The 72,089-nt window shown below is 37.9% G+C and overlaps 4 protein-coding genes across 4 annotated transcripts; all 4 read left to right on the forward strand.

Moving 5' to 3' along the window:
• The first annotated feature begins 1,798 nt into the window (after window positions 1-1,798).
• On the forward strand, window positions 1,799-11,970 carry LOC109108111 (macrophage mannose receptor 1-like). The gene is made up of 10 exons (XM_042778821.1): window positions 1,799-2,091; window positions 6,683-7,048; window positions 7,132-7,509; window positions 8,117-8,491; window positions 8,578-8,922; window positions 9,032-9,403; window positions 9,748-10,143; window positions 10,353-10,361; window positions 10,614-10,690; window positions 10,952-11,970. The coding sequence occupies exons 1-10, from the start codon at window positions 2,046-2,048 to the stop codon at window positions 11,030-11,032; spliced, it is 2,445 nt and encodes an 814-aa protein (XP_042634755.1). The 5' UTR covers window positions 1,799-2,045; the 3' UTR covers window positions 11,033-11,970.
• A 2,547-nt stretch (window positions 11,971-14,517) lies between these two features.
• On the forward strand, window positions 14,518-15,557 carry LOC122134473 (lectin-like). The gene is made up of 3 exons (XM_042778828.1): window positions 14,518-14,678; window positions 14,873-15,256; window positions 15,373-15,557. Exons 1-3 carry the CDS (start codon window positions 14,630-14,632, stop codon window positions 15,552-15,554), a joined length of 615 nt encoding a protein of 204 aa, XP_042634762.1. The 5' UTR covers window positions 14,518-14,629; the 3' UTR covers window positions 15,555-15,557.
• Window positions 15,558-16,109: 552 nt separating this feature from the next.
• LOC109096155 (macrophage mannose receptor 1-like) lies at window positions 16,110-20,513 on the forward strand. Its single transcript, XM_042778822.1, has 9 exons — window positions 16,110-16,165; window positions 16,320-16,691; window positions 17,043-17,417; window positions 17,512-17,856; window positions 18,783-19,148; window positions 19,247-19,627; window positions 19,844-19,852; window positions 20,076-20,152; window positions 20,267-20,513. The coding sequence occupies exons 1-9, from the start codon at window positions 16,126-16,128 to the stop codon at window positions 20,345-20,347; spliced, it is 2,046 nt and encodes a 681-aa protein (XP_042634756.1). The 5' UTR covers window positions 16,110-16,125; the 3' UTR covers window positions 20,348-20,513.
• Window positions 20,514-44,034: 23,521 nt separating this feature from the next.
• On the forward strand, window positions 44,035-51,205 carry LOC109108449 (macrophage mannose receptor 1-like). Its single transcript, XM_042778835.1, is given in 13 exon segments — window positions 44,035-44,059; window positions 44,228-44,594; window positions 44,596-44,612; window positions 44,749-45,093; window positions 45,715-46,089; window positions 46,183-46,548; window positions 48,035-48,409; window positions 48,501-48,845; window positions 49,224-49,595; window positions 50,059-50,439; window positions 50,682-50,690; window positions 50,810-50,886; window positions 50,978-51,205. Coding segments are annotated over 13 exon segments (3,135 nt in total). The 3' UTR covers window positions 51,059-51,205.
• The last annotated feature ends 20,884 nt before the right edge of the window (window positions 51,206-72,089 follow it).

Here is a 72,089-nt window from a genome sequence, read left to right on the forward strand (position 1 = left end):
TTGATTTGTTAATCAATCAAATGACAAATGGTGTGTCTTGATTGGTCCAGATGCTACAACCGCAATGTCCTTCAACTGTCCTGGAGCTGATGAGCGCGTCCTGAGCGCATTCTCAACAGCCGGCGCCTGATGCGTCTTCTGTCTTCTTCTTGATTTAACGGTGGATCGCAGACTTATAAGTGCATTACAGCCACTTACCTGTTCTAGTTTTGACCTCATATTTTGAAACCTTTTCACATTAAAGAAAGAGATTTTTTTCTTTATTGTCTTCTTTTGAACATACAGATCATTTATGGTGGTGATAGTGGTTTGGACCTTATATATTGATACCTATCAGGGTAATTAATGGTCAATTATCACTACAATGATAAGAAATAGACTTTCTAGCTGACTTCAAAATGGCTTGTCTTGTGCGCATGTCCATTAAGTTCACGAGACTGTAGGCAATTTTCGGGACCAAACGTGGAGTGTGAAAGGGGCTTAGGAGAAAACTCTACCAAGTCAGAATAACATCTTTTGGAGTTCATCACTCTTCAAAACAAGGAAGACTGTGATAGAGACTCCAACACCACTGAACCTCCAAACCATCAACACTTTCATCTGAGACTGCATCCAGATGCTCGTTCAATGGCCAAGGCAATGCAATTATAGTATTTTACCACTAAACGAAATAGAGGTTTAGATTAAGGTGTAGACCCTCTGTTGTAAAACGGCAACTGATGGTTTCACACTCAGGTGGTTACAATTATGTGGTAGTGTTTAGTTAATAAAAACTAATTCCACTGCAACTCCGCCCATGTATGAGTGTTTGTAGGTTTGTTTGTTCAGATTAATTATGTGGTAGTGTTTAGTTAATAAAACCTTTGTGCACAAATTACATGAGTGTCTGGTTCTGTCACCATTTGTGAATGGTGTCCCTTTTACGATCCGATCTAGCTACTTGCTCTAATGCATTAGTACTATAAGGAAGTTATATTCTATGGCTACGAAAATATCCTTTCTTAGAGTTTATATGAAAAATTACACTGAATGTTAACTGGACCAACAAACAGATAAGTTGATTGTAATATTAATTCTGCTACAGTCCCTTCTTGCAACTAATTAAAAAAATTTTAATTAATTGTAATTATTTATAAACATTTCCCTTCTGAGCTAATTTGCTACATTTGAGACAGGGCCTCTAGTATCTGGTAATGGATATAACTGAGTATCATGTGATGTGGTCATGTGATCTCAACATAAGGCAACTTTTGTGTTTTCAACAGGTCTCTTTACCCTCACACTGTGTGCCCCTCAGTTTGTCTTTGTAAATGAGTCCAAGACTTGGGCAGAAGCTCAGAGATACTGTAGAGATAAATACACTGATCTGGCCACCATTGGAAATGAACAACAGACAGTCCAGTTGCTTGACACAGTGAATGATGATTCCATTGATTTGGCCTGGATTGGACTCTATGATGATCTGAACAGTTCCAGGAAATGGACTCTAGAGGACAGTGATTTCTTCAGTGTTGGAGAGAAAAACTTCAGGAACTGGTATAACCATGGACCAGGCAATTCTGGAGCACAAAGTCTGTGTGTTTACATATATTATGGGATATGGTATGCAGCAAGCTGCTCCAATAGATTTTATCTAACGGTCTGCTATGATGGTGAGCTGTTCTATTAAAATACATAAGATGGTGAACAAAATTGAAACTAAACCATCCATATCACATAAATAAATATTATAATCAATATAAAATGCAAGAACAAAAAATGCTATCACAACTTATGCATTTGTTTACCAGTACAAAAACTGGACTGAAGCTCAGAGTTACTGCAGAGAACATCACACAGACCTTGTCAGTATCAGAAATGAGTTTGAAAACTATAAGATCCTATATTTATTACAAAATTATTATTATCAAAGTGTTTGGAATGGACTGTACAAAACTGGATCTTGGTCAGATCAGAGTAACTCTTCATTTACTTACTGGAGCACAAGGCAACCAGATACTGCAGGATCCTGCACTGTAGTCTCATTCAGTGATTCTGGAAAATGGATGGATGAAAACTGCAATTATGCATTTCCTTTCATTTGCCACAGTGGTGAGTAGATCTTAAAGGCTGTTCACACCAAGGATGATAACTATAACAAAAGACATAAAGATACACAGCACAACAATAAAAACTATAAAGTTCACAGCACAACTATAACAATGATAAGGAACGATATTGTTAGAATCACTTTTAGAACGTTTTTTTTTTTTTTTTTTTTAGCTGATGGGCGATAAAACTTTGCAAATTAGCCAATCAGAATTCACTTTACTTTAAAAAGCTTGAGCATTTAAAGTGGTAGACAACATAACTGCAGCATGCTTATAAAAACTGGATTTTATCGTGCATTGGTGTGGAGACTAATACAGTTACTGTACCATTATAGTTATCATTCTTGGTGTGAATGGCCTTTTAAAAGGTTTAAAAGGTTAGTAGTTCACCAAAAAAAAATATGATTTCTGTCATCTATGGAAGTAAAATAATGACAAAAGTCTTTGAAACAAAAAAGCATGTTGAATTGCACTAACTGAAAAAATAATGAATTGTATTAACAGTGCTTGTGTGGCACCCAAAGGATTTGTTGTTTTTATTCATTTGGACTATAATTACAAAGGTAGTGGATTCCTAGAAACCACTGGAAATCTGAAACCAACTGGAACCAAAAAGAAAAATGAACACTGACTACACCACCCTGGGAATTTCACCCAGGGAAATAATGGTCCGATAAGGACACACAGGTTCGTTTCCACAATGTTACAGCAGAGATGTGTATGTATAGAAAAAGAAAAATGATACTTTATTTATAAATAGTATAAAAACAGTTCCACACACACACACACACACACACACACACACACACACACACACACACACACACACACACACACACACACACACACAAAAGCCAAAACAAGAGGAATGAGTTTGGCTTCAAAATAATGACATAACTAAGGGGCAAATTAACCAATAAGACAGTCAAGAACACATTTCAGATGGCGGGTAGAAATAACAAACCCACCCAAATTCCACTTCACGGCGCACTTCAACTGTACACTATTGTACTCACTCCACACACCACAATCTCAAACGTAAAGCCATGTTGGCCAATCAGGATCCTGAAATAGTTTCCAGTAGGCGGAGATAACATCGCAGGCTCCAAGCCAAAAACTTACATGGTTACTAACGTAACCTCGGTTCCCTGAGATATGGAACGAGTACTGCAGTGAATATAAAACAAACCAATGGCGGTAAAGCCTGCCAAAGCCCGCCAGAATGGGCGGGGGCATGTGGCTATATAAGCGGCACATCACCGTAGGATCCTCAGGTTACATCGACTAAAGCGATGACTGAGTCGTGCAGCTACATAGTACACAAAGTACACAGTACTCATTCCTTATCTCAGGGAACCAAGGTTACGTTAGTAACTGAGTACGTTCCCGGTTGATACTTCACTGATCGTACTGCGTTTTGTTAAAGATGCTTATGGAGAACCAGTTCAATCCCGCCATGCAATGCTAGAGTAACGACTAATACTTGAACTTGCATTAAGCACCCAACGGGGCCCAGAGGAACCAAGTATTCTGCAGAGAAACCCCGCAAGAGGCAATAGGGCCAAACTCAGAGAGGTCGGCCCGGCCTTGTATAATCGGTCCAGAATAAAACAGTACAGCCTGCGAACTCACTGAAGGCCAAGAGCGTACTTGAAGGAGGCAAACTCCAAACTTGTAGTCAAATGACAAAGTGCCCTGCTATGCAAAAAGGACCCGCGCCTGTAAGGTCGGGACGTCCAGACTGTAAAATCTGGTTAATGTAGACGGGGAGGCCCAGCCGGCCCTGCACAAATTTCTGCAATGGACACACCGCTAGACCATGCCCAGGAAGAGGCCACGCCTCTAGTTGAATGGGCTCTTACTGCCATGGGGCATTGAAGGCCCAAAGAAGAGAGTATGCTATCCTAATAGCGTCAATTATCCATTTGGAAATTCTCTGCTTTGTGACCAACTGACCCCTTGGTGTGGCCACCAAAGCATAAAACCGCTGATCAGACCGCCTGAACGGGGCGGAATGCTCAACATAGACTTTCAGTGCCCTAACGGGGCATAGTAAGTTTAACTCTTGGTCTTGCTCTCTGAAGGAGTGCCGAGAGAGTTATTACTTGTACTTTAAATGGAGTCGAGAGTACTTTAGGTACATAGACCTGCCTTGGTTTCAGGACGACCTTGGAGTCGTTGGGCCCAAACTCGAGGCAGGTGGGGCTCACTGATAGCACCTGCAAATCTCCCATATGCTTTACTGATGCTAATGCTAGCAGCAGAGCAGTCTTAAGCGTCAGAGAACGAAGGTCAATGGATTGTAGCAGCTCAAATGGAGGGCTCTTCAGAGCCCTCAACACCGTGGGCAGATCCCTTCAGAAAATGAACAACCAAGTTGTTCCTGCCCACCGACTGGCCAGCTATATGAGCATGAGAGGATGCTATGGCTGCTATAGTACATAGACTTTGAGCGTGGAAGGGGAACGGCCCTTATCCAACAGCTCTTGTAGGAAGGACAATATCAGAGATATGTTGCATGAGATTGGGTCTGCTCCGCGGGCTGTACGCCAGATGGAGAAGAAAGTCCATTTAAGGGAGTAGAGATGCCTTTTAGATGGAGCTCTAGCCTGAGATATAGTGTTTAGCATGCTCTCGGAGAGGTTCACAAGCTCCCATCGAGAGGTCAAAGGTGCAGGGCCCACAGTTCGGGCTGGGGGTGCCATAACGTCCCTTTCGCCTGAGAGAGGAGATCCTGCCTCAGGGGAATGGGCCATGGCGCTGCTGAGAACAGCTGGCACAGCTCCGCAAACCAGTGCTGGTTCCTCCAGAGCGGGGCTACCAGTACCACCTTGTGTTTCTGTTCCTGCTTGATTACCTGTGGGATCAGAGTGATCGGGCGAAAATGGGGGGGGGTGGGCCAATCGTGGGCCAATGCGTCACTGTCCTTTGAAAAGTAAGTTGGGCAATGAGAGTTGTCTTCTGAGACGAAGAGGTCGACCTCTGCCCTGCCAAAGATCTCCCAGATTTTCTGAACTTTGGGGGTGGAGCGTCCACTCCTCCAAGGAGACGTTGCTCCGGGACAGCATGTCTGCTCCTAGGTTCAACCTGCCCGGACCACCTTCCTTCTGTAGACCATTCACAGGGACACACCCCGTTCCATCCACTGAGGATCTTTCCAAGGGGCCAGGGCAGCTATACAGGCCCGGTCTACCCTGACGTGAAGGCGTCCAAGACGCCAGGCGTGGAATGGAACTCATGGTTTCAGCTAGTACTGAAGGGGCCGCATATGGAGCACGCCCAGCTGTAGTATCAGAGACACATAGTCCATGAGGCCGAGCAGTTTCTAAAACGCTTTGTGAGGCAAAACTGTTCCCAGAAACAATATCCATTGGCTGGGAGACAGCGAGCTCTTGGCAAAATTGACCCTGAGTCTCAGGCACTCCAGGTGGCTGAGGAGGAGGGATCTTTGGGATAGTAGCTCTTCCTCCGACTGGGCCAGTCGTTGAGGTAATTCAGAATAAGGATTTCCATCTGTCTCAGCTGGGAAAGAGACGCATCCATGCACTTTATAAAAGTGCGAGGAGCTAGTGACAGCCAAAAGGGAAGGACCATGTATTGATAAGCCACTCCCTCGAAGGTGAATCTCAAGAATCGCCTGTGATGGGGGGCTATCTGGATGTGAAAGTAAGCATCTTTCAGGTCCAGAGAAAAGAACCAGGTTTTTTTTCAGTTAGTGCAATTCAACACTTGTTGTTGTTGTTGTTGTTTGTTTCAACGACATTTGTCATTGTTTTACTTCTATTGTCATCATTTATTCGTCCTCATGTCATTCCAAATCTGTATACATTACTATCTACTATGCCTATAGAATGGGGGGGGGGAACTAAAAATTTCATCTTTGAAGTTCTATAGAAGAAATAAATCAATATAGTTCTGTTACAACATGAGGGTGAGTAAACGATGACAGAATTTTCATTTTTGGGTGAACATCTTTTCACTGTCTTTAACATTTTCTAGCTTAGATAGTAATTCATGACATCTATCCCATATTGCCTCAATGTGATCATATCGATTGCAAAAAAGTACAGACGCAGTTTAATGAGGTTAAAGAGTCTAAAACTATATTGAAAATCTGGGTTTCAAAGTTTAATATAAATCTGCAAATAAACTAAGCTTTTGGAACTTACAAATGTAAACTAAATGTAAAGTGATGTTAAATTTTCAAAATTCAGCTTTTTTGACCATTGATCAAATAAGCAAATTTGGGACACTGATCATGTGAACTCCTTGGTACAAAAAGCATATGCTTTTTGAATCATCTGAAATCACATTGTAGTTCATGCAGTTTGATGGCTGATGTCATTAAAGCAAAAGGAAGAAAAACCAAATACTACATATTTTGAAATCTGTGTCCATTTTTCAATCCAACTTTTCACTAAATGCTGCATAAACATATAATTTATAATAGTAAAGATTTCATTAAATGTAAAAACTGCTTAGTCTTTGGTAGAAGTCAATGAATTCAATAGAAATATATAAGATACTTTGATATATTTAACACACACATAAATACACACACATAAAACTTCATTTGTTTCCTCTATTGACAGCATTAGCATCATCTCGCGAGTATTACTTTGTGAATGAGTCTAAGACCTGGACTGAAGCTCAAATATATTGCAGACAGAATTACACTGATCTGGCCACCATTGAGAACATGGAGGAAATGAACAGACTGATTAACACAGTTAATGGGAGTTACGATGGTTTAGCCTGGATTGGACTTTATGATGATGTGAACTGGAGATGGTCACTGGAAGACAATGATTTCTATCAGGATGGAGAGAGAGATTTCAGGAACTGGTATCATAAACCAGACAACAGTTGGGGGAACCAAATGTGTGTTTACATGAGTAATGATGGAAAATGGTTTGATGAGTCATGTGACAGCACACATCAATTTGTTTGCTATGATGGTAAGGACATTTAATTTTTTTTATAACTTAGACATTTTATTTCAGCTAATATGTATATACATGTGTCATATTTCATATCTCAGGTAGAGAGACCGCCACAGAGAGTTATATCGCAATCTATGACTGGAAAACCTGGTCAGAGGCTCGTAGATACTGCAGAGAGCATTATACAGATCTCGCCAATGTGAGAAATCAGACTGAAAACCAGATGATCCTTGGGAGGTCAGGTGGATATGGAGTCTGGATCGGCCTGTACAGAAACAGGATTTGGTCAAACAGTCAGAATACCAGTTATCAAAACTGGAGGCCTCAAATTCCTGGGTTGCCGGCACAACCAGATAATGGTGTTGACTATGTTGGTGCATATGGATATCAGCACTGTACTGCAGTGTCATTCAGATATTCAGGCCGATGGACAGATGAGATCTGTGTATCCAGTATGCCTTTCTTCTGCTACAGCAGTAAGTGAAGTGATGTGTGGTGTCCCATACTCAGGATTTGTGCTCTGCATTTAACCCATCCAAGTACACACACACACAATAGTGAACACACACATACACCGTGAAAACACACCCGGAACAGTAGGCAGCCATATTGCTGCGGTGCCCGGGGGGTTCGATGGGTCTCAGTTGTGGTATTGAGAGTGGAAGAGAGCACTGGTTATTCACTCCCCCCACCGGCAATTCCTGCCATACCTGAGACTTATATCCGCAACCTTTGGGTTACAAGTCCAACTCTCTAACCATTAGGCCACGACTGCCCTTTAGACACTAGGTCTCCCCATCGGGGAATCAAACCCCAGTCTTCCTAGTGACAGGTGGAGATACTGTCCACTAACAAAGAGTTTAGCAGGAATGAGAAAGACTTTAATCACCTTTCTCCAACATGGAAGATTTAATTTGGACAGATATAATACATTGCATTTGGTATACAATCATGACAGGAAAATAATCAATTAACTACTAATTTGTACAAGGACAACTTGTTAAAAAAAATCATGATTTATTGGTAGATCAGTGACCGGCTCATGGCAACTTTTTTTTTTTTCTGCTGTAAAACAATTCACAGGAACCTGCACACAATATTCATGCACCCGTCAGTATCACTTTGTGAATGAGAATAAGACCTGGACTGAAGCTCAGAGATACTGCAGACAGAATTACATTGATCTGGCCACCATTGAGAACATGGAGGAAATGAACAGGCTCATTAAAACAGTACGTGGCACTTACTTTGGATCAACTTGGATTGGACTCTATGATGATCTGAACAGCTGGAGATGGTCTCTAGATAATGCAGCATTAGAGGGAGGATTTAAAAGCTGGTTTGTTCGGCAGCAAGTGAACTCAGGTGGACAGAGTCTGTGTGTGTACGTGTCATATTATCGGGGAATATGGAGTGAGGCCTTTTGCTCCTATAGATATCCTTTTGTTTGCTATGATGGTGAGAACTGCTGTTGGTCTCTTAAGAATTATAACAAAATATTAATGATTAAATTATATATCACATATTTAAATTGCTTCCAACAGGAAGGGCAAACGCTAGTACAAGTTATGTGTTTGTTTATGAGTACAAAACCTGGACTGAAGCTCAGAGTTACTGCAGAGAACATCACACAGACCTCATTAGTATCAGGAATGAGACTGAAAACTCCAGAGTTACATCATTAATTCCATATTCTTCGGTTGTTTGGATCGGACTGTACAGAACCAGATCTTGGTCAGATCAGAGCAACTCATCATTCAGTAACTGGAGAACAGGACAGCCGAATAATGCTGGAAACAGTGAATACTGCACTGCAGTGTCATTTAGTGACTCTGGGAACTGGACAGATGAAAACTGCAACACTGCATTACCTTTCATTTGCTACAGCGGTGAGTAGATCTCTAGCCTGAAAAAAAGAAAAGAAAAAAAAATAATAATAAAAAACCTATACTATATATATATATATATGCATCATTACATTTTTCTCTGCCCTGACAGCATTCGCATCAGCATCATCCCGTGAGTATCACTTTGTGAATGAGTCTAAGACCTGGACTGAAGCTCAGAGATACTGCAGACAGAATTACACTGATCTGGCCACCATTGAGAACATGGAGGAAATGAACAGACTTACTAACACAGTTAATGGGAGTTACAATGGTTCAGCCTGGATTGGACTGTATGATGATGTGAACAGCTGGAGGTGGTCACTGGAAGACAATGATTTCTATCAGGAAGGACGGAGAGATTTCAGAAACTTTTATCATGAACCAAACAATGCTGGGAATGAACTGTGTGTTAACATGGATTATAATGGAAAATGGTTTGATTATTTATGTGACAATTCTTACCCATTTGTCTGCTATGATGGTAAGACATTCTAAATGTACATTTTGAGTTTCCTTTCCGTAAAACACTAGTTGCTGAGTCAAAGCCTCAACAAAAGTTACTGTCATTGTAGTAAGATTTCTGAAAGATGTCTTGGCTTAGTTGGCCTGAATCAAAAACCCATTGTATCACCCAAAAACACCATGTTTATTGAGTGTTATGTAGATGCAAGCAGATAATTGTAGCAAAATAAAGATGTTCAATGTTCAAATTGTAAACTTAAAAAAAAAGAGGGTAAATGTCAGTGTATTTTAGATATAAATACATGCATTTAAATGATGGATTGCCACATGAATTAACCAATGATGTGACTTTTTTTATCTCAGGTAGAGAAAACGCCACTCAGAAGTATGTTATGGTATATGACTTTAAGACCTGGACTGGAGCTCAGAGCTACTGCAGAGAGAAATACACAGACCTGGCCAGTGTGAGGAATGAGACAGAACATCAAGAGATACTGAGCATTACCCAGTATTATCGGTATTATTATGGGGCTAATGTATGGATTGGTCTGCACAGAAACAGACTGTGGTCAGATCAGAGCAGCTCCTCCTTCACATATTGGCTCCCGTACACTTCATGGGTTGCTGCAGAACCAGATAATGGTGCAAATGTCCTAGTAGAGCGGGGATCTCAACACTGCACAGCTGTGTCTTTACAAAACTTTGGCCAGTGGACAGATGAGAGATGCTTTGCCAGTTTGCCTTTCTTCTGTTACAGTGGTGAGCAAATATATCTATAGTACTATAATGAAAATGCTGTTACACACAAAAACAAGAAAATATGCATATAAATGTGGATTCTGTAAAAAAAAAAAAAAAAAATTCTGCATAATAAGTGTATCAAATGATACTTATGCTAAAGTTTTGCTAATCCAAGCCTTCTGTTTGTTTTTTGCTAAATCTGATGACCACCACATCAACCTATTCAGATGAGTATGGTATGTTTGAGTATAAATGTGATCTATTTGTTTCTGCTATTTTCAATAAAGCACTGTAAACGAATTTGGAGGTTTTGGAGTTTTATGTTTACATGATGTAATTGAGACTGAAACTGAACTGAAATGAATTTTTTTTCAATGTAGCAAGTGAACATAAAAAATTGAGTTCTGACCTCTAAAATCTTTTACAGTGTGGGTGTAATCATTATTAATTTGAACACCTGACCTGTTACATTTTTTTTTTTTAATCAGTGATGGGAATGCGAGTAAAAGTTACAAGTCTAGAAAATTTATCAGAATCTCAGATTAAAGAGCTTGTGATTATACAGGTAAGTAAAAGTCAATATGACTCACTTATCTACAATACTGAATATTTACTATGTTTTTATATAAACATTGTATTTAATACTTTATTTAGTTTATTGGTACTACATATTAATTTTCTATATAAACATTTCATTTCAAAAGAACCCTAGGCAACAGTGCAATAAATACTTTTAAATTTGAATAATAAATACATTTTATACTTAAACAATATGACTGACATATCATATCAGTGCATGGTTGTCATGATGCTCATATATTTTCAGTTACAAGAGGAGCTGATGAGGCTTGGACTTCCCAGCAACGTCACCATGAATTTAAGAGACTATCGTAAGATCAAGCCCTGACAGCGGATGTTCCAATGGTCCTATTAAAACAGTGAAGGGCTTTGTATCAAAATTAATGTAGCCTGAATTTAACATTAAAATTATGGAAAACTTGGCTTAGAGTAGAGCTGTACATAGTTTAATCTATAGTTTAATCTATAATCTATAGTAACATAGCTGTTTTCTTTACCAGGACTTAGAACATAGATGCCATATGAAATAAGTGTTTTCATTTTTAGGTGAATTATTCCTTTATTAATTATTAAGATGTAGTAAATAATTAAGATGTAAAACACAGATTTTTAAGAAATACAATAATACAGTGTCATGACTGGACAAACATACTGGATACAAAGAAAAAGAGTAGCTGTCACTACTCATTTGAGATACCAGACGCCTTGAGTTGAAAGCAGACAAGAGTACGGCTGCAGTCTGGAGAGCAGTGCAATCAGCGCAGTCAAGATAGATAGCTTATATCTCGTGAGCCCCATCACTTCTGTTCTCATGAGCCCTATCAGATTGGTCATGGCGGTGGCATTGCAACAAAATACAGTAGAGAGATATGAATGTTACTCAGAAATAATGTACCAGATTCAGTATGCACCTTATTGGTGACCCTTGCGTTAATATACTGCAGTTGTGTCAGCCTGTGATACATGCTTCAGAGGCAGCATTTCAAGGCAGGAAGGCATCAAGGCATGTCCGAATCCAAATTCTGCTTTACTTCCTGTCTCCGGAGGAAGTAGGATAGATGTATCCTTTGCTGCCTTTGATATCCCACAATCCTGTGTGCTCCATTCCGCGACTGTTGAGCTAAAAAATAAAGATGGCGTCTGAAAGTTGCGTTTGTGTGTAATTTGTGTGTATATTTCTGACTAACTTTTTGCACTTTTTATGTTATTTCCTGTTATTTGATGTTACGCTGCCTGCAAAGTCATTGCCTCACACGGCAGCGAGGCAGCAAGTCAGCTGCCTAGGCTTTCGGACGCAACTGTAATAAAACTGCAGCTCATTAATTAACAACATATTTTTGTTTGATCCATTTTATTCAATCCGCCATCAATTAGCAAGTGCACTCATGCAAAGACATTTTTCAAGTTCAACACTTTTTGTTCCATTCAGTTGTAAATGCTGCTGATAGAGCAGCTTATTCACCCAGACTGCCGCAGCCCTGCAAAGACACATGCGTGTGCATGTCCATGTGTGTGTGTGTGTTTTCTTTTGACCCTACCAGGTCAAGAAAATATGTTCACCCCAATTTTACAATCTCTCCACTGTCTAAAACAAAGATCCAAAAAAAATACAATCCATCAGACTACTATATATCTATATATATATAGCTCAGAAATATCACACAGAAAACAAATCACACATTTTAGCTTCAGGAAGAATTTAAGAAAATTCAGAACATTTAAGTGATTCTTATTCCAAAGGAATAAAGATTTTGATCAAGTGTTGTGTAAAGCATTTGTTTCATGTAACAGCAGAATGTTTTTTTGGTACATTTAATACAGCAATTATGTGAACCATCAGGTTTATTGATGTCAGTTGTGTTTATAAAAAGGATCCCTCCCACATTTTGTAAACAGTATAAATATGAAAACAGTGAGATCATTTAAAACAGAAGCAGCAAGATAAAATATGAAGCTTCAACTCAAAAGGTAAATTGTTGACCATTTTAAAATATATTTTAAATGTTTAATAAATGAGACAATTTACAGTTAATGCAAATAATGCATAATTTGCAGTTCATATTTAGCCCAGAAATATCTCACAGAAAACAACTCACACATTTTAGCTTCAGGAAGAATTAATCCGATGAGGACTTCCCAGCAACTTCACAATGCATTTGAGAAACTAGTAAAACTGGTCTATGAGAGGGTAGGACAGCATTCCTGGACAACGAATGGTTTTAGATTTCATGGTTTTTCAAACTATCACTGACCTACATTTTGAATGTTCTCTCCCTTAAGAAAATTACTCATGGTTCTATTATAGTAAAAGTGTAGTAACCATGATTGTTATTATTATTATTATTATTTTGCCACATTGATTACCATTTGTATAACCACAGTTTTACTACAAATACCATGGTTAAACTATGGTTATTGTAGCAAAACCATGGTTAATTTGTTGTTACCACGGTTTAACTATAGTACCCATGTTTTTAATTTATTTATTTGTTTTTAGATGTAGTAAAACCATGGTCAATTTTCGTAAGGGCTAAGCTATTGTTAACAGAAATATTGAACTTTAAGTGGTATTACTAATATTTTATATTATATTTTAAATGTTTAACAAATAAGGCCATTTAAAGTTAATACAAATAAGGCAAAATTTACAGTTTTTGAATACATTTTGATCAGTTCTTGTTTCTCATTGTTTGCTAAATAATGATTAATGTAGGTTATCTGTACTCATATTATTGCATTGTTGCAATTTTCTTAGATTTAGGGGATTTGATCACCTGGGCACACATTTTAATTTTATATTTGTTAATCTATTTGTTAAGATATTCTTGATCGATCAAACATAATGACAAATCAAAACATGGGCAGCAGGAAAGACTCATATGATCTAGTCTCTAGTTATTTAGAAATTCTGTTTCTCTGTTTTATGGTCTAAATGGTCACAGCACTCACAAGTTTAGAAAATTTAAGTGATTCTCATTCTAAAGGAATAAAGATTTTGATCAAGTGTTGTGTAAAGCATTTGTTTCACGTAACAGCAGAATGAGGAAGATTTTATTTTATTTATTTATTTATTTATTGGTACATTTAATACAGCAATTATGTGAACCATCAGGTTTATTGATGTATTATTGATACTATGTTTATAAAAATGATCCCTCCCACATTTTGTAAACAGTATAAATATGAAGACAAACAGATAATTTAAAACGAAAGCAGCAAGATAAAAGATGAGGCTTCAACTCAAAAAGTAAATTGTTGAACATTTTTAAATATATTTTAAATGTTTAATAAATGAGACAATTTACAGTTAATGCAAATAATGCAAAATTTGCAGTTTTTGAATATATTTTAATCTTTTCTTGTTGATTGCTAAATAATGATTAATGTAGGTTGTCTTCATATTATTGCATTTTGTAAACAGTATAAATAAGCAGACAGTCAGATAATTAGAAACAAAAGCAGCGAGATAAAAGGCGAGGCTTCAACTCAAACTCTAAATTGTTGACCATTTTTAAATATATTTTAAATGTTTAACAAATAACAATTCACAGTTAATGCAAATAATGCAAAATGTATAGTTTTTGAATACATTTTGATCAGTTCTTGTATCTTGTTGACAGGATAATGTGGAAGATTTTATGTTCAGTTTTTTTTTTTTTTTTTTTTTTTTTTGGGCGGGGTACATTTAATACAGCAATTATGTGAACCAACAGGTTTATTAATGTCAGATGTGTTTATAAAAATGATCCCTCCCACATTTTTTAAACAGTATAAATATGAAGACAGACAGATCATTTAAAACAAAAGCAGCAAGATAAAAGACGAGGCTTCAACTCAAAAGATAAATTGTTAATCATTTTTAAAATGACTTTTCCTCCTGGCATTTAAAACATCAAAATAAGTTAAATTATTTGATTGATTTTAGATGTGCATACTATTTTACACAGCTATGTTTCCATTGCTTCTGTTGTTGGGTAAGATAAATATTTTTATAAAACATTTTGTCATCAATTAAACTGAAATTTTGTATAAGAGTATGTTGTGGAATTTGTCTAGCTACTAATATTACACTAATTTATTTTTTTATCATTTGGAGAATATAGTTATTTAAAAATACACTTTAGGTATTTGTTTTTGTATTGAAAACTAAACTTGAACTCTTTAATAGGGTTTCTCACCTTCACTTTGAGTGTCCCTCATGAGTATGTCTTTGTAAATGAGTCCAAGACTTGGGCAGAAGCTCAGAGATACTGTAGAGATAAATACACTGATCTGGCCACCATTGAAAATGAACAACAGACAGTCCAGTTGATTGACACAGTGAATGATGATTCCATTGATTTGGCCTGGATTGGATTCTATGATGATCTGAACAGTTGGAAATGGACTCTAGAGGATAGTGATTTCTTCAAGGTGGGAGAGAAAGATTTTAGGAACTGGTATAACCCAGGACCAGACAATTATGGAGGACAAAGTATGTGTGTGTTTATGAACAGTGGTATATGGTATACGACATACTGTTTCGAATATCATCCTTTTATCTGCTATGATGGTAAGCAGTTTCATTAATAATATAGGACACTGAAAAACAATTAATTATATTCAATTACAAGTATCCTGAAATAATCAACTCTCACTAAAATTCAAAACTGTATTTAAATGTTTCAGGAAGACAGAATGCCAGTGCTAGTTATGTGTTTGTAAACCAGTACAAAACCTGGACTGAAGCACAGAGATACTGCAGAGAACATCACACAGACCTCGTCAGTATCAGGAATGAGACTGAAAACCAGAAGATCCAGTATTTATTAAAGAATAACTATTATTATTATGTTTGGATCAGACTGTAAAGAACCAGATCTTGGTCAGATCAGAGCAACTCTTCATTCAGTAACTGGAGAACAGGACAGCCAGATAACACTGGATCCTGCACTGTAGTCTCATTCAGTGATTCTGGAAATGGACTAGTGAATACTGCAAATTATACATTTCCTTTAATTTTGCTACAATGGTAAGTTGATTTCTATGTAGTGGCCAGGACTGTCAATATTTTTTAAATGTTAACATTTTACACTTTCTTCACAGTTTTCATCTTTGACATCATCCCGCGACTATCACTTTGTGAATGAGTCTAAGACCTGGACTGAAGCTCAGAGATACTGCAGACAGAATTACACTGATCTGGCCACCATTGATAACATGGAGGAAATGAACAGACTGATTAACACAGTTAATGGGAGTTACAATGGTTCAGCCTGGATTGGACTGTATGATGATGTGAACAGCTGGAGATGGTCACTGGAAGACAATGATTTCTATCAGGAAGGAGAGAGAGATTTCAGGAACTGGTATCATGAACCGGACAACAGTGGTGGAAAGGAAACTGTGTGTTTACATGATTATAATGGAAAATGGTATGATATGTCATGTGACAACACGCTGCCATTTGTTTGCTATGGTGGTAAGGACATTACATTACATTATTATAATTATTATCATCATCATCATCATCATCAAATAATTAATTAATTATTTTTAATATGTTTTTCTGTGCATATATATATATATATATAATATATATATATATAAACTTTGTTGCATATTTCATATCTCAGGTAGAGGGAATGCAACACAAAGTTTTATCAGAATCAATGATTGGAAAACCTGGTCAGAGGCTCGTAGATACTGCAGAGATCATTACACAGATCTTGTCAATGTGAGAAATCAGACTGAGAACCAGAGGATCCTTGAGGCAGTAGGAGGAGGAGTCTGGATAGGACTGTACAGAAACAGGATTTGGTCAAACGGTCAGAATACCAGTTATGAAGACTGGAGACCAGCCGTTCCCGATTCAGCGCAACAGCCAGATAATGGTCAATATGTTTATGGCCAGTGGGGCTTGCAGCACTGTACTGCTGTATCATTCAGTCATTTAGGTCGATGGACTGATGAGGACTGCCTATCCAGCACTTTTATCTGCTACAACAGTACGTTTATTTTTGCTCTCTTTTTTATCACTTATGTTTGTCTTATACCACTTTTTGTAACGTCTAATCAATGTATAGATTTCACTTATATTTATATTCATTATTTTTATTATAGATTTTAAAACCATTTACCACATATTTTAATTTTCACACTGCAAAATCTGTTTTTCAAGTTGTTAACAGCAGGTGTTAATATAGACAGATAACATTTTAATAATTTATACTTTTTACAATATTTTTATTACATTTACAAAATCTTCAGAATAAATGCATTTTCATAGTTTAATTATATATTGCAGTTCTGCAGAGAAAAATCTAATATATTTCCCTATTTCCATTTTAAACTTAAAGGAACCTGCACACAATCTTCATGCACCCGTCAGTATCACTTTGTGAATGAGAATAAGACCTGGACTGAAGCTCAGAGATACTGCAGACAGAATTACACTGATCTGGCCACCATTGACAACATGGAGGAAATGGATAGGCTCATTAAAAGAGTACGCAGAACTTACTATGGCAAAGCTTGGATTGGTCTCTATGATGATATAAACAGCTGGAGATGGTCTCTTGATAATGTAATGTTTGATGGAGAATTTAAAGGCTGGTTTGTTCAGCAACAAGTGAACTCAGGTGGACAGAGTCTGTGTGTGTACATGTCATATTATCGGGGAACATGGAGTGAAGCCTCTTGCTACTATACACTTCCCTTTGTTTGCTATGATGGTGAGAACTGTTATTGATTTTTTTATGTTTTAAGAACAACATACAGTATTTATGATACCCAGATATATCACATCTACATATATATTCCCCACAGGAAGAGTGAATGCTAGTACAAGTTATGTGTTTGTCTACCAGTACAGTAACTGGACTGAAGCACAGAGATACTGCAGAGAACATCACACGGACCTCGTCAGTATCAGGAATGAGACTGAAAACTTCAAACTTCAATCATTATTTTCATATTATAACACTTTTTGGATCGGACTGTACAGAACCAGATCTTGGTCAGATCAGAGCAACTCATCATTCAGTAACTGGAGAACAGGACAGCCAGATAATGCTGGAAACAGTGAATACTGCACTGCAGTGTCATTTAGTGATTCTGGGAAATGGACAGATAAAAACTGCAACACTGCATTACCTTTCACTTGTTACAGTGGTGAGTAAATTGTTTCGACCACAACAGAATCTTGCCAGAAACATACACTCTCAGCTGTCTGTGATATTTTGTGCACCTCTTTTAAGAAATATACGGTTGACATTTTTTAGATTTAACTTCTGAATGTTCAAGAGAAAAAGGCAATACTTTATAATAACTTTCCTTAATCATCACCAAACATAATATAATGCTTAATATTTCATTAGTTAATATATATTCAAATAGCTAAAAATATGAGATAATGTGCTTGTAAATATTTACTAATGAACTTATTTACTATTACATAATGATTAACAGAACATTAGTTAAATTAAAATGGTTACAATTGTTGTTATACTTAAATCATATATAATCATGCACTTTATAAAAATCTACAAACAATGTTAAGATATTATATACTGATTAACAGCATTTGAATGCTTAAGTGCTTTGAATGTTTAAACATTTTTAATGTAGTTTTCTATTCATCTAATTCACTTTTATTTTTTACAATCACACATTTTGTAAAAATGTTAGTCATTTTAAGCACTTAATACACTATTCATGTTGACACATGATTCATAAACTCATAACAACAGTCTGTAAAGTGGTTAAGCAACTAAGCATTCAAATGTACATTAATAAACATGCTGTTAAGCAGTGCACAACATCTTATAAAATTATTTGTAATTTTTTATAAAGTGCAGGATCATTTATGAATTCTATTTTAATGAAATTATGCATTTTAATTTATGTGAACTAATGTTATGTTATCATTATGTAATGTAATGTTATCATTAATGTAATGTTCAGTAAGTTAATTAGTAAACATTTACAAGCACATTATCTCATGTCATTACAAGGAATCTTTATGTTGCAATTAATGCAACTTGTTAACTTTTATCTTTTTACCCTTTTATCTTCACCCTTTTTTCCCACCTTGACAGCATTAGCATCATCTCGTCAGTATCACTTTGTGAATGAGTCTAAGACCTGGACTGAAGCTCAGAGATACTGCAGACAGAATTACACTGATCTGGCCACCATTGAGAACATGGAGGAAATGAACAGACTGATTAACACAGTTAATGGGAGTTACAATGGTTCAGCCTGGATTGGCCTGTATGATGATGTGAACAGCTGGGGATGGTCACTGGAAGACAATGATTTCTATCAGGAAGGAGAGAGAGATTTCAGGAACTTTTATCATGAACCAAACAATGCTGGGAATGAACTGTGTGTTTACATGGATTATAATGGAAACTGGTTGGATTCATCATGTGACAATTATTACACATTTGTTTGCTATGATGGTAAGACATTACAATTAAAAAAAAAAAATCAATGTATGAAGTTAGATCAGAAATTAATAAATTGACTGATATATCCATTATATTATGTTTTATTTTAGGTAGAGTAAACAGCTCTCAGAATTATGTTTGGATATATGAGTATAGGACCTGGACTGGAGCTCAGAGCTACTGCAGAGAGAAATACACAGACCTGGCCAGTGTGAGGAATGAGACAGAGCGTCAACAGATACTGAATGTTACACTTTATCGTAATTATGGATGGATCGGTCTGTACAGAAACAGACTGTGGTCAGATCAGAGCAACTCTTCCTTCACATATTGGCTTCCGTGGACTCAAGGTGTTGCTGCACAACCAGATAATGGTGTAAGTGTCCCAGGACAGCGGGGATCTCAACACTGCACAGCTGTGTCTTTACAATACCTTGGCCAGTTGACAGATGAGAGCTGCTTGGCCAGTTTCCCTTTCTTCTGTTACAGTGGTGAGCAAATATATTTGCAAATATATAATTATTATATATAATTAAAAGAACACACACTGAGGGGAAAAAAAGCTAATTCATTGTAATAAATTGTTGATCTGATAAAATGAAAGGCATTGTTATTTATGTAACTCAGTATCTTTTACTAATGCTAGCTCTGTCTTCTGTTTGCTTTCTGCTGGACATGATGAACATCATATTGACCCATGAATTCAGACAAGTATGGTATGTATTGATGTCCTCTTTACTGCTGTTTTCATTTTAAAAAGTGTGTTTTTTAACATATATCAACATCACCAGATGCTTGTGTGTGTGTGTGTGTGTGTGTGTGTGTGTGTGTGTGTGTGTGTGTGTGTGTGTGTGTGTGCGCGCACTGTATATATGTATTATGTATATATAAATAACTACTGACCATTTTTGTTTGTTTGATTGTTTTTTTACTGATCAGTGATGGGGCTTAGAGTGAAAGTTACAAGTCTGGAGAATCTGTCAGAGTCTCAAATTGAAGAGCTGGTGATTATACAGGTGAGAAAATAAATAAATCACTTTGAGAACAACAGAAGCAATATTATTAATAGATCTTGTCATGATATATTTAGTTCAGAAATATTAGTTCACAGAAATCAAATTATGTTTCAGCTCCAGGAAGAATTTATCAGACAAGGACTTCCCAGCAACTTCACCATGCATTTGAGAAACTATCGTAAAACAAGTCCATGAAAGACAAGTACAGCATTCCAGCACACAAAGAAAATAAGTATAGGTTTCATGTTTTATCAGACTATTACAGAACATCTCCATCTCTTGCATGCTTTTTGCTATTGATATTGAACAAAAATTCAGAACTTCAAATGATATTACCTGAAAAATAAACACATTTTTTTTTTAGATTATATTTATCTTATTTTTTTTTAAATAATAAGATGTATAATATATAAGATATGTCTTATATATATATATATATATATATATATATATATATATATATATATATATATATATATATATATACGTGTGTTTGTGTGTGTGTCCTCATTGCAGACTTTTCACTTGTTAATATTTGTTTTAAATAATGATTAACACAGTAAATTGACTATCATATAATCAGAATGTAATGTTCTTTGTGATTTTTTTGAATAATCAAACTGCTACTAACATTTTGTGTCATCAGATCTTAGCTGAAGTAATCATACTCTTACAGTTAAAAGGGTTTTCCTAACTTAAAGTTGGTTTATTTGTTTTTTATTTGTATTTTCTCTGCAATGATTTGTTAATTCAGCTCGAGACATGAGGGCATTGAAACGGTTCGGAGAATGGATGGATGATTTGTTGATCGGTTTATAAACTTATATGGTAATCAAAACATAATGACAAATTTATTTTTTGGCATTTCAGGGATAGAATTGTATTTGTCTACAGTACAGTTGAATGTTACAACCCAACAACATACAGTGGAACAACCAGATGAAGAAAAACATTGACATGGCTTAGAAATCACAAGATAAATATTCACAATAATGGGTCTGGCGGAAGTGTTACTGTACATGTGGGTGGCAGGAATAACATGCTTCAGTCTTGAGTTTCCTTTAGTTGTTTAGAAATTTTGCATATCTCTTTTATGGACTATATGGTAATGGGGAATTTTATATGATACTATTTGCAGGTTTATCATACATATCAATAAATACTCATAAGAATGTTGGTTTATTTCTTTAGTTCTGTATCTATACTGGGGCTGACCAAGGAACACTTTAGTTCAGTGGTTTTTAATCCAGGTCCTGAGGACCCAATGTTCTGCACATTTTCCCTTATCTGATACACTCAGCTAAGTTCACATTGACCAACAAATTAAAGAGCTCGATAATATATTGTGGTGCAAACAATCCAAATTATATTCTATTAATGACTTCTGAATCTTTCTGTGTGTGCCAAGGGATATGGTATGCAAATATTATTATTATTATTATTATTATTATTTTTTTTGCATTTTAAAGTCAATGTAATTTATGTCAGGGTCCTGCCCTGATAGTCTTGTCTGTCTCATCAATGTTTAATGTTTCTTTGTTTGTCTTGTGCTTGAGCACATGGCTTTGTTTGTGTTGGCCATGTGCTCCTCTTGTCCCACCTCCTTGTTTCCTGTTACCACACCCCCTTGTTTAGTCCCTGCTGCATCCGAAAATAAACACTTCCCTACTATATAGTAGGCAAAAAACAGTATGTGACAATCACATTACTTATAAAAGAGTAGCAAAAAGTACCCAGACCTACTACTTCCGGCATAATTCTCCCATGACGCCAGAGAGGAAAGTGTGCATAAGATGGACATTTTACTTTCCCCATGACGCCACAGGAGAGGTTTCGTGAATGGCACTGACACGACGCAAACTGATGTGGTAGGTCCTGATACAATGTGAACATGGCGAATGTAGTATGTCCAGATTACATTTATACTACACATATTCATACTAGGCAGTGTCGGCCCTACCCTAATAAGTGATATAATCAGTTGCATAAGGCCACCGTGCCCACCAGGGGTCCCCCTGCCAGAATGTTTGCTTGTGTCAGTCATGTGCGTTAACTTTGATAAAAGTTTGCTTGTGTCATTCGTGTGCATTAATGTTTGTAAAAAGAGAGGTGGCACTATGCAGAGAAGAGGAAAAGTAGGAAAGAAATGGACCAAGAAAAGTAAAAGATAAAAATGGAAAAGTTGTTGAAATGGTGGTTTGATTTGTTATAAGCTTTGTTAATAAGCTTTATTGATTTTATTACTGTTAGGATATGAAACAAAGTTCTCAAATTTAAAATTCTGTCCATTTTATTACAGTAGGCTATTCGATCAAAAAAAAAAGTGCCGTTTTTGGCGTTGTTTAATGTGAAGTGGCAGATCACTGTAGTGTCTCTGTTCAAGAAAAGTGCATGTGAACTAATCATCTCCTCCGTTTTAATACCAGTTACAGCACGAAATAAACATGAATACACATCCAAAGGTATGTTAAAATAAAGAGTACAACTTATCAAAACCCTGTATCCTGGCTGTCTCATGTAATCGTTTAACCAGTGTTTCATTTGCGCAACAACGTCAATATGACAGCTTGTAAACAATGACACAAAACGTCATATTTACCTCAGAAAAACATATTGGTGACCATAAATTTGTTAGTCAGCTAGAAAAATGAACTCTAAAGAGGATCATTTAGCTATACGCACCATATAACAAATTCATTATAATTTTTACTGTTCTTCAGTGTTTCTTTTTTGTTTGAATAAAACCCATCAAGTTTTTTTTTATTTATTTTTTTATGACAGCCACCATTTCAATGTTTATATTTCAAAAAACGAATTGGAGTAGGAATATAATTATGTAGGCAAATTGTAACCTTATTATTATAAAAACTTCACTGAGTGAAGTTTAAGAATTTTTTTATACAAATCAGTTAATTTCAACCTTCACTATTATAGCAATGTAGTACCAACTGACTCAGGCATGTACTGTACCTGATAAATATCCAAAATAATCTATATTGAATCGGATGTGAAGGCAAGCAAGATTTATAAGATTATTGTTTTTTTTTTTTTTTTTTTGTGTGGCACCGAAGGTTGCATGTTTATTCATGACAGTTCACCGAAGGTTGCATGTTTATTCATGACAGTTTTGTTTTCCTGTTTGCCTGCCTGTGCATATTGTGTTAATATTTAATTCGAACTGCAACAGAGTTTGTTTGGAAACGGACCGAGACCCATCTTTTTAGCAGTCTTGGTCCGCTTATTTGGTGCATACCAGGGTTCAGATGGCAGCATTCACATTCATTTAAATGAACAGTACTAAAAGAACAAATCACACCAGAGTTCATTTTAATCAAACCAAACATAACAAGTGTGAAAGCACCCTTATTGACCAATATTGTCTAAAAAAAAACTAATGTTAAAATTTGACACTTCGTCCTTAGTTGTATCTTTGATATCTTTCCACCAATATCACTTTCTGTCTGAGAATATGACCTTGACTGAAGCTCAGAGATACTGCAGACAGAATTACACTGATCTGGGCCACCATTGAGAACATGGAGGAAATGAACAGGCTCATTAACACCAGTTAATGGGAGTTACAATGGTTCAGCCTGGATTGGACTGTATGATGATGTGAACAGCTGGAGATGGTCATTGGAAGACAATGATTTCTATCAGGAAGGAGAGAGAGATTTCAGAAACAATTGTGGTGTTTACATGGATTATGCTGGGAACTGGTTTGATATATCATGTGACAACACGCTGCCATTCATTTGCTATGATGGTAAAGACATTTAGTTTGTGAGATGTGTTACTCATATTCCATTGTCTGTTTCTTTATATATATTTAAATATATTTATCATATTTCATATTTCAGGTAGAGTGAATGCCATTCAGAGTTTTATCAATTTAATAATGGGACAAACTGGGCAGAGGTCATACTGCAGAGATCATTACACAGATCTTGTTAATGTGAGAAATCAGACTGAGAACCAGAGGATCCTTGAAACAGCAGGTGGAGGAGTCTGGATAGGACTGTACAGAAACAGGATTTGGTCTGACCGTCAGATTGCCAAATATGAAGACTGGAGACCAGCCGTTCCCTATTCACCACAACAACCACATAATGGTTATAGTCAGTGGAATATTCCACATTGTACTGCTGTATTATTCAACCAATCAGGCCGATGGATTGATGAGGTCTGCTTATTCAGCATGCCTTTCATTTGCTACAACAGTGAGTTAATTTATACTATTTTGTTTTTCACTTTGAGTTTTAGACCTCATTTGGTCGTTTTACCTAGAGCATTGTAAGACTGGGTAAATGGAATCCTGGGTTATCTTGTTTAATGTTTCACAGACACTGCTCATAATTTACATGGGGTTAACTATTAATCCTGGGTATCCATGAATGGACGTTTCACATCCCTGAACTGGGTTAATGTGCTTATTCACATATCCATGCTGTCAGTGTCATTGACTGGATGAACACAGACCACCACCAGGGGCGTGTCTACATGGGAGCCGGGGGGTGGCACCGGACCCCACTGAAATCTGGTTGGCCACCCCAGGTGGCTCTGCACTCATTCAGATATTGCGTGTGCACACTCAAACTTTGTCCTTGCATCATTGAAGACAAGAAGAGCTTTTTTAATTCATGTGACGAGTAGGCTTATCCAACTAAATGGAAGCAAGCTGATTATAGTCAGCCTTCTCTAGTCATTTATTTTATTTAATATTTATTTGAATTAAGTGGTGTGTGTGTGGCTGAAAAACAAAAGTTATACGTTTTGAATGGATTATAGCCTAGAAAGCTCACAAAGTGTGCTCCCTTAAAAAGCTTTCACTCTTTGTTCATCACGATCTCACAAAGTTCTGTTATGACCAATGAATCTCTCTACACTGCGTAATCGATTTATTATTTACATCGTATACACTCCATATGTTATAATGAGAGGTTTCGATTGTATAACCCAGTACAGAACAAAAACTACAAAGTTATAAATCTCAAAGTTGACTACAAAGGGAGATATTTCATTTTTAAAAAATCCCTTTTCAAGAACTACAAAAAACTGCTAGTTTGAACTACAACGTTGTTTTCCGGGGTTTGTGATGTCACAAAACAACCCATTAGAATATCAATCCCGCCTACGGAAATGGTTGGTTGGTAGGGAGGAGTGAGGTCATGGTTCTAACGCTTGGCTGAGTGGATCAGACAAGATGACGACAAAGAAGTGCTGCTGTAGCGTCAATTTTTGAGGGGAGTCATGAGACATTACAGTGCTGGTTTCGCCAAAAGGCTTTTGCTGAAAGATGTAGCAGTTCCCCCTTTGTCAGGAAAATCTGCTGTATCTGCATCACAGCCTGTAAGTGTGCTGCTTTTTTGTTGTTGTGTGTGTTATTTACGTTTCAAAGTATAAGTTGAATGCCGTTTTTGCGATGTAATACATATTACTGTTTGCGCTTATCTGTAGATAGTAAATGCAGTTGTTTTTAAGCAGTTTTTGACATCCTAAAACGTGATTTAGCCAAAAACATAAAAAATAAAATAACAATAATGTTACCACTCTTATATGTCTTGCAATATCCGTGCGTGCAAAGGTTCTGCATGATCCTCTTGTTTAATATTCTCAGGGTCTGAATCCGGCTCAAACTGATATGACAATATTGATGCCATCCTTAACTATACTGGAGCAGACAGAACTTGCTGCTTTGGCAAGGGGCGGGTAGTACTGAAACACCATCTGAGCTGTTCGACAATCACTACGTGCTGGGACACCTAACCAATCACAAAAACATTTTGTTTTTCGGAAGGTGGGCCTTCACCAACCCGGAACTAATCGAGCTGTTTGTGCCAGGCTGGGGAGAAAGGTATTGTAATAAGGTAAATTATGTGAAAAACAATGCATTTTTCGAACCACCAAGCATGAGAGCATGTTCTAGTACACCTGCCAAAATGAAATCAAGACTTTATAAAAGACCATAATAAGACCCCTTTAACCACTCCTATCCATCCAAGGTATTGAAGTTAGAAATTCCTGTATCATGACCACTAATTCACTTACTTTTGTCAATAAGATAAAAGTTGGTTTTGTTCAAAGTTGCTATTATCATAAATACCAGTATAAACACGGATATCTATTGGTATAATCACATGACTAAACTTGCGTCATCGTTTTCAAAAGCCTCCGTTTTTACAGTCCACACTACAACGCAAAAACGAGTTTTCAAATTTATCCACTTTGGAGAGCGTTTTTAAAAAGCTCAGTTTTCCTTGATAAAAGCAGTCTCGCCATCTCAGTGTGGACGGTAAGGCCAAACGGAGAGAAAAAGATGATGCGTTTTCAAACGAAAACGTATTAGTGTGGACATGGCCTGAGTAGTTTTTGAGAGGAGTATATATGTATATATGTGTGTGTATGTTGTATGTATGTACATATTAAATAGCTGAGAGTGAGTATCTGAAGCCAAACTCTTTCAGGATTTAGGATCTACTCACCGCTGTAGCAAATGAAAGGTAATGCAGTGTTGCAGTTTTCATCTGTCCAGCTCCCAGAGTCACTAAATGACACTGCAGTGCAGTATTCACTGTTTCCAGCATTATCTGGTTGTCCTGTTCTCCAGTTACTAAATGAAGAGTTACTCTGATCTGACCAAGATCTGGTTCTGTACAGTCCAATCCAAAAACCTGAATTCGATTAAATTAGTGACTGAACCCTGTAGTTTTCAGTCTCATTCCTGATACTGATGAGGTCTGTGTGATGTTCTCTGCAGTAACCTCTGAGCCTCAGTCCAGGTTTTGTTATGGTAAATAACCACATAATGTCCAGTAGCATTTGTTCTTCCTGTGGGGAAACAATTTAAATATGTTATACATTGTGGAATCTTAAAAAACGTTGTTGTAATTAATTGTTTGAAAGTCAACTGCTGTTCTCACCATCATAGCAAACACAAGGGAAGTGTTTTGCATGCAAAAAGTTTTCATCCCATCTTCCCTTATGATATGACATGTAAACACACAGACTCTGTCCACCTGAGTTCCTTGGTTTGCTGAATAAACCAGCTTTTAAATCCTCCCTCTACGCTGTATTATCCAGAGACCATCTCCAGCTGTTCAGATCATCATACAGACCAATCCAAGCTGAGCCATAGAAGGTCCACGTACTGTTTTAATGAGCCTCTTCATTTCCTCCATGTTCTCAATGGTAGCCAGATCAATGTAATTCTGTCTGCAGTATCTCTGAGCTTCAGTCCAGGTTTTAGACTCAAACACCAAGTGATACTGACGGGTGCATGAAGATTTGGAGCAGATTCCTATAAATTAAAATGAAAATCACTAAGGGGTCAGTGTAGGGCTCACTTTTAAAACCAAACTTAAATTTAACTTCATATATTCAAATGCTTATATGTGAATGCTTTGGACAGTCACAGAAGCACAGCATCTTGTGTACACAGAAGTTTCAGTGTTTGTTGAGGGGAAAAATATCAATTGGTGACATGAAACACATCAACTGGACTGAGGTAGAGGCTGTTCTCATTCTTACCTTTATGATCTAAAAATCAATTCAAGAAAGACTGGTAGTACAGTGAGCAATATATAAAATGAAGATGCACAATGCTAGAGCCGTTATGTAAACAGGTCATGCGCAGGGTCTAGAACATTTTAAATGGGGGACTGGGGCACTAGGGTGAGGGCACAGTAGCAGGCTGAGTGTAATCGCGAAATGACCAAAATGAGCATGAGAAAAAAAAAAGAAGTGCTAACCTGCAAATATTATCTTAGGGTGATACCTAAGACAACCTACCTCATCTAACCCTTAAATTTTATTTTATCACTGTAACCTAATGTACAGGTTAATTAGGTTAATAATTTGGGGTTGAATAAAATCAAATAAATTAGATGTTACAACATGAGAAATTGTACATATTCAATGAAGAAAAACACTTAAAGGGACTTAAAGGCTTTACTCAAATGAAAACACTTTCATCATCCTCATGACAGTACATGCTGGTTTGGTCTCATATCAAAGGCTACAACACACACCAGATCTTTTTTATGCCCAAATATACACACTACACATTGACTAAAATTCAAAAAGTGAAAAAGCATAATAGGACCCCTTTAAGAATATCTGCTCGTTACGTCTGACATCATGCTTCACCGCTTCTGGGTCCTAACGCTCTGCCAGATGTCCCCCAAAAAACAACAAACTGTGCATATGCACACACTCATGGTGTCATGTAAGACTAAAAAATGATAACCCTAACCTATATCTCCATACTGAAATCCCAGATGGCCTGACAGTGATTCAGCTAAAATATTAGTGTCTAAGACACTGTGAGTACGGAGACTGTAGTGTGCACAGCGAAGTTTTAAACGCTGCTATTAAATATGTTAGAGAGTCGGACTCCCAATCGAAGGTCACGGGAAGTCGTGGCCTAATGGTTAGAGAGTCGGACTCCCAATCGAAGGGTTGTGAGTTTGAGTCTCGGGCCGGCAGGAATTGTGGGTGGGGGGAGTGCATGTACAGTTCTCTCTCCACCTTCAATACCATGACTTAGGTGCCCTTGAGCATGGCATCGAACCCCCAACTGCTCCCCGGGCGCCGCAGCATAAAATGGCTGCCCACTGCTCTCGGGTGTGTGTTCACAGTGTGTGTGTGTGTGTTCACTGCTCTGTGTGTGTGCACTTTGGATGGGTTAAATGCAGAGCAAGAATTCTGAGTATGGGTCACCATACTTTTTCCCACTTTCTTTTTTTAAAAATGGAAATTAAAAAGTGCTCATAAATACTGCTGAGATAGTATTCTCAAGTGAAATGAGTAGAGCCTTGGACCTGGAAACAGCAGTCCTAACATCATGACTTAACAAGAGGATTCTCCCAAGCCATCAAACTGACTTCACCAGAGCAAGAATGCCATTCCAGAGTCGGAAGCGATGGCAGACTATTTTTTCTCAGTGTATGGACTTGCATAGTTCAGTTGTTCGCCACAAGACTAGTACTGTGCGTACAATCATTTTCAATACCACTGGCAAAACTATCACATACTGTAGACTTTTTAATATTTTTTGTCCATCCATTTTTTACTGTATATTCAAAAAAATAAATCATAACATCAATATAACAAACACTTTTTCAAGGCACTCATTAAGTCTTCTAAAAAGATGAACATTTATGATATACGATGAACAAATTTTATATTGGCTTTTATTTACATTATTTTACAGGCTTTTATTTGTTGATCAATTACCATTACAAAAATCTCAGTCTTAAACATTTGCTCATTCTGTGTCTTTGTGTCTTTAAAATAGGGTAACTTACAGCACAAGGAAGCTTAATTTCAAACTGAATTGAATTTACAAAAAAAAAAAAAAAAAAAGAAGACAAGTAGGCCTACAAAGTCAGCAATAAAATTATAAAACAAATGACCTCAATTCAGTTTGAGGTACTCAAAATATGACAACACTGATTTTTTATAAGCAGTGATTAAAGAGCCATATACAGTATGTTAGGGCTATTGATTTAGATAAATGGAACATCAGATGTCTTTGACCTGTAATGTCTGTATAATGTAGTGATGCAGTTAATCAGACTAAGATATTTATATGTACAAATCAGACAAATATCCTATTCCAAAACATTTCTAGCACAAATTTACATGGTAAAGAAATCTTTGTTTAAAGACTTTCTGGTGCATTTTACTTACAACCAATAACCATTTCTAGAAGGATATTCATCAGTCAGGTGTGGATCTATTCTGAATGTTTGATAACTTTTGACAAAATTTAATCCAGGAGCAAAGATAAATAATTTCTACTTTAAAAGCAAGGAGAGATCGCGACTGCACACAGTCTGCGCACAAGCAGTTCATTTGTATAAGTTAGGCCTATTTGAGGAGCTCGCATCCAGTTTTCTGCGATTACATGAAAGCGTTTTCGTGTTACAATAACGCGCTAGCCACATTTGCGTGGGAATTATTTAAATTATGCGAAATACCTGCAATCCCGCGCAGACATTCAGACTATAATTGACAGGAGACGGATGATTGTCAACCTCACTCGGAGAGTTGAGAGAGACCCAGCTTGTATCTGTGTATATTCAGATACTGTGGAAATGAGTAATGGAACCGTGACAGATATTTCAGTATCGGTATCAAAATATAGATATTGATGATAACACTACAATGTAGTTTGTTTCTCCAAGCTCTGAGTCCATAAATTACGCTGAGCTCCCTTACTGTATGATCAGCTCTTCACCTGACACCTGCAGCAGAGGCGCTATTCCCGGTTCAGATATCAGCGCTTTTATTGGTCCGTTTACGATCGGATATCTTTATTGGCTGCTGAAGTGCCTTCAAAAGTTTGAATATCAATTCAACTTGTGGGCGTACTGAGTAACTAACTGTGATTTAAAAGTAACGAAGTAGATTATTTTGCGTAATTTGTACTAGTAAAAGTACAGCTTTAAAAATATACTCAAAAAAGTACAAGTACCCGAAAAAACTACTTAATTACAGTAACGTGAGTAGTTGTAATTCGTTACCTCCACACCTGCTGATAAGCACTACGTAAAATAACAGAAACCCCTTTTTTTAAAAAAGCTTGGGCTGCTAAAAATTACATCACTCGCATCCAAAGCAGTTATAAATGAAATGATCATAGATAATAGTTTTGATATACTTGACTAAACTCTGCCTGACACAGTTTTGACAAGTGCTTGAATAAACTGTGCTTGACTAAAACCTGGCTAAAAAACAAAAGGACTATACTGGTTTAAATTAGACTAGGGTACTTTACCAAGCACCTTATTGATGGGCCGTGGCATTAATATATGCCTACTGCAGTTGTGTCAGCGCATGATGTAATAAAACTGCAGCTCATTAATAAACAACATATTTTTGTTTGATCCATTTCATACAATCCACCTTCATTTAGCAAGTGCAATTACGCAAAAAAACAAAAAAAACAAAAAAAAACTAATCTTTTTCAAATTCAAACACTTTTTGTTCCATTTAGTTGTAGATGCTGCTGATAGAGAAGCTTATTCGCCCAAAACCGTTGCAGCCCTGCAAAAAGACGTATTTGTGACCCTACTAGGTCAAGAAATATGATCACATTACCCCAGTTTTACAGTCTCTCCACTGCCTATACCTAAGTTCCAAATCAATTAAAAATATTGCTGCTTACTCATGGGGCCCTAAATGGTTTAGCTGCTGCATCTTCTATCATGCTACAATCCATCACGCTACTTAATGTCGCGAAACTTTGGATCTCTTATGAAGATTTGAGATGATGCCAACCCTGAACCAGTTGACAAACTACCAAGTTTTCGTTTATGCTACTATCATTTTAATCACAACATAAAATGTGTTAATCATGTTCACCATTTCTGCTGAAATACATGTCATTGACTAACTGCATGATTTAACTATACCAAAGTACATGTCTGCCATATATACATCACTTTCACTTATGGACACACTTTAATAAATTACTCCTATTGTAATGTAGAAACATTCATTTTCTGTGTCGCTGCTTTGAAATAATGTCTATCGTGAAAAGCAAGTACTTCTTTTGTACTTAACGTCTGTTAAAAAGTATATTTGTATGGTCACCCTATATGTGCTCTTTTTCAATCCTAAATGGTGTTTATATATAAATACTATATATAACTCTGAATATCTCACAATAAAATCACAACTTTCAGCTCCAGGAAGAATTTTATCAGATGAGGACTTCCCAACAACTTCACAGTGCATTTGAGAAACTATGGTAAAAACTGGTCTTTGAGGGGTTAGGACAGCATTCCAGCACAAGCAATTGGTTTTAGGTTTCATGTTTCATGAAGTTATCACACTGACCTGCAATTTGAATGTTCTCTCCCGTAAGAAAATTAACCATGGTTTTATTATAGTAAAAATGTAGTAAGCAAGGTTTTTTTTTTTTTTTTTTTTTTGGATACTGATTACCATTTGTTTAACCACAGTTTTACTACAAATACCCTGGTTAAACTATGGTTATTGTAAGTGTTGGGGAAAGTTACTTTTAAAAGTAATCCATTACAATATTGCGTTACTCCATAAAAAAGTAACTGTGTTACTTACTGTAGTTACTTTTTATTGAAAGTAATGCATTACACTGCTTTTGCGTTACTTTTTAAATCTGGGCTGGGCTTGCTTGTGTGCTTATGATATAAAATAATCTATTTTTGTCAAATGTAAAAGCCCTTTCACACCAAAAGCCTCAGGTGGAAGGAAATATAAATTCATGTCTGTACAGTAGAATGCAGAAAGAAAAAAGTTCAACACTCTTCAAAAATTAAAAACAAGAAATGTTAGTTTATCTTGTGTAATTTTTGCTTATTTGGTTGAACTGGATCATCAAAGGTCAGTGGCAAATTGGTTAATAAAATGGGATTAAACACATAAGGTATATATTTGTATTATTTAACATATTTAATTATTGCACCTTCGAGTTGTGATATTGTGAGTTGCTTTTAACTGTTTTTATTAATTTTGAGGAAAACTAAATCAGATTTTATTTATTTATTTTTTATGAGTGAGTGAGTGAGATGAATTAATTCATGTTCACACTTATTCTAGAACTAAAGTAACATCTTACTCCCGATTTCTCTCAACATGGGGACTGGAGAGCTTTCAATCAATAAATGGGAAAAAAAAGTAACTGGGAGTTTCTTATTTGAAAAATTAACTGAGATATTTTTTTGTAAATTATAAAGTAATGCGTTACTTTACTAGTTACTTGAAAAAAGTAATCTGATTACATAACTCGCATTACTTGTAATGTGTTACCCCCAACACTGGATATTGTAGAAAAACCATGGTTAATTTGTTGTTACCACGGTTTAAGTTTTTAGTACGTTTTAGTAACCATGTTTTACCTCCCTGAAGGAGGGAACGGAGATGTTACGTCAGAAAGAGACTGAAGAATGGGGTTTCGCGCCCCAATAGCCCAATCACCTTCGAGTGGTAACAAAATGAGCCAATGGTACACAGTGTATCTTGGTCTGCGGGATTTGCATCGCAAGCTCCGCCCCACTGTGTGGGTATATAAGGAGCAGCGTGAGCAACTCCCATTCAAGTCTTCATTTAAGGCTCTTCGCTGAGGAGCCCAGCCAAGTGACCCGGCCGTTCAGTAGAACAGCGATATGGCAAAGGGCGTAACGTCTCTGTTCCCTCCTTCAGGGAACAAAGGTTACATACGTAACCTAGATGTTCACTTTCAATTGGTCAAGTTCAATGTTACGTCAGAAAGAGACTGCCGAATGGGGTCCCTTACAAAATACCACAATGGCTGTCTTCCAGTGACCCGTGTGAGTGATAGCACCCCGTCGTGAGGCCAGCACGAGTGAGGGCCTATACCAAACACAGAATGCACTGGGTAGCATATTCCAGCTGGACGTATGCTAGCAGGCTGCCCGCTCATAGGAGGACTTACAAGGGCAGGTACCAACCGCGTGGCAGTGATACACATGAATCTCTGAGGTGGAATGTTTCAACAACAGAGACGGCAAGGTGGCTTGCCAAGGGAAAGACACATGTTACCAAGAGACTTACTTTGGAAATACACATGAGGGATTGCCCAAAAAAGGGGAATCACAACACATGGAGGCACCTAGTCCAACACAGGGGCTGACCGACAGGGCATGCACGCAAGTGTTGGACATCAACAGTGGTGGAGGAACCCAGGGTTCTGAACCGAGGAACTGGAGATAATAAAATCTGGCAAATGTGTTAGGTGTTACCCAGCCCGCAGCTCTACAGATGTCTGTTAGTGAGGTGCCATGCGCCAGTGCCCAGGAGGAAGCTAAACTCCTAGTTGAGTGGGCCCTCACCCCTAGGGGCTACGGCAGGTCTTGAGCCTGATATGCCAAGACAATAGCATCCACTATCCAGTGGGATAACCTCTGCTTGGAGACGGCCTTTCCCTTATGCTGGCCTACGTAACAAACAAAGAGCTGGTCTGAGGTCCTGAAGCACTGAGGTCTGTCTATGTGCAGAGCGCACGTACTGGACAGAGTAGCGTCAGGGCTGGGTCTGCCTCCTCCGGGGGCAGTGCTTTGCAAGTTCACCACCTGATCTCTAAAAGGAGTGGTGGGAACTTTGGGCACGGGGTTCTCAAGATAACTTGAGAGTTGGCCGGCCCAAATTCCAGCCACGCTTCGTCAACTGAAATGCCTGCAGGTCTCCGAACCTCTTAATTATCAACAAACATAATGCTTAGATGATCATTAGTTAATATATATTCAATACCTACAAATATGAGATAATGTGCTTCTAAAATGTTTACTAATGAACTTATTGAATGTTAAATAATGATTAACAGAACATTAGTTAACAAATTAAAATAGTTACAAATGTTGTTACACACTCAATTCATATATGATCCTGAACTGTATAAAAATGTACAAACAATTTTAACAGAATTTAAAATGTAACAATTTTACACTGATTGACAGCATTTGAATGCTCAAGTACTTAGAATGCCATTATACCTCTCTAATGCACCTTTATATTTACAATCACACATTTTGTAAAAAAAAATTGTAATTTTGAGCACTTCTCACACTTCATGTTGACACATGATTCATTAACTCATAAATACAGTCTGTAAAGTGGTTTAAACAACTAATTTAATGGTATTTCTAAGCAGTCAAATTCACATTTATAAACATGCTATTAAACAGTGCACAACATCTGATAAAATTATTTGTACATTTTTAGAAAGTGCAACAAAACCTTGAAAGTGCATGATCAATTATGAATTGAATGTTCAATGAAATTAAGCATTTTAGTTTATGTTAACTAATGTTTTGTTATCATTATGTAATGTAATGACATCATTAATGTTCAATAAGTTAATCAGTAAACATTTACAAGCACATTATCTCATGTCATTACAAGGAATCTTTATGTTGCAATTAATGCAACTTGTTAAGTTTTATCTTTTTAAACTTTTAACTTTTATCTTCACCCTTTTTTCCCACCTTGACAGCATTAGCATCATCCCGTCAGTATCACTTTGTGAATGAGTCTAAGACCTGGACTGAAGCTCAGAGATACTGCAGACAGAATTACACTGATCTGGCCACCATTGAGAACATGGAGGAAATGAACAGACTGATTAACACAGTTAATGGGAGTAACAATGGTTCAGCCTGGATTGGACTGTATGATGATGTGAACAGCTGGGGGATGGTCACTGGAAGACAATGATTTCTATCAGGAAGGACAGAGAGATTTCAGAAACTTTTATCATGAACCCAAACAATGCTGGGAATGAACTGTGTGTTTACATGGATTATAATGGAAAACTGGTTGGATTCATCTTGTGACAATTATTACACATTTTGTTTGCTATGATGGTAAGACGTTACAAGTAAAAAAACAAAAAGAATCAATGTATGAAGTTAGATCAGAAATTAATAAATTGACTGATACACATACATTATATTATGTTTCATTTTAGGTAGAGTAATCAGCTCTCAGAATTATGTTTGTGGATATATGAGTATAGGACCTGGACTGGAGCTCAGAGCTACTGCAGAGAGAAATACACAGACCTGGCCAGTGTGAGGAATGAAACAGAGCGTCAACAGATACTGAATGTTACACTTTATCGTGATTATGTATGGATCGGTTGTTACATAAAACAGACTGTGGTCAGATCAGAGCAACTCTTCCTTTGCATATGGCTTCCATGGATAATGGTGTAAGTGTCCAAGGACAGCAGGGATTTCAACATTGCACAGCTGTGTCTTTACAATACTTTGGCCAGTGGACAGATGAGAGCTGCTTTGCCAGTTTGCCTTTCTTCTGTTACAGTGGTGAGCTAATATACCCTCTCTAATTAAATAAAAGAACACGCATTGAGGGGGAAAAAGCTAACTCATTGTAATAAATTGTTAAAATGAAAGCCATTGTAATTCATGTAACTCAGTATCTTTTATACTAATGCTAGCTCTGTCTTCTGTTTGCTTTCTGCTGGACATGATGAACATCATATTGACCCATGAATTCAGACAAGTATGGTATGTATTGATGTGCTCTTTACTGCTTTTTTCATTCCAAAAAGTGTGTTTTTCAACATATATCAACATCACCATATGCTGTGTGTGTGTGTGTGTGTGTGTGTGTGTGTGTTATCCACTACTGACCATTTTTGTTTGTTTGTTTGTTTTTTACTGATCAGTGATGGGGCTTAGAGTGGAAGTTACAAGTCTGGAGAATCTGTCAGAGTCTCAAATTGAAGAGCTGGTGATTATACAGGTAAGAAATGTCATATAAAACATAAAAGTTTTACTTTTTGTTTTATTGTTGTACAACAACAACACACAGAGAAAATAAATAAATCACTTTGAGAACAACAGAAACAATATTGTTATCAGATCTTGTCATGATATATAATTTAGTTCAGAAATATTAGTTCACAGAGATCAAATCATGTTTCAGCTCCAGGAAGAATTTATCAGACAAGGACTTCCCAGCAACTTCACCATGCATTTGAGAAACTATCGTAAAACCAGTCCATGAGAGATAAGGACAACATTCCAGCACGCAAAGAAAACAGTACAGGTTTCATGTTTTATCAAACTATTACAGAACATCTGCATTTTTGCATGTTTTTTGCAATGCCTTTTTTTTTTTTTTTTTTACAAAATTCTGAACTTCACATGATATTACCTAAAAAAAATAATCACAATTACATGATTTTCTTTTTCCAGATTATGTTCATCTTATATTTTTAACAAGTATGTTCAAGATGTCTTCATTGCAGACTTTTCACTTGTTAAAATTTCTTTTAAATAATGATTAACATACCAGTTAATTGATTGTACTCATATAATCAGAATGTAATGTTCCTTGTGATTTTTTTTTAATAATCAAACTGATGCAAACATTTTGTCATCAGATCAGCTGCAGTAATCATACTCTTACAGTTAAAAGGGTTTTCCTAACTTAAAGTTTTTATATTTTTTTTATATTTATATTTTCTCCAAAAATTATTTGTTAATTTCCCCACAGACACATTGATATACTCCACAATATATCTGTGATCTCACAGGACAAACAGTTTGGAGAATGGATGGATGATTTGTTGATCGGTTTATAAACTTATATGGTAATCAAAACATAATGACAAATTTATTTTTTGGCATTTCAGGGATAGAATTGTATTTGTCTACAGTACAGTTGAATGTTACAACCCAACAACATACAGTGGAACAACCAGATGAAGAAAAACATTGACATGGCTTAGAAATCACAAGATAAATATTCACAATAAATGGGTCTGGCGGAAGTGTTACTGTACATGTGGGTGGCAGGAATAACATGCTTCAGTCTTGAGTTTTCTTTAGTTGTTTAGAAATTTTGCATATCTCTTTTATGGACTATATGGTAATGGGGAATTTTATATGATACTATTTCCAGGTTTATCATACATATCAATAAATACTCATAAGAATGTTGGTTTATTTCTTTAGTTCTGTATCTATACTGGGGCTGACCAAGGAACACTTTAGTTCAGTGGTTTTTAATCCAGGTCCTGAGGACCCAATGTTCTGCACATTTTCCCTTATCTGATACACTCAGCTAATTTCATGGAGCTCTCACCTAATGAGCTGGTGATCTGAATCATGTGTGTTAAATAAGGGACACATACAAAATGTGCAGAGAAGTGGGTCCCCAGGACCAGGATTGAAAAATCTAAAACATCTAAACACCTTGTCCTTGAGAATAATATCTTCAGTCAGGATATTTTTGTGATTGACACATTGACCAACAAATTAAAGAGCTTGATAATATATTGTGGTGCAAACAATCAAAATTCTATTATATTAATGACTTCTGGATCTTTCTATGTGTGCCGAGGGATATGGTATGCAAATTGTTTTTTGTTGTTGTTGTTGTTTTTTTTTGCATTTTAAAGTCAATGTAATTTATGTCAGAGTCCTGCATTGATAGTCTTGTCTGTCTCGTCAATGTTTAATGTTTCTTTGTCAAGCACATGGCTTTGTTTGTGTTGGCCATGTGCTCCTCTTGTCCCACCTCCTTGTTTCCTGTTACCACACCCCCTTGTTTAGTCCCTGCTGCATCCGAAATAAAACACTTCAGTATACTGACTATAAACTTGTGAAATTAACATTTTAATACATTCAATCATACATTATAAAAACTCACTTTATAAAAACATTCATCAAATATTATAAAACTCACATCTGTTAAGCACAGTCAAATAAAATGTCAAATATGTTTGAAACCGTTTCCAACATATAAATTAACAAATTTTCTGAACTTTTTCTTACGTACCAACATGTTCTTTTTCATACAAAAAAAAAAAAAAAAAAGAAACTTTTAATGAACCTGAAAACTGTATTCAAAGAAATAACTATTACACACTTACTGTTTATGCATTCACCTAAGGTGCTCATCTTAACAAAACAATTCATTGTCAAATCTGGTCAAAACACTTTGGGTCCTATTTTAACGACCTAAACGCAAAAGTGTAAAGCGCAAGGCGCAGGTGCACTCAGGGCGTGTCCAAAATCCACTTTTGCTATTTTAACGACAGAAAAAACGGTTGGCACGCCCGTTTTTTATATTTAATTAGCCTACAAAAAATTATTATGCATTGCAATCCTTTTATTTTAAATATTTGGCATGTTTGTGTGCTGCTGTGGGTCCCTGTGTTTAATAGTGTGTATGCGCGTTGTGGACCCGCGGATACACATCAAAGGTCAAAGATCAAAGGCGATTCATCTTCAATAACGAACTCGATATAGCGTAGCTTCTCAGTGAACTACGGCTCTGTGTATTAACTGCAGCTCCATTTGAAAGCAGGGTGATGGGGATTTACCGCTAATCATGGAACCGGCTTTGTTTTCACCGAAACATGGCTAAACGACAATTTCTCAGACTCTGCTATTCAGCTCAACCACTAACATGTTTAAAACTAAATTTTGTATTTAGGAATTACATTTTGCTGATCACAAAATGATACAATATCTAAAGGTCTGTAATCTATTAAGTCACCAGGCAGCTTTGCCATGTCAACATCTTTAGTTCTGATGACACTGAAGGAAAAAATGTGTTCATCAAAATATTTAACTCTTAAAACTCAAGAAACATAAGTGTACATTCTCTTTCACTTCGGGGAATAATGTGTATAACTTCACCAAATAATGGTTCTCCCATTTCATCTGCTTTTAAGTCAGAACGCATCCTGTCTGGGATGTTGTTCCCAAAAAAACTGATATTATTAGTGTCACGGCCCCTCCTCTGCATTGCAGGGGCGGTTCCTCCTGCAGGCATCGGTGGGTCGTTAGTGACTCTATCCACCTCCACTCATGATACTTAATCAGTTTCTAATCACTCTTTTCTCTCTCTCTGCTCCTCCAGGTATGATCCTGTTTCGTTTGTTCCTTTATAGTTTTACTTGGTTTCCACTCAGTCATGTTCACACACACAGATTTCTTCATCCATGTACTTTACACACACCTTACATTATGACATTCTCACACCTCATTCCTTTTTCTTTGTTTAAAGTTAATAGTTTTTGGGTTTGCAATAAAGTATCTTTTTCTTTGATTGGTCTATACTTGTTTGTGTCCCCTCATTTTTTGCCACAGGCTATGAGCCGACCTGTGACAAGTGGGGGCTCGTCCTCATTTTTAAGGTAGAGTTAATTAACATAGTTGGTTAAAGTTTTGTCTAGACTGTCTTTGTCAATTTTCACATGAATTGAACTGGTATAAGTGAGTCTCAAAATGAGAGTCTGTCTTAAGGTTGTCAAGCAATTTGTCACCCTTCTACAAAGATGCAATCACAACTGGGAAAGCATTTGGCACAGTCATTTAAAAAAAATACTCAAAAAAAATGAAAAAAACATAGGACAGTTGGCATGGACACTGAAGATTGCACAGCCAGAAGAATTGGAAAAGTCTGTCTACAGCACAGGTCAGGCTTCCAACATCAAGTGGAAGAGCAAAAGAATCATTCTTTGCCACAATTACATACTGGGCTCCATGTCACGTTGGTTCCAGCCTACAGAAATGAAACAATGAAAAGCATCAAACAAAATGTTGCTGCATGAGAAAAATTTGTTTAATCCCAAGATAACACAGTAAAAAGCATACTGGCACTTGCTCCAACAGGTATGAGACTGCAGAGTTCACACAGCATTTACGGCCAACAACACTTCTCCCAGATGCCGTGGGTGGAGGAAAATGAATGAGGATCTTCAACGTAGTTTAACACAGCTCATCTTGATGAAGTGAAGATGCAGGTCACATGCAAAAGAAGAATTTAAAACAAATTTATTTGAAATGATTACTTTGTCATGAATTCAATGTTAAATTTACATTTATTTTCTCATTAAACTGTTTAGAAATGTGTGCACATGCAACAGACAGTGAGGTAGAAAATCATACCATCATGCTGATTGTCATCTTTCTCCAGTATGTGTCTGATGTCATTTTTCTTCTCCAAGGATGCTACTTCCTTGAGCTTTGGAATTATGGTCCCTTACTTTTCCGGATGAACAAGTTTTCTTTTCCAATTCGATGTCCATCTTCAATAAAAAAAAAAAAAGAAACAAGAAATACTAATGTTACAATTATGAAATACAGTACAGTATGTGTAAAGTTCTCTCTTCATTGAGCATGTCTATTACCAAGGCTGGCATGTCAAGAAATCCATGATATTCCTTGAAGATTTCAGTAACAGTTGGGGATTTTGTCGTTATCCATCTCCTTCGGTAACTGAAGGTTTGGTCAACTGCAGGCTTTATTGATGATGAATTCTCTGGTGATGGTCGCATCCTCTTTATCAGGGTCAACCGCTCACTTGGCACAGTTTCATCTGGACTTGGAAAAGAAGGTTGCTGTGTATAGTGATGACGTTTCAAAATGTACATCCGCTGGCTCTGTTGAAGCTTCCGTCTGATGTTCCGTAGTCTCATTTCCATCATAAATCCACTGTGTGATGGTCCATCAAAAAAATGCTCCTGACATGAGTGATGCAGAAATAGAACTAAGTTGGAGTCAAGTATACTTGAGCAGGTTATACACACATTGCTAAGTAATTCACTTTATAATGTGCTACTGGCTTGAGGAGGGGTGGCTGCTGTCCGAGAGGGAGCAGAGGAGTTGGTGCCGTTTGCCAGGAGGCTGGAGCATGCTGCTGTCTGCCATGTTTGGGGAGAAGCAGGAAACAAGGAACCCTTTGCCGCTGCCCTCAACCAGAGGAGTGAGAGACACTCAGCTGATTGAGGACCAAGCTGCAGTGTGTCTGGGAACCGAAGCAATATTTTTTTTCCTCCTTTCTCCCCTCTCTTGTCTCTGTCTTTCCACATCCTTCCGTCTCCTTTCTCTTTGCCTCGTCTGTCCTTATCCCAGGTATGCCGTGGCCCACCATGATTAGCTCTCCCGGAGGGGGGCCATAGAGCGTGGTCTTGTGATTACCACCTTGGCTTGTGAGGGGCAATAGGAGTATGTGAAGAGTGGGGAGGGGCCAAGAGCCAGGGGAACAGAGTGAAGCTGATGGAGTAAATGATAATGAGCAACACCTGCACCACTCACCGGTCTCGAGTCCCAAAGAGGAGCTCCGGAAGGAGAAGTGACTAGAGTGTAGGATGAGAGAGGACCATGCCTAGACTATTTATGTTGTTGTTTTGTTGTTTTATGCGTCAGTTGTCTGTGAGGTTCTGCCGTTTTTACTTTTGTTTTGTGTTTGTTTATGAATATATCTGTTCTGAGACAGTCTGACGGGATTATACAGCCTACAAAGAGCGCTCCCTCTATAATCACTAAAAGCTGTTGTTCGTCACGATCGCACAACATTCTATTAATCAATGAAGCTGTCTGCACTGCACAAGTGAATATCTTATTTACATCATATCTACACATTGTTAATGAGAGGATTTCGCAAGCTTGCAAAAACTCAGCACTTGACAAAAAAACTCAGCATTTGAGAGGTGAGTGAAAATTTGACACTCTCCAGAACACCCCAAATACACACTGGAGCATTTGCCAAATATATTTCACCAATATCAGATGGGGCCCCCCTCATTCCCCTAAGCGGCCACTTGCATATTTTGCATGCCTCTCTTGTTTAACACACCTGATTCAAATGACCAGCTTATTAAAAGAAAGCTCCATGAATAAACTATTCCTACAATATGGTTCATGGTCCCTCATAGTGTTCACGTGCCCTCTACTCCCTGAGCACAGGAAATCGGTTAAAGTTTACTTCACTTAAGAACAGGGATTTTCGCTACCACTGCCCTGCAGCGACTTCACACACACAAAGCTCACTACAGACGGGTGAAGGGTTATTTAACCATAATTATGAGATTTGCATAGTCACATCTCTCTCACTTTAATGCCCTTTGGATGGAACATTTAACGCTCCTTTCGAATCATGGAGGAATATCCTGTGATGTCCACTTCGCAGGACACTTACAGTCAAATGGAACAAACCTCTGAAGCAGTAAAAGAAACATATTACAAAATGTGCAGAACAGGGGGTCGTGAAGACCAGGATTAAAAACTTCTGATCTAGATTGAAACTCATGAACAGGTTTACCTTAACGTAGCTTAATAAGGTGTTTTAGAAACATGGATTTTGCAATGAAACAGTCAGTCATTACTGAGATGGAGAAAGGAAACTTTTATTAAAACCCATAATAACCTGAACCATCAATTCAGAGACTACTGAGTGGAGTGCAGAGCAAGGAACAGAGGGAGACGAGGAGTACATCAATCCATAGAATTTTAATGACTACAGGGAACAAGGAAAACTCACGTAGCACATGTAGACTTGAACAATACCGGACACTAGAATGAACACAGGGAGAACTATTTATACAGGACAGGGTGATGGGAAGACTAGACACACCTGGGATCAATGGAAACACATAGAAAACACCTGGGATTAAATCAATGCCGTGAGAGACAGAAACTGGGTAACAGGGAGCAAAACAAACAAAACATGGAACAGAATCTAACAAACATATTTAGACCCTTTTTAGACTAGAATTTATAGTTAATATTGAGATGAAATATATATATATATATATATATATATATATATATATATATATATATATATATTATAGTATATATATAAATAGATATTATTCATTCAATAAAAAATGTCTCATCAACTGTGAGCTGTCTCACTGGATGTTATTATCAGATAGTGTTTACATGAAATCAGGAAAAACCCAGTGTATGTATATTCAGCATTGTCTAACTACCTTGGGAACGATCAATAATGGAGACCCATTCACACTGGCTATATGCATCTGGCCATTCAATAAAGTCAACACTGTGCTTAAGTTACATAGCTTGATGTAGGCAATTGTGTGAAAAAAAGAAGAAAAAAAGTAGTTTGAACCAGTTGGGATGGAACATTCACTAAGCCTATTTAACAATTGTTAATGTAGACTCACAATGAGTACATTTGATAGGCAAGCTTTGTGATCCAACTCTCATGATGTCAGGAGTGTTTAAAAGAAAATGATCCCCCCCTTTTACTTTGCAAACCATTATAAATACTAAAGTTGGTCACATAATCTGAAATTGCCAGCCAAGAACATCCAAAGGTAAACTACTGAATTCCTTTTTAAATCCATCCTATAAATCATAGCATATTTTTTTTAATTATATAAAATTTTAAAGAATGTTTGTTGTTATTACACTTTAAAACGTATTCATCTACTAGATGCTGTTATACAAAGCTACCTACAAATGAGGAATTATATAAAAAGTATTTTGCACTATGTTTATAAACATAATAAGCATTAATATGCTCAGAACAGAGGTATTATTATTATTACATTACACTATATAAGTACATATTGTTTCTTAACAGCTATGTTTCCATTGATTCTACTATCTGGTAAGCCGATCATTTTCAATATATATATATATTTATTGTTACCTAAGTTCCAGTCTATATAAATGCATGATTTGGTTTTTGTTGGGCTGGTAAAAGTATTTATTTCTATTGTCTAAATTTATTATGTTCTTATGATCATATTAAAGACTACAAATGCCTCTTAAACAGGTTTTATTACCTGCGCCTTGAGTGTCCCTCATCATTATGTCTTTGTGAATGAATCCAGGACTTGGGCAGAAGCTCAGAGATACTGTAGAGATAAATACACTGATCTGGCCACCATTGAAAATGAACAACAGACAGTCCAGTTGCTTGACACAGTGAATGATGATTCCATTGATTTGGCCTGGATTGGATTCTATGATGATCTGAACAGTTGGAAATGGACACTAGAGGATAGTGATTTCTTCAAGGTGGGAGAGAAAGACTTTAGGAACTGGTATAACCCAGGACCAGACAATTATGGAGGACAAAGTATGTGTATGATTATGTACAGTGGTACATGGTATACGACATACTGTTTCGAACTATCATCCTTTTATCTGCTATGATGGTAAGCAGTTTCATTAATAATATAGGACACTGAAAAACAATTAATTATATTTAATTACAAGTATCCTGAACAATCAACTCACTAAATAATCAACACTTTGATCACTAAAATTCAAAACTGAATTTAAATGTTTCAGGAAGACAGAATGGCAGTGCTAGTTATGTGTTTGTCTACCAGGACAAAAACTGGACTGAAGCACAGAGATACTGCAGAGAACATCACACAGACCTCGTCAGTATCAGGAATGAGACTGAAAACTTCAAACTTCAATCATTATTTTCATATTATAACTCTTTTTGGATCGGACTGTACAGAACCAGATCTTGGTCAGATCAGAGCAACTCATCATTCAGTAACTGGAGAATAGGACAGCCAGATAATGCTGGAAACAGTGAATACTGCACTGCAGTGTCATTTAGTGACTCTGGGAACTGGACAGATGAAAACTGCAACACCGCATTACCTTTCTTTTGCTACAGTGGTAAGTAGATGTCTGTCTTAATGGCCAATATTATTAAATAACACTAATACTGGCCACTTTATCCACAGTGCCATTTTTGGTATCTTCTCATCAATATCACTTTGTGTCGGAGAAGTCAGTCTTAGGGTGCGTTCACACTAGTAGTTTGGTTCTCTTGATTTGTTTGACCCAGACCAAAAAAAAAAATAGAAAAACAATACATTTGATCCTGGTCTGTTTAGTGTTCACACTGACATTTTTTAACACTGAACCTAAAGATTTTACCTCCTTGTTGCTCCACGTTTGCCCTCTGCTCATTTTGATTTGGATACATTTTGAATATCGCATCCTGTTTTTTAGTTAGTTTAGAAGTATTTGGTGCATATTGTGTTAATATTTAATTCGATGGTTTGGTTTGGAAACGAACCGAGACCCATCTTTTAGCAGTCTTGGTCCACTTATTTGGTGCACACCAGGGTTCAGATGGCAGCATTCACATTCATTTAAATGAACAGCACTAAAAGAAAAAATCACACCAGAGTTCATTTTAATCAAACCAAACATAACAAGTGTGAAAGCACCCTTATTGACCAATATTGTCTAAAAAAAAACTAATGTTAAAATTTGACACTTTGTCCTTAGTTGTATCTTTGATATCTTCCCGCCAATATCACTTTCTGTCTGAGAATAAGACCTGGACTGAAGCTCAGAGATACTGCAGACAGAATTACACTGATCTGGCCACCATTGAGAACATGGAGGAAATGAACAGACTTATTAACACAGTTAATGGGAGTTACAATGGTTCAGCCTGGATTGGACTGTATGATGATGTGAACAGCTCGAGATGGTCACTGGAAGACAATGATTTTATCAGGAAGGAGAGAGAGATTTTCAGAAACTGGTATCGTGAACCAGACAACTATGGTGGAAAACAATTGTGTGTTTACATGGATTATGCTGGGAACTGGTTTGATATATCATGTGACAACACGCTGCCATTCATTTGCTATGATGGTAAAGACATTTAGTTTGTGAGATGTGTTACTCATATTCCATTGTCTGTTTCTTTATATATATTTAAATATATTTATCATATTTATATTACAGGTAGAGTGAATGCCATTCAGAGTTTTATCAGAATTAATAATGGGACAAACTGGGCAGAGGCTCATAGATACTGCAGAGATCATTACACAGATCTTGTTAATGTGAGAAATCAGACTGAGAACCAGAGGATCCTTGAGACAGCAGGTGGAGGAGTCTGGATAGGACTGTACAGAAACAGGATTTGGTCTGACCGTCAGATTACCAAATATGAAGACTGGAGACCAGCCATTCCATATTCACCACAACAACCAGATAATGGTTATGGCCAGTGGAATATTCCACATTGTACTGCTGTATTATTCAACCAATCAGGCCGATGGATTGATGAGGTCTGCTTATTCAGCATGCCTTTCATTTGCTACAACAGTGAGTTAATTTATACTATTTTGTGTTTTTCAATTTGAGTTTTAGACCTCATTTGGTCGTTTTACCTAGATCATTGTAAGACTGGGTAAATGGAATCCTGGGTTATGTTGTTTAATGTTTCACAGACACTGCTCATAATTTACATGGGGTTAAACTATTAATCCTGGGTATCCATGAATGGACGTTTCACATCCCTGAACTGGGTTAATGTGCTTATTCACATATCCATGCTGTCAGTGTCATTGACTGGATGAACACAGACCACCACCAGGGGCGTGTCTACATGGGAGCCGGGGGTGGCACCGGAGATCACTGAAATCAGGTTGGCCACCCCAGGTGGCTCTGCACTCGTTCAGATATTGCGTGTGCACACTCAAACTTTGTCCTTGCATCATTGAAGACAAGAAGAGCTTTTTTAATTCATGTGACGAGTAGGCTTATCTATCTAAATGGAAGCAAGCTGATTATAGTCAGCCTTCTCTAGTCATTTATTTTATTCATTTATTTGACTTAAGTGCTGTGTGTGTGGCTGAAAAAGCAAAACCTACACAATCATAACTCATTATACACCACAAACTCACAAAGTTCAGTTATAACTAATGAAACTCTTATTTACATCAAACTAATGAAACTCTTATTTACATCATGACCAATGAATCTCTCTACACTGCGTGATCAATTTATTATTTACATCATATACACTCCATATGTTATAATGAGAGGTTTCGATTGTATAACCCAGTACAGAACAAAAACTGGTGTGTGTTGTAGCCTTTGATATAAGACCAAACCAGCATGTACTGTCATGAGGATGATGAAAGTGTTTTCATTTGAGTAAAACCTTTAAGTGTTTTTCTTCACTGAATATGTACAATTTCTCATGCGGTAACATCTAATTTATTTGATTTTATTCAACCCAAAAATATTAACCTAATTAACCTGTACATTAGGTTACAGTGATAAAATGAAATTTAAGGGTTAGATGAGGTAGGTTATCTTAGGTAGCACCCTAAGATAATATTTGCAGGTTAGCACTTCTTAATAGTGTACCATTATCATGCTCATTTTGGTCATTTCGCGATCACACTCAGCCTGCTACCCTGCCCTTACCCTAGTGCCCCAGTCCCCCATTTAAAATGTTCTAGACCCTGCGCATGACCTGTTTACATAACGGCTCTAGCATTGTGCATCTTCATTTTATATATTGCTCACTGTACTACCAAGTCTTGATTGAATTGATTTTTTAGATCATAAAGGTAAGAATGAGAACAGCCTCTACCTCAGTCCAGTTGATGTGTTTCATGTCACCAATTGATATTTTTCCCCTCAAACACTGAAACTTCTGTGTACACAAGATGCTGTGCTTCTGTGACTGTCCAAAGCATTCAAATATAAGCATTTGAATATATGAAATTAAATTTAATTTTGGTTTTAAAAGTGAGCCCTACATTGACCCCTTATAGTGATTTTCATTTTTAATTTATAGGAATCTGCTCCAAATCTTCATGCACCCGTCAGTATCACTTGGTGTTTGAGTCTAAAACCTGGACTGAAGCTCAGAGATACTGCAGACAGAATTACATTGATCTGGCTACCATTGAGAACATGGAGGAAATGAAGAGGCTCATTAAAACAGTACGTAGGACTTTCTATGGCTCAGCTTGGATTGGTTTGTATGATGATCTGAACAGCTGGAGATGGTCTCTGGATAATACAGCGTTAGAGGGAGGATTTAAAAGCTGGTTTGTTCAGCAGCAAGTGAACTCAGGTGGACAGAGTCTGTGTGTTTACATGTCATATCATAAGGGAAGATGGGATGAAAACTTTTGCATGCAAACACTTCCCTTTGTTTGCTATGATGGTGAGAACAGCTGTTGACTTTCAAACAATTAATTACAAAAACGTTTTTAAGATTCCACAATGTATAACATATTTAAATTGTTTCCCCACAGGAAGAACAAATGCTACTGGACATTATGTGGTTATTTACCATAACAAAACCTGGACTGAGGCTCAGAGTTACTGCAGAGAACATCACACAGACCTCATCAGTATCAGGAATGAGACTGAAAACTACAGGGTTCAGTCATTAATTTCATCTAATTCAGGTTTTTGGATTGGACTGTACCGAACCAGATCTTGGTCAGATCAGAGCAATTCTTCATTTAGTAACTGGAGAACAGGACAACCAGATAATGCTGGAAACAGTGAATACTGCACTGCAGTGTCATTTAGTGACTCTGGGAGCTGGACAGATGAAAACTGCAACACTGCATTACCTTTCATTTGCTACAGCGGTGAGTAGATCCTAAATCCTGAAAGAGTTTGGCTTCAGATACTCACTCTCAGCTATTTATATATTGTATATAAACAGTATATGAATGTTTATTAGACTAAACTATCAATAGCAGTGCTGTGCAATAAACACTACACACAACAATGTTGGTAATATAGTTCCAAATGTAATTACCTTTTTGTGGGTAAAAATAAATAAATAAAAAAAATAAATAAATTTTGTTTTGCTTGAATTAAAAACCATTTACCATGTGTTCATATTCTAACTGTGTTGTTTACAAACTGTTCATCCATTACTCCCAGATCAGAAATCTTTAAGATGCAAGATTAGCACATAAATGTACATTTTTATATTTCCATTTTTTTTTGTCCATTCACAGCATTAGCATCGTCTCGTCAGTATCACTTTGTGAATGAGTCTAAGACCTGGACTGAAGCTCAGAGATACTGCAGACAGAATAACACTGATCTGGCCACCATTGAGAACATGGAGGAAATGAACAGACTGATTAACACAGTTAATGGGAGTTACAATGGTTCAGCCTGGATTGGACTGTATGATGATGTGAACAGCTGGAGATGGTCACTGGAAGACAATGATTTCTATCAGGAAGGAGAGAGAGATTTCAGGAACTGGTATCATGAACCGGACAACAGCTGGGGGAATAATCTGTGTGTATACATGAATTATTATGGAAACTGGTTTGATGCACCCTGTGACATAGATGTGAATACATTTGTTTGCTACGATGGTAAGACATTTGAATTTACATTCTAATCCTTGTTTTATCAATCCCTCCCATCAGTGACTATTATATCAGATTTGTTTGATTTGATGCTAAGACATCAGCTACACAAAACTCTCCTTTTTATATGTAATGTGTCAAAGCTTTTAAAATTCTTAAAAGTAAAAACTTACAATCCTGAAAGTGTTTGGTCAATGTAAGAGACAATTGAAATGTCCATGCTCATATTGTGTACACACGTAATGTATTGTATTGAACTACTATGAATCAAGAATTGCGGCTCTAAGGAATTTTTTTGACTAAATCATTAGTAGGATTTTTGCACCATAGGAGGAAACAAAGTCTATGACCTAGAATTAATCAGATACTATTCTCTGCTGAGCAGAAGCTGATGAAAAACTAATTAAAATTACAACCTACAAACCCCATAAATAATAGGTAATGAAATTTTTTTCTGACAGTTCTTTAGGTAAAGAAAACTCCTCTCAGAATTATGTTTGGATATATGAGTACAGGACCTGGACTGAAGCTCAGAGCTACTGCAGAGAGAAATACACAGACCTGGCCAGTATGAGGAATGAAACAGAGCGTCAACAGATACTGAATGTTACACTTTATCGTAATTATGTATGGATCGGTCTGTACAGAAACAGACTGTGGTCAGATCAGAGCAACTCTTCCTTCACATATTGGCTTCCGTGGACTGAAGAAGTTGCTGCACAACCAGATAATGGTATAAGTCTCCCAGGACAGTTGGGATCTCAACACTGCACAGCTGTGTCTTTACAATACTTTGGCCAGTGGACAGATGAGAGCTGCTTTGCCAGTTTGCCTTTCTTCTGTTACAGTGGTGAGCAAATATACCTTCTGTAATGAAATAAATAAATACAGTGTTACACACAAAGCCTGCAAATAGTAAAATAAACAATATATTAATTTAATTTAATTTAATTTAATTTAATTTAATTTAATTTAATTTAATTTAATTTAATTTAATTTAATTTAATTTAATTGGGTCAATAACTTGAATGCTCTGTCTTCTTTTCACTTTCTGGTGGACATGATGATCATCAAACTGACCCACTATTTCAGATAAGTATGGTAGGTTTGTGTAGATATCGTGATCTTTTCTGTTATGTTAATTCTAATTACAAAATTCCAAGTACTGATCAGTTTTTTTTTGTTGTTGTTGTTGTTGTTGTTGTTGTTTTACTGATCAGTGATGGGACTGAGAGTGAAACTTACAAGTGTAGAATATTTATCACAGTCTCAGATTGAAGAGCTTGTGATTATACAGGTAAAGAAAATGTCATAATGTGAAACAGTCATAAATGTAAATAATGAATACCACTCAGGAATATCTCACAAACAGAAAAATCATGTTTCAGCTCCAGGAAGAATTTATCAGACAAGGACTTCCCAGCAACTTCACCATGCATTTGAGAAACTATCGTAAAACCAGTCCATGAGAAATGATGACAGCATTCCTGCAAACAAGGAAAATTGTTTTAATGTTTTATCAAACTATCACAGTACTGTACTTCACTGTTTGAGAGTTTTGCAATACTATGATAAATCTGATCTTCTGATCTGAATCTGATCATAAGTTATAGATTTTTATTAAATATAAACTGATCTTGGAACAATCCAATTTTATTCTTTGCAATGATTTGTTGTACATAATCTAATGAACAATGTTTAAAACAAGTTGTTTTGTTTTTCTAATTATTGTATGTTTGTTATTGTTTGTTTAATACATATTTGCCTTGTCTGCATGTTTACAAACAGCAATTAATACATTTTCCCTTAATTGGCTGCATGAGAACATTTTCCCTTAATTTAAATTTAAATTAATTTAAATGAAAGAAAAAAAAAAGTTTAAATAACCATTTATCTTTTTTTTTTTTTTAAGTATGTTACATAAAAAAGTAAGATACTTTTACTGGTAAACAATAGACAGTCTAAGAAACATAGCATTCTAGCTTCTGCATTATTCCTGACAACTTATAAAAACTGTTCCCTTTCAGTCGGTCACGTTCGACGTTACGAATGGGATCTCGCCCGAGAGCCCAATCACCTTCGAGTGGTACAAAACGAGCCAATGGTACGCAAAGTACCTTGGTCTGCGGGATTTGCATCGCGAGCTCCGCCCCGCAAAGCGGGTATATAAGGAGCAACGCGAGCAACTCGCATTCAAGCTTTCGCTTCGGAGCCGAGCACATCGCTTGTTGCTGTCACCGGAGTGTTACAAGAGCTGGTGTTGGTGTGACGGCACGATTCAGCGGTTCGTCTGGGTTTCCTGCGACAGCTCCCGCGTTCCCCTGAGTGCTTCAACACCTCTGAAAGAGCAAGATTCTTTCACAAAAAGAGATACGGGCCGATTTGCGTCTTTTTAAAGATGTCATTTCGCCCGTGCGTTTCTGGGTGCGGTCGATACATCGCTCCTCGTGACGGTCACGATCGCTGTGTCACGTGTCTGGGCTTTCAGCACGCTGAGAATGCGTTCGTGGATGGCTCATGTTCTCATTGCGGGGACATGACCATCTCGGCGTTGAGATCGAGACTCGATTACCTTAAAAGGTATAGAGTCCCCTCTGCCACACCCCGTTCTAGCTCTTCTCGTAAGAGGGCTACTTCGGCTGGTGGCCAGGGTGATCTGAGGGTTACGGTGTGGGCTTCCCCGACGAGCCAACCTCCTCGGACCACACCCCCCTCACATACGCCGCAGCCGGTTGAGTTTCCGGATGAGTTTGCTGGACCCTCTCAGGCTCCTGACATCTCATTCGGGGCTCGCGAAGAGGACCGTATGTCGATCGCCGCATCACAAGGCGGGCTTGAGTCCTCGGGAGATGAGGGTTCGGCTGCGTTGCCTCCCTCGGGAGTGCCAGCGTTGTCCGAGTCCGATCCCGAGCTGACGGCCGTGCTTTCCCGGGCAGCGGAGAGCATCGGACTTGAGTGGAATCCTCCGCCCTGTCCCGAGCGCTCGAGACTGGATGATTGGTTCCTGGGGGCTGCTCATGCGGATCGCCAGCACCCCCCTCTGGTTCCTTTCTTCCCGGAAGTGCACCAGGAAGTAACCAGTTCGTGGAAGGCACCTTTAACTGCCCGAAACCGTTCTGGTACTTCCTCCGCCTTCACTGCCCTCGATGGTGGGGCGGCCAAGGGGTATGCTGGGATTCCCCCGGTGGAGCGTTCTGTTGCGATGCAACTGTGTCCACAGAGCGCCTCCGCTTGGCGTGGTGGTCCCAAGCTGCCCTCCAAGGCCTGTAAGTTCTCATCCACTCTTGTGGCCAAGGCTTACAGAGCTGCGGGCCAGGCCGCCTCTGCCTTGCATGCCATGGCCTCACTTCAGGTCTATCAGGCCAAGCTGCTCCGGCAGCTGCACGAGGGCAGTGCTGACCCAGGGGTTTTGCAGGAGGCGTGCACTGCTACCGACCTCGCTCTCTCCGGGCGACGAAGGTCACTGCGCGCTCCTTGGGTCAGGTGATGTCCACTTTGGTGGTCCAGGAGCGCGCCACCTATGGCTGAACCTGGCAGATATGAGGGAGTCTGATCGGGCTCAGCTCCTCAACTCCCCGGTCTCCCAGGATGGCCTCTTCGGCGACTCGGTAGAGAGCTTTGCCCAGCAGTTCTCTGCCACCCAGAAGCAGTCTGAGGCCATCAGACACATCCTGCCCCGGCGGCCCACTGCTGCTTTCACCCCGCCGCCGGCGCAGCCGCCGCAGCCTGCTCGTCGCCGAGGGCGCCCCCCTGTGGCCTCCTCCACTCCCGCTCGGCCACAGCAGCAGCCTTCACCCCGGCCGCAGCGAGGAGATGGCCGCAGAAGGGCGGCGCAACCCGTCTCCTGCCAAACGCCAGGCCAAGCGGCGTTCCTGAGACGGGCGACCCGGAGTTGGAGACGTCAGCTCGTCAGGAGATGGTAGCAGGACCACTCCTTCCCCCGGAGGAGGGCCGGGGGAGAATCCTTTGTTCTCATTTTTCATTTTGTTCCGCCACTGGCCCTGCGGCCGGTGGTACCCAAACCTTCACTAAAGGAGCTGTTTCCTCTACCTCCGGGTCCCAAGAGGCCACGAACGACAGTTGGCGACGTGCTTCCTCGCCGCTCTCGTTCTCCTCTCCCCTTGCCAGTTTCCATGCAAAGCCGGCTCGAGAACGCTCCGCCTTCTCATGCCCTCTTTGCTGCTTGGAGTCAGACGAGTGCCCGCACTCCGCCCCCGCTGAGGGGACGCTATGCCTCCCATGCTGGGGCTGTCTGCTCCACCACGCTGCCCCACCGTGGGTACACCTGTAGTCCCCTTGACCCCGCTGGTTCGGTTTCTGGGAGCCTGGCTAGAGCTCCCCAGGCCTTCCCGCTGGCTCATCCGGACGCTCAGGCTCGGCTACGCGATTCAGTTCGCCCGGCGTCCCCCCAGGTTTCGGGGGGTCCGCGCGACGATGGTGGGCAAGGATGCCCCTGTCATGCGCGCGGAGGTCGCGACCCTGCTGGCAAAGGGCGCGATAGAGCCAGTCCCTCCAGCCGACATGAAGTCCGGCTTTTACAGCCCTTACTTCATAGTACCCAAGAAGACAGGTGGGTTACGACCAATCCTGGACTTGCGTGTTTTGAACCGAGCTCTGCACAGACTCCCGTTCAAGATGCTAACGCCCAAGCGCATTTTCGAATGCATTCGTCCGATGGATTGGTTTTGCAGCGATCGACCTGAAGGACGCGTACTTTCATGTCTCCATTCTTCCTCGACACAGACCGTTTTTCTTCGGTTTGCTTTCGAGGGGCAGGCATATCAGTACAAGGTTCTCCCATTCGGGTTGGCCCTGTCTCCCCGCGTCTTTACGAAGGTCGCGGAGGGAGCCCTGGCTCCTCTCAGGGAACAAGGTGTCCGTATCCTCAACTACCTCGACGACTGGCTGATCCTAGCTCACTCTCGAGAACGGTTGTGCGAGCACAGGGATCTGGTGCTCAGACACCTTGCCCGACTGGGTCTTCAGGTCAACTGGGAAAAGAGCAAGCTCTCCCCTGTGCAGAGGATCTCTTTTCTCGGTATGGAAATAGACTCGGTCGCCATGTTCGCGCAGCTTACAGACGAGCGCACGCAGTCACTGCTGAATTGCCTGAGACAATTCGAGGGCAAGAGAGCGGTTCCACTGAAACTGTTTCAGAGGCTCCTGGGGCATATGGCGTCCGCGGCGGCAGTCATACCGCTCGGGTTACTCCATATGAGACCGCTTCAGCACTGGCTTCACGACCGAGTCCCGAGATGGGCATGGCAACGGGGCACGCTCCGAGTGACCATCACTCCGGCCTGCCGCCGAAACTTCACCCCGTGGTTGGACCCCTTGTTTCTACGGGCCGGCGTGCCCCCTACAACCGGTGTCCAGACATGTTGTTGTGTCAACAGATGCCTCTGCCACGGGCTGGGGTGCCATGTGCAACGGGCATGCTGCATCGGGCTCCTGGACAGGACCCCGACTTCAGTGGCATGTCAATTGCCTCGAGTTGCTAGCAGAACCCATTTCCCCACACCTCCTCATGGCCCTGCTGAAGGACAAGCACGTTCTGGTCCGTACGGACAACACTGCGACCGTAGCATACATCAACCGTCAGGGTGGTCTACGCTCCCGCCGCATGTCGCAACTCGCTCGCCATCTCCTCTTGTGGAGTCACAAGCATCTGAGGTCGCTTCGTGCCATTCACATCCCGGGCAGGCTCAATCGTGCAGCCGACGAGCTCTCACGGCAACAGTCTCGCCCCGGGGAATGGAGAATCCACCCCCAGTCGGTTCAGCTGATTTGGGAACACTTCGGAGACGCTCAGGTAGACCTGTTTGCCTCTCCAGAAAATTCCCACTGCCAGTTGTTTTACTCCCTGACCGAGTGCACCCTCGGCACGGACGCCCTGGCACACAGCTGGCCGCTGGGCCTGCGCAAGTATGCATTTCCCCCAGTGAGCCTTCTTGCACAGACGTTGTGCAAGATCAGGGAGGACGAGGAGCAGGTCCTCATGGTTGCGCCTTTTTGGCCCGGCCGGACCTGGTTCCCCGAACTTGTACTCCTCGCGACAGCCCCTCCCTGGCCAATTCCTCTGAGGAAGGACCTTCTTTCTCAGAGACGGGGCACCCTCTGGCACCCACGTCCCGATCTGTGGAACCTACATGTTTGGGTTCTGGACGGGTCACGGAAGGTTTAGGTACCTTGCCACCACAGGTGGTAGCTACCATCACTTCAGCTAGAGCCATGTCCACCAGACACGCCTATGCTTTGAAGTGGAACCTCTTCGTCACTTGGTGTTCTTCACGGCGTGAGGACCCCTGGAAATGTCCCGATTGGGTCAGTGCTTTCCTTTCTTCAGGAGGGGTTGGAACGAAGGCTGTCTCCTTCCACCCTCAAAGTCTATGTGGCCGCCATTTCGGCTCACCATGACCCTGTTGAAGGTAAGTCTCTTGGGAGGCACGATCTGATCATCAGGTTCCTGAGAGGAGCAAGGAGGCTTAACCCGCCTCGCCCTCAGCAAGTCCCCTCTTGGGACCTCGCAGTGGTTCTATCAGCACTGCAGAGAGCTCCCTTCGAACCCTTGCTCTCAGTAGAGCTAAAGTTTTTATCTTTGAAAACTGCGCTCCTGACGGCTTTGGCTTCGGTGAAGAGGGTCGGGGACCTGCAGGCATTTTCAGTTGACGAAGCGTGCCTGGAATTCGGGCCGGCTAACTCTCACGTTATCCTGAGACCCCGGCCTGGGTACGTGCCCAAAGTTCCCACCACTCCTTTTAGGGATCAGGTGGTGAACTTGCAAGCGCTGCCCCTGGAGGAGGCAGACCCAGCCTTGGCACTGCTCTGTCCAGTACGTGCGCTTCGCACCTATGTGGACAGAACTCGGTGCCTTAGGACCTCAGACCAGCTCTTTGTCTGTTACGGAGGCCAGCAGAAGGGAAAGGCTGTCTCCAAGCAGAGGTTATCCCACTGGATAGTGGATGCCATTGTCCTGGCTTATCAGGCTCAAGACCTGCCATGCCCCCTAGGGGTGAGAGCTCACTCAACTAGGAGCGTAGCTTCCTCCTGGGCGCTGGCGCATGGCGCCTCGCTAGCAGACATCTGTAGAGCTGCGGGCTGGGCGACACCTAAACACATTCGCGAGATTTTATAATCTCCGTGTAGAGCCCGTGTCCTCCCGGGTACTCGCCCCTTCGGGCCAGTAAGGACCTGCACGGTGTCAATCCGCTTGCTGCGCCATTCCACTCCACGGACTGGATGCGTGCGCTATTCCCCTCAGGTGAGTTCCTCAGTCGGAACCCTGGGCTCCTCCAGCACTGTTGATGTCCAACACTTGCGTACATGCCCTTTGGTCAGCCCTGTGTGGGACTAGGTGCCTCCATGTGTTGTGATTCCCCTCTTCTGGGTAATCCCACGTGTGTATCTCCACAGTAAGTCTCTCTGCAGCATGTGTCTTTCCCTTGGCAAGCCCCTTGCCAGCTCTGTCGTTGAAACTTCCACCCTGCGGGCTGGGTACCTCAGAGTTCTTATGTATCACCGCCTTGGTAGATACCTGCCTTCGGTAAGTCCTCCCACGGGCAGGCGGCCTGCTAGCATACATCCAGCTGGAATATGCTACCCAGTGTATTCTGTGTGAGCTATAGGCCCTCACTCGTGCTGGCCTCACGACAGGGTGCTATCACTCACAAGGGTCGCTGGAAGACAGCCATGTGGCGTTTTGTAAGGGACCCCATTCGTAACGTCGAACGTGACCGACTGAAAGGGAACGTCTTGGTTACGTATGTAACCCTCGTTCCCTGAAGGAGGGAACGGAGATGTTACGTCCCCTTGCCACATCGCTGTTCCGCTGAATGGCCGGGTCACTGGCTCGGCTCCTCAGCGAAGACTTGAATGCGAGTTGCTCGCGTTGCTCCTTATATACCCGCTTTGCGGGGCGGAGCTCGCGATGCAAATCCCGCAGACCAAGGTACTTTGCGTACCATTGGCTCGTTTTGTACCACTCGAAGGTGATTGGGCTCTCGGGCGAGATCCCATTCGTAACGTCTCCGTTCCCTCCTTCAGGGAACGAGGGTTACATACGTAACCAAGACGTTTTTTCTGTTTTGTGAGAAGAAAGGCTGCTGTTAAACTTCCATTCAAAATCATTTTGAACAACAACAACGTCTTTGAGAGTCACTTTGTGTACGAACACTAACAGATGACAAATACACATCCCACAATCTGTCTGCGTTGTTTTACTGTAGCTACAGGAATACATATACAACATAATCATTATTTATATTAGAAATGTGAGCAGTACAAAGCTGAATGCTACAACACACACGTACACACTGGCAAACACATCCTTTAAAAATCTTTTGAATCTCTTCGATCCATTTTTTTTTCAATCAGTCAGGATAATACACTTTAAAAAAGTCTTAGTTTTTTGTAATCACCAGCTGTGATGATTGAACAAAGAAAAAACGGTATAACAATATCACTTTCCCCTTTTCCTCATCCTTTATCCATCTGCCCTTTCTTTGTGCTATTGATCAACTTATTAAGTGTCAAATCAAATGCACTTTATCATGGCTGCCTGCTTGTTTTTCACGTGTCATCTTGAGCAATGGAGGCACAATGCTGCCTGTATTTTACTTCAGCTGATTAATTTGACCTGCACTTCTTTTCTTTGTCACTTATCTGGTGACTGATTTTCAAGAAGACTCATGCTTTGATGACCTGTATTCATACTCTGAATTTGCAGTTTGAAAACTGAGCATCTGAGAAAAAAAAGGGAAACAAGGAAACAAAAATGAAACAAATACACTGACAGAAAGATGTACAGATAGCCTAGATAGATAGACAGATTTGGAAATACACCCACACACTCTCACGCATATTATATATCACATCTGTTGCCATCAGTAAGGTATAATGAAGTACATGATGAGATGAAATACAGAAGAGAAACACATGACAAGCCAGTTGGTGACATTATTTAGACTGACAAAGAGTATTTGCACAACAGATTGGGCGACCCAAAGCAATGTCAAAACCTGACTGTGTCAGATGAGAAATTAAAAATGACAGACTCCAATATGTTGTACAGAAGGATGGCAATAAATACAAGGTTTCGAGAGAATATGACAGAGGCTCTGTAAAGGAACCATGCCTCTGTGACAGCGTCTAAAACTCAATACCACAACACAAAGACCAGGAGAAGCGTTGAATTGTTAAACCTCTAATCACATGGTAAAAGAGCCTTTTGTGCTGGTGAGATTCATAAAGTGCTGTCGACTTCAATTGTGGGGCAATATTTTTCTCAAATCTCAGAAGGCAAATCATATAATAATGTGGAAAAAACAAGCTATTTAACTGAAACAATTTACACTAGTTTGAACCACATATGCATATAGTACACATAAAAACAAAAAAGTCTGCTGATGTAGAAAGTTGGCAGTCTGAGAACATTAATAACATGCTCTATATAATGTGGGCCATAACAACATTGACAGTACTGACCTTTTCTCTGACATTCATGGTAACAGGGTTGCTTGAGTCTCAAATAAAACCCAAATGTTTTGTAATGCCCTTCTGAAATACAAATGCATTTGATCAATTAAATAGTTAATTATGTACCAATAATACTATAAAACGTAAATAAATTGTACAAATATTTAAAAACATAAAGGATATAAAAAAATATTTTAGGGCAGTTTAGGGCAGGATTGGTTAAATTAGAACATACTCTGTCGTGATTGCTCCGTTAGTGCGGTTTATTTTAATAAGTGTGAACGCTGCCATCCCAACCTTTGGTGCGCACCAAACAGATTAACCAAAACACACCTTTTTAGAGAGACTATGTCTCCTTTCAAGTGAAATCTTGTGTGGTTTGACTGATATACGAAAGCACAACCAAAAACAAGATGTGGTCACACTTTTAGAATGCTGTTTTTAGCACTTAAAATGTGTTACACAAATTGTCTACCTAAACATTAAATATGTACACTTTACATATGACTACACTAAATTTCATTCTATTTAAAGATTCTCTTTACTATTTCTTTGGAACCCCTGACTCATCTCAAATCAAAAGTTCTATATGGAGGCCGCTGTCTGGCTGTATTACTTCTGCTTTGCAGTCTTTGAGGTCCTCATTCCCTTTCTCAGACCCCTACTGATTGAATTTGACTTTGAAATATGTTAAGAACTAATGGAAACAAATGGGAGGGTAGGCAGCTCTGTGAATAATGATATTCATTTCCATAGGTTTTTGCTATGGCTGAATGCCAGCAGGAGCCCGCAGTACTGTATGACTTTTATGTTATCAAAGTAACTAGGTGGATGTGGAAGGGCCAAATGGCCCTCATTACTGCACATATCTCAGGCTTCATCTACTTTACTTATGAAGTTACTCATGGTCGATCAACTTAACACAACACATTGTAACTAGTGCCACAAGAAAGTGCATTCGGGGGGTGATCTGTCTGAAATGCAACTACTCTGCTACAGTATATTGGGTCATATACTAACATTTTTTCTATGCAAGTTAGGGTTATAAGTAAGGCTTGTTTCAATAAATCTAGGGGTATGTAACAATGTTATTTTACTCTCACTAAGATACTATTTTAGTTTTTATAAAAATTTTGAATGAGTTTTTACAGTTTAGTTTTTATTTAATTTTTGTTTAAAGTTTAAGTAATTTAGTTGTGTTCTGTCATTTGTATGAATTCTTTTAAGGTTTAAATGTTTTTATCTGTAGAGTTTAATATATAGATCTGCATGATATTATAATGTTATACTAAAACTAAAATTAAAACAATGGAAAAACCTTTAAGAAAACCTGTAGAAAGCATGCATAAAAGCATAAGCGGACTTTGGATGATTAATTGCTGCTTTGAATGATTACAGAATTGTGGCCACATTGTGTGGTTCTCCTGTCTCACGCACAGTTCCTCTGCTGCCCTCCAGGCAGGATTTGTGTCATTGTGTGCTGCTGCCTGTCTCCATCAGCCTGTTAGAGCTGTGGAGTAATGAATGAATCCATCTCCACATACTGACCACACTGCCACCATTGGACCAGACTGGGCGATATATAAATTTGTGATAGTGGAATGTATATACTTCTCATAAGAAAGAATCTATTCACATACAGTGGGGTCCAAATGTCTGCAGTTAAAATGCTTCTGTTTTACTTTTTTCTAATTTAATAAAAAAAAAAAAAAAAATCTAAAATAATTTATAGTACAAGCATAACAATTGCAGTAACGTAAAAGTCTTCCCGATCGTCTGCTTTTTTTTGGAGCACTGAAAAGAACCACCATGAAGCACATTAGCTGGTGAAACAGAAATAGAAAGGTATTTGACATGTTTTAATATATATTTATATTTCTATCTATCTATCTATCTATCTCTCTCTCTCTCTCTATATATATCTATTTATATATATATATATATATATATATATTATATATATATATATATATATATATATATATATATATCAGTTTCATAACCCTCACATTGTAAATTTAGTACCATTGGACTAGACAGCAAGTGATTAAACTGAAATGACCCTCCATAAGGATTGAAATGCCACAAATGGTCCCTCAGTTTGACTTCTGGGTGGATGGTGTTGCGTGTTTTATGAGACCTCTCCAGCTGGGTGAGTTTATTTACCTGTAATTTCTTCCTGCTGGTGTGGAATCTCTATTATAGCTCTACTAAAGGTCAGAAAGAAAAGGCCAATCACTCCTAAGAAAAAGGTGTGCATTGATTACTTAAAGTTCATTTAGAGATTATGAAAAAATATAAATCCAATTAGGCTTCTAAAGCATTTCCAGTGATTTGGTATTAGTCATTATATCCAGAATAACATTACAAACTTACCTTCATTTTAAGGACTTTACTAAAATGTTTAACACACATTTATTTACTAATAATATTGATTCTCATACACTTGGTGCTGTTTACAATATATAAAGAAAACATTATCAATTTCTTTAAATGGATAGCCACTATACATTCATACATTTCCCAACAACAAATGATTTATATAAAACCCAGGAGACCTATAAATGACCATCTTCTCATTTTCAATGGACAAATATGTAAAACTTGAGGTTGCATGTTAAATGAATCATATTATATGTAGGCCAGCCTTGCAGGTGCATTTGTCAACCTCAGACTTTGCATAGCCAGTGATTCAAATTCAAAAAATATCTAATAAAGTGTCCATAAGTTGTTTGTTATTCATGACCAATGATGTAGAAAATCAAATTTAAGTTTTGTTCTAATGAGTGGTATGCACTTTTAGAAGACTTCTGCAATATAGCAACTTCCTTCTTGCACGGATGGAATATGCATGGACTGAATATGCCAATCTATTCTTTTAAATGGTATATTAAACTGATCAAGATGCAATTTAGACAAGTTTGGATCATCTGATGTATCTTTCTCTCTGTGTGTGTGTGTGTGTGTGTGTGTGTGTGTGTGTTTGTGTTTTATATTATTAGTTATGTATATCTTAAAAAAAAAAAAAAAAAAAAACAGTCTAATAGCATAAAACAAACTAAACAGTCCAAATGCATTTAAGAACTTTTTTTTTCATCTATGTGTCAGCAAAGCTATTGAATACAGAGTGGAAGGACGTTTGTGATTCAAAGATTTTGTCTTATTCAAAGCAAATATCCATTCAATAAGACATTTTAATCCCCTCAAAAACATTCAACATGAGGATGAGAAAAACCAACACAATACTTCAAACTTTAATGTGTTCCCTGAATGGTCTGGTGCTTTAATTTAAATTTACAATAGCAAAATAACACCTCCTTTCTAGAGCCAAAACATTTGTTTTCCTTAAAAAAAAAAAAAAAAAAAAAAAACGGTTACTGGAACATTGTGTATTTTTTTATGCTCTATATTTATTATTGATGTTGGAACTTGATTAAAAAGAAATATTTGATAATCTCAGAGACCATATTAGTTTTTCCGGCCATTTTTACCATTATTTATTTAAATAAAATACAATCATTTGTCAGAGCTCTCGAGAACTGAGGAGGCATTTAATGTGTTCACTTAAAAGCCTTTTGATTTTCTTTCTCATGAAAGTTTTAAAGCAAATCCCTCACTGATTCTCCTGAGGCTGATTGTACAGATCGACATGCTCTCTGAGCTGCTACTGATCTCAAATCTTTGATTGTACGGGTGAGCATGTAAACTCAGAATATGAAGTTTTTAATGTAAAAGAAGAAGAAGAAGAAGACTGAATTAATTTAGTCCTCAAACAGTGTTCTCAATTAGACCTTTAGCATCTCTTTACTGAAAGGAACATCTGTACATGTGACCACTCTGCCGACATCTTTTTCGTCTCCTTCTTCTTCTTTGCAATGGAACTTTTTTCTTTTTTGTTTTGTTTTATTTTGTTTTAAACAGAATATTTTCAATCAATGAGAAACTTAAGGAACTTCAGTTGAGATTGTGCAGCTGCTGCGTAATGGTGTTTCTTCAACTAATGGCACAAATGTATCAAAAAAATTGCTGAAATGGTGTTTTATTCATGATAGTTCAGGGGAAACGTAATAATACTGCAATGCATGTATACATGCTGTTGGATATTGACAAGAGTTATTTGTGTGTGTTTTGTGCAGGTCTGACTGATCCAGTCGATTTGTTTCACAGTAATCACTGGTGCACCTGCAAGACATGATTCAATACAGCTTTTGTCTTCCATTCAGTATTAAGCAGATGCGCACAGCTGATGAACTCAGTGCAATAAAACAATTCCCTCTCAGCAATTATACAATCATTCAAAGACCCTATGGGCTTCATGTGAAGAATAAGCCAAGAAATGTGGTTTATATTCAAATGACTTTACTGTTCCTTCTGTCCCTCTCCTCTTTCCTTCTCAATCATAAGTATCCCTTGGTATAAACCCCCAGTATAAACAAAGAATTAGCATGATTATTTACAGTGTGTGAATAATGCAGCAAATCTGCATGTTCCAAGTCTACACTGGTCTTCAGCTGGTCTGGATTTATCCAGGACACAGGGCTCTGAAGGGTAGACAGAAAGACAGACAGACAGACAGACAGAAATTCCCAAAACACCACACAGTGCAATGCATTACAAATAAGGCTAAAACACCAGTGAAAAATCAAATTTACTTCCTATTAACAAATAACACAGTACACCAATCCCAATTTTTTTTTTTTAGGAATGAAATGTAGGGTTTCACTTATAACATCACTGATTATGTGTAAAAGAAAAAGCTAAGAAAGGCGGAGAAAAGACCATCCCATCGAAGCAAAGGCAATTTTACCACTTTCATAACATACATTTTCCAGCTCCTGGACAAGACCTTATCATACCAGCCAAGAAATAATTTTGAGTCGATTGAGCTGATTGTCCAAATTACATCAGTCTCTGGAGGCTGAGCTTGATGAGCTTTATTTATCTTTCAATTGAACAAGGAACAAAATCTCATTAATACTGAAGGGGTAAAGAGCAGATGCCTCAGGGTTTTGCATATTAGCTAATATCTGATTTACACCATGCATAAGTATGTCCATTTCAGCTTGGTGATTGGTGCCTCACACAATTTAAGGTGAATGGTCTCTCTATCTCTCTCAATCTTTAATGCATTCTGCTCTCGGGTTGGCCTCGCTGTGTAATATTTTAGCATTAGGCTTACTTTTTTTTCTGGTGTTGTTTGAAGGAAATTTGGGTTTGTCATTGCTACATGCCATAAGAGCATCGTAATGTTGCCCCATAAAACATTATATTTATGACATTTTAATTTTATTTTAGAGTATTCCAACATTAAATAAATAAATATACACATTTATATTCATAAAAATAAAAAATGTTTGATGAATAAACTTAAATTAAAATAAAGAATTATAAACTTTGCCTTGCAATTAACTAAATAGAAATATAAAAACAAAAACTAACAAAAATGAAAAAGCACAAAATTAGCACATTTACAAAAATTTTTAACGAAAACTGAAAATATAAAAAAAAAGCTAATACAAAATGTTAATAAATACTATAACAATACACTGCATAAATAATACTAACATAAACATACCCTTTAAATGAATCTAAACAGCTCTAAATTTTGTACTTTATGAGCCTTTTCATGCATAAACAAAAGTCAGTTGTTGTTTTTTCACATTCATGAGACCCTCTATGGACCCCACGACATTCACAGTAGCCTGATGCTGGCTACCCAGAATGATTACTCCTTTTTTCTCAGAATGGCTCTGTTGTCAATAAGAGTCATTTCAGCATACACACCCAATTTAAATCAAAAGCAAACTCATGAAAACAGTTGTTTCACCCCACATTCATCTCCTCTAAGGAAATACTCTTTTACACAAAGAATGCTACCCACTGCAAGTGACATATTGAAAGGAAGCCACCTGTGGATTTGGATGAAAGGAATGGGGAATATAATTATAAAGACTCTTCCTTGACTTCTATTGCTAACCGTAATGGTTACCTTTACCACTTTTAGATTTTTGTTAAAATATTATTTAGTGTCATTTTTCACTGGCTGAGCCTCACTAAGGTCCCCACAGTACAGCCAAAACATGACCCTCTCACATGCTTTGATGTTTAAATTTGACTAATTTTGAACCAGTATAATGTTCATTCAATACTTAAACCATGTTTTTTAAAACAATAGGCTTTCTCATGCTATTATTTTTGCTGCATACTGAGGTCAGTTTAAAAATAACTGCAATATCTCCCTTGATAAGATGAGAAATGTCTCTCCTGTGGTATTAAATCAAGTGTTGGAAATCTGGTAAAAAGGTAAAAAATGTTAGCCTGAATGCACTGTAAGTCACTTTGGATAAAAGCGTCTGCTAAATGCATAAATGTAAATGTAAATGTAAAAATGTAATTGTAAATCTGAATGTATCCTGAAGTCACCAGTTGCTTGTAGATATATAGTATAGTCACATTCATGCATTTAACGACTCCAGTCCATCGATTAAACTTGTGACATGAAAAGCTGCATATCTGTAAGAAACAAATGTATCAATAAGGTGTTTAACTTTAAAATGTCACTTATGGACAAAATTCCAGGCCACAATCCATTTTAACACTTCCACCAGTGTTTAGAATTGCTTTGGACTGTTTTCACTTGTAAACAGTGATCGATCTATGCATATTTCTCTCCTGATTCAGACAAGATTACTTTTTTACTGGAGAAAGCAATATTATGGATAGAGGACTTGTATTTTACCCAGAAGCAAAGATTTTTTTATTTTATTTGTTTTTTATAATTGCAAACTTGATGGATTTATTTCTTACATACACAAAGCTATTCACTTCACAAGATGTTATTTAATGGACTGGAGTTATGTGGATTACTTATGATTATTGTGATGTTTTTATCTGCTATTTGAACTTTCATTCTGGCTGCACCCATTCAATGCTTTGGTGAGAAAATGATGCAATACTAAATATGTCCAAACCTGCTCAGATAAAGAACCAAACTACATCTAGGATGGAATGAGGCTGAGTGAATTTTTAGGATGTTTTTGTTTTGGGGTGAACTTTAATTTGTATAACTGGCTCAATATACAACAAAGACTCAAACTAATTTTGAGAGTATGAGAGTGCATTTTGTTATTTCATCAGTTTATCAGCTGTCTTGTGCTGTCTGTCATCACTGTCTTAGAAACCACTGTCTTACCATCCAACACTGTTTACATTACAGTGCTGAAATAATTGGGATTATTTGAAACAAAGGAATTTAGTCTTTTTATGACAGTGAAGGGAGCAACACAGGTCACAGATGCACAGCAAAATGTGTTTCCCAAATCTCAGACTCCTCTTCTCTCCTTCATCTATCCTAGTCTTCATCTGTCCCACTGATTAGGTGATTTGACAGTCTATACCCATAAGGCACTGCTGTCTTTGACATTATCCATTAGTAACCTGACTGCCCACTCTTCATTTTGATGGTGTCTGTCTCTGCTGCTCGGTTTTGACATTTCAGCTGTTTTTATGATACACGGTCAGTCCATCAGGATTATTCTAATGGAAAATAAATAAATAAATAAAAATTAGAGGTCTGACATTATCCTGCTCAACAGCTCTGCTAAAGAATAATCTGAATTTCAAATTCATATTTTATATGAACTGTTGATTATTATTCTGTTTTGCATATTGTGTAACACCAGTAAACAACAACAACAAAAACTTCTTTATGAACTTCATGAAAATATTGAATTAAAACGTGTACTTTGAGAAACTGAGAATCAGCAGTCATTCAAAAGCATTACAGATAATAGGTCTCATTCATCACTAACAGGTCAAAACCAGAGTTAATCAGTGCATTTGCAGTTCATCTCTACACTTTGTTTCAACTCATCTACAGTATCAAATAATCTGGGAATATAAAACTGCCTGACTTTATAGTTTTATTTATGCATAAACTATAAATTCTGAATAACAAAAAAGACCATATCATCGGCATGGGCCAAGAGGACAAAGCAGCACTGCAACATTACAGGGTTCTTGGCTATTCTGTTTTGTGGCTCAAGTGAACTGTGGTTCACAGCTGCTCAGTGAGCCCATTTCATATTAAAATATTCCCTTCTTTCTGTCTTCTAGCCGCACACATCTGGTTTTTGGCCCCGACAGTTATAATAGTTCCAACAACAGGTTCATAGATAGACCTGAGGTGTGGGATTCTTTGGGCATGGATTTCTACTGTATCAACCAACAAAACAATAATGTTAAGGCAGTATTGAGACTGCTAACATATCCACATGTAGGACTGGGTCAGACTGAGTTACTATTGTCACTATTGCAGTGTGTAATAAAGAAACCATGTTACTATTTGTGACAACAGGCCCCAATAGTATGTTTTCACTCTTTCATAAGTGTCCATTACTTTCTATCCTGTCCATCCTGTCACAGCATATTATATAGGCTTTTCTGCAAAATGTAAACTGTAATTTAAAAAAATAAATAAATAAATAAACATGATAAAGACCCCAAAAATTCATGAAACAGCAAAAATGTACAATTTTAAATAAAGCAAATGTACTTAATAAACTGAATAAAATTACAACATAAAAAAACATGTAACAGCTTGCCCAAACCTAAAAAAATACCCTTGCTGTTTTCATTAAAACCTATTAATTTTAATTAATAAACCTGTAATTTTATGTAATTTATATTTTTATCTTCAAATAATCTCTCTCTCTCTCTCTCTCTCTCTCTCTCTCTCCTCTCTCTCTCTCTCTATCTATATATATATATATATATATATAGCCTATATATATATACACATACACACACACACACATACAGCGGGTCATTTTTCCATGGCTGTTTAAACAGTCTTTCTGACACTGAAATTGATTTGATTTGTGACAGCTTCCCACGTAGACCCGAATGCTGATTTGTCAGCACATCTTGTGACACATTTATTGTGGACCACCAATGTAGCGGGTCATCAAGCATTTAATTGACTGTCATAATGGTTTAACTTTTGCTATTCAGTGTTCACAATGTCTGGAACATTATGTCCTTGACTAACCTCTTGCCTGTAATGACGTTTAATGGAGATTCATCCACACTTTGTGACATTTTGACTGCTGTAGACTCCTGACTTATGCGTCAACACAGTCAATTTGATATTAATAAGGGTAAAAAAAATCTCACAGCCTCAGTTGAGTTGAGTGAGGAAAGGTAGCTTTAATAAGTCCCTCCCCTCTTCAATCACTTTGTTGCTAAATGCTGCCATTGTGCGCATGAAAAACAGCAGGCAATTATTTATCCTAATTTAATGGAATTCCACTACAGCAGATTTTCAATTTGGGCTTGAGTGGCTGTAGGCCTACATAAAATTTTAATCTTGACTCGAAAATGTCTGAGGGAAACAGTAATGTCCAGGCACAGAGATGTTATGACAGTTCAGCTCATAATAATGATGGAAATTCTGTTTTAGCTGACAAAAACAGATAAGTAAAAACATCAAATAAACTGAGAGGACTAATATGAGCTAAGATACACATGCAGACATAAAGAACAAAACAGTAACAAAGATCTTTTCAAAGGCTGAGGCCTTTTGTGGTTGTTTTGTTGATGCACAATTTTTTTCAGTTGAGATATTTATGAATATATAGTGGTAGATAAACAATAATGAGCCGACATGACTACATGCCGCCTACAAACCCATGCACTTACATACTGTAGATCTTTATATTCAGCTATTTTTATTATAAGCATGGCAAAATGAAACTAAAAGAGAAGCCAAGAACTTTCATCCACATCTAAGTTACATGCTGTGACCAGCAAGATACTCATTAAAACTTTTATTCTAAGTGAAAAAAGGGGCCGTCTGTGAGCGCCCTGGTTTCATTTCACACGTTAACCAAGAGGACATGTATTCATCAAGTAACAGTAAGAATTAGACTACTACACCATTAATACAATATGGTTTCATAAAATTTCTCCAAATAAGAAGTTGTTTTCTAATTATTCCATGAAAGAGTTTAACAAATAAATAAATAAATACAGCTTCTTTACTATCCAAGAAAAAAAAGAAGATTTCAATTAACACTCTTAATGTGACAACATGCCCCAGTGATGGCACTGTCATCACACTGTGCCCATCATTAAAAAGTAAATTTTAGGCTTTTCAGGCAAATTTAAACTTTAAAACAGTTATGAAATAAAATGCATGAAACAAATTGCGATTAAAGGACAAAAACTGTTATATAAATAAACATATTTTAAATACTATATATATATATGAATATATATCGCAAGGCAAAAATGTGTAAAAAAATAAGTATATGAATTGTTTCGCAAAATGTACATATATATTTTGTTTAAATAATTTCTTTACATAATACATTTAATCTGAAAGGGCAATTTGTTTCTGTGAAATATAATAAAGCGTGCACAAAGAGAATGAAAAAAAAACAAGTGAATGAGTGGGTTGTTGGATAATAAATGAAGCTTTTAAAGTTGCTTTGAGAACAGCTAAATAATTGATGAGCAAACATTAAATGTGAGAATGCTTTCCCAGCTGTATCCAATATTGTTCATTGGATCAGTGCAAAAAATAGCTTTGCATTATAATTGCTTGAAATGTACATAGAATAAAGTAAAGTATATATATAATATATATAGAATATATATATATATATATATATATATATATATATATATATATATATATATATATATATATATATATATATATATATATATATATATTATAACAATCATCTTACCCAATGTTAATGAGTTCTTGAACAAAATTTGCCCTGATTTCATTAAGCCTAAAACCACTTAGGACTAATGCACATTACATACAGCAGTGTCTCTACCAGTTAACATTTTATTATTGAGGGAGTTTATTTATCAGATGTGCATAAACTTAGCACTCAGAATAGGTAAATTTCTGTCTGTTATAAAGCATAACTGAGAACATGTGTGGCTGGGAGAGGCAGTATCAGTAAAACAACATTAGTCTTCATCTCTGCTACATCTCTTCCCTTCTGTCTCTAGGCTGAATACAAATCAAGACAGAAAGAAGTGTCCTGTCAAAACGTGTGGTTAAATTTAGTTGATAGCAATGGTGAGATGATGAGCTAATGATGCTAACAGAAGTAGACTGTCAATGTTTAGGTGAAGCCCAATGAGACGGGGATTGCAATAGTAGAGAAAGTTGAGGAAGGGCAAAATGTAACTACTTTTTAGCCAGCTATTTGGAGACTGAGAGAAGCAAATCATTATTATTCACCTTGTGAGTCTGCTGTCTTCAGCTATAGGGACACAGTTCTGTATAGGTGCACTGTTCCTCCTTTTTATGTCAACCAGGAAGAGTCTAATTTTAAGAACTGACTCTTTTCAGTTCATAAGTTGGAGTTTGAGTTGAACTGGCTAAACTGCAATTCAACACAGTCACACAATATTTTAGAAAAAAAATGCTAAAATGTATTTATATTTTTCTTATTCTCATTCTATATAAAACCAAAATAAAATAAAATATACCAAAACAATAATGCCATGACAAGTTTGTTAAGTTAATGTATACGCATATTTGTTTCACTTTTTTGCGACAGTGAGTCTTTCCGCAAGTTACATTCATGAGTTAGTCACTTTACTGTTCATTCAACTGATTCGTTCAAAGATGCGGATTGATTCCGGAACGAAACTTGATTGTGGTCATTGACTTGAGTCATTGAATCATTCTCTCATCTTAGGAAAATGTTGATAAAATGATTTTCTGAAATGATTTACGGCCATCTGATGATTTTCTTGCTCATTTGATATTGCAATATACATTCTTGCTCATTTGATATTGCTTAAATATATCAATTAACAGTACTGACTGATTGCCCCATATATATATATATATAGTAGTTGGAAGAACTAAATTGAATTGTATTTCCTTAAATTCAAATTTAAATGGCCATTCTACTTCCTGTTTGCTACCTTAACTCAAAATTCATTCCTGATGAGGATGCAAGAGGACAGGTGGGAGAGGACATCTCTTACCCTAGGGGAGACTCTGTGATTCAGGGGACCAAAAAAATAAATCAATTGCTTATCAGGTACTGAAGTGAATGTGGCCAAAGTCAAAGAAGACTATTAACAAATGGATCTGATATGAATGCAATTTTCAGTTCATTTGGACGGGAATCATGATAAAGACCTGCATCAGTTAGCAAATAGCAGAATAAAGATTTTCCTTTCATTCTCTTTGAACAATGTGCATGAACAGTGCTCCACAAACTTAGGCCTATTTCATATCCAGTGGATAGGGCTCTTTTCCACTTTCTCTGGGAATGTAAAATCACTCTAACATTATAAGTGAACCTCAGAGGATATTATAGTTATTGTGCAATAAAACAGATAAATGACAAAAATAATCTTTTGTAGATGAATGAAAACAATAAGGTAACTTTGACTTTCACAGTTTAATGATATTTGCACAATATAAACTCACAAATCTGACTTTTTTTTTTTACCTTGTAATTCCAACAATTTTCAGTTTACATCTTGCAATTCTGAATCCCCCCTGAATTTTGAGTTAATTTCCAGGTTATCTCACATCTCAAAATTCTCACTTTTTTTTTTCTCTGAATTTTCAGGTTATCTCACTCGCTACTGCATGATATAAACTAGTTTAGAATTTAGAATTTGTTTCCCAGAATTCTGGGTTTATATCTCACAATTTTGCAAAAAGGTTTAATTATGAAATAACATTTCATAATAGCAAGAAAAAATTGTCAGAATTGTGAGACAAATAGCCACAATTACCTTTTTTTTTTTTTTTTTTTTTATTTTTAAAGGCTTCCATAGACACCTGAGTGTCAGAATCAGAGTGAACATTTAAGCAATGTAAAATAATTAAATAATAATAATAATAATAATGATAATAATAATAATAATAATAATAATAACACTGAAAACCTTCTGTAAACTAATGGAGCCCTATGAAATGAACCTAATGTGCAGAATTCCTTCTTGAGAGTGTGTTGGCACACAGTGAACCTT

The sequence above is a fragment of the Cyprinus carpio genome, chromosome A21 (genome assembly GCF_018340385.1).
Source record: "Cyprinus carpio isolate SPL01 chromosome A21, ASM1834038v1, whole genome shotgun sequence".
NCBI classification, from domain to species: Eukaryota; Metazoa; Chordata; class Actinopteri; order Cypriniformes; family Cyprinidae; genus Cyprinus; species Cyprinus carpio.

Bases quoted from the DNA above. Each gene is read 5' to 3' on its own strand.
- LOC109096155 (XM_042778822.1), top strand. From the start codon at position 16,126: ATGTCATGTGACAACACGCTGCCATTTGTTTGCTATGGTG. The intron at 17,418-17,511 runs GTGAGAACTGTT...TATTCCCCACAG, and splicing joins TCCCTTTGTTTGCTATGATG to GAAGAGTGAATGCTAGTACA. The intron at 19,149-19,246 runs GTAAGACATTAC...GTTTTATTTTAG, and splicing joins CACATTTGTTTGCTATGATG to GTAGAGTAAACAGCTCTCAG.
- LOC109108111 (XM_042778821.1), top strand. From the start codon at position 2,046: ATGGATGAAAACTGCAATTATGCATTTCCTTTCATTTGCCACAGTG. The intron at 2,092-6,682 runs GTGAGTAGATCT...CTCTATTGACAG, and splicing joins TCCTTTCATTTGCCACAGTG to CATTAGCATCATCTCGCGAG. The intron at 7,510-8,116 runs GTAAGTGAAGTG...AACAATTCACAG, and splicing joins GCCTTTCTTCTGCTACAGCA to GAACCTGCACACAATATTCA.
- LOC122134473 (XM_042778828.1), top strand. From the start codon at position 14,630: ATGTGCATACTATTTTACACAGCTATGTTTCCATTGCTTCTGTTGTTG. The intron at 14,679-14,872 runs GTAAGATAAATA...ACTCTTTAATAG, and splicing joins TCCATTGCTTCTGTTGTTGG to GGTTTCTCACCTTCACTTTG. The intron at 15,257-15,372 runs GTAAGCAGTTTC...TAAATGTTTCAG, and splicing joins TCCTTTTATCTGCTATGATG to GAAGACAGAATGCCAGTGCT.